A 72,089-nucleotide genomic window follows, 5' to 3' on the forward strand; every position below is an offset into this window, starting at 1 on the left:
TTTTATGATCATCTTAATGTTTATGGAAAAACCATATCACAATTGATTGTCTAAGTGCATTTGTATAGCTAAGAAGATGAATCGTGAATTGTTGAAATAGTTTAAATCAAGAAGATGAGTCATACTTCGTTCCCAAAACAAGTCTTTGTCACACTCGAAAACCAGAACGGCGGAAACGTTTGGGGGTGGAGGACGTCATGTACAATATCATAACAAAGCATAGTAGTAAAAAAGCAACAACATCATCCTGTGCATTAATAATATAATGTAATACAAGTGTGTTCTGTGAAGTTTATAAGACACCAAAAATGTAAATCAAAATAAAAGATGAGTCTTGAACGAGCTCCATCTTCTCAAAACCTGGCATCGGTACCTATCTATTGATGACCTGAGAATACAAGTTATTTTGAAAGAGTTTATCAGATTTAAAGCTGGTGAGTTCATAAACAGTTTAGTGTCATTGTTTGTATTAAAATGTTTGTAATTGTTTGATGTATAAGTTTGTAAATGTTTGTTGTAAATGTTTGTATCTCCTAGAAAATCCTATATTTTCTACTAAACATAGCCTTCTATCAAGGCATCAAATGTTCTGTATGTTTGTTTCTTGTAAGAGTGTGTGTTTTCCCAAATGAGACTATCATCAACCAAAAATATAGTTTTTACATTACCATTCATGTGAGAAGATCACAATTTGAATGAAGTGGGGAAATAATAATAGTACTATAGTGTTGTATTATAGTAACTATTGTTGTACTAACTACCTTAATTCGGCTGTTAATTAAGGTGTAATGTGAAATGATTGCACCATACTATCGACTAATAACACGACGATGAAAGACGTCGGAAGAAATGACATTTGGTACCCGTAGACTTGCAAGTCCCACTGTAGCGAACAACAAGGTGTAGGATAGTCAATCCAGTATAGATCTATACACAAACTCACGCTCTCCCTCCAGGAGACTCTAGATACAAATCGGGCCATGACAGTGATGCCATGCCCCGAATAATGGTTCACATTTATGTTATAGTATACTTGTATATGTATCGTATGTTCTTTATGTCTAGTATGTAGTATGTTCTCTTAGTTTCTCATAATAGTATGTTCTCATAGTTTCTCATAATAGTATGTTCTCTTAGTTTCTCATAATAGTATGTATACAAAATATATAACTAATATTTAGATGAAATTCGGACAAATAACCGATACCCTAAGGCCACAACCAAACGAGGAAAAGGAAATAAAGCGAGTTATCAGTCCTAAGTCCTTTAAACATTACTTATATAACTATACATATATAGACATGCATTTGACAATATATATATATATATATATATATATATATATATATATAAGTTTAATGAAGTTTTGTAAAACATTTGAAGTGTTTAATAATGATGACTTGATGTCAATTTATAATTTGATTTAAAATCAGTTTGGCATATAAGAACAAGTTTGATAAGGAGTTTAGCATGTAGAAGAATTTGATAAACATTTTGAAGTAGTTGATTTGATAAAACAGCTACAAGTATAGAAAATCCATTGTTTGATAGTTATTAATCACATGTGATTGATATAATAACTATAATGTTTCAACTTGTATTCCCCCCCCCCCCCCCATAAAAGCATTTAAAATCATTAAAAAAGGTAGATTAAGGGGTATGAACTCCCCTGTAGTGAGTGGTTTGGATGAAGGTGTCGAATAAGGTGCTAAGTGTCAAGTGAAGACTTGAACACACACACACTGATCCTATTTAACATATAAAGACACATATATGTATCTAATTAGTGATTCATACCACTAATTAAGCAAGTAAAGACACCCTAGAACTTGGAAAACACTTTAATTCAAGTGTTATAAGATCATAGGGTTGCATCTAAGGGTTGTAGGGCCACAGTATGGAGCTTGCGGACCAATGGCAAGTACCCCATGAGTTTACGGCCCATGGGTTTATGGCCCAATGATTTTACGGCCGTAAACTCATGTTACTTTGTACTATTTGATGTTTAAGGTCCTATAAGTGCATTGGGAGTGTTCTGGACTTGGTTCCAAGGCTTAGGAAGAAGTTGTGGTAACATTGCACCACATATTAGGGTTTACGGCCCAAGGAGATTGCCTTGGCCGTAAACTCTCTTTTGATCTTGATTTCTTGATGTTTTCAAGGTGTAAACTAAGTGATTCAAGCATATAACAAGCTAATGCAAGAGTACTTACAATATAGAAGCTTGATAGGGTGTTTAAGGTCCAAGAACACTAGTGTGTGCTCTTGGTGAAATGAAGAACACTTGAAGATCTATCAAAATGAAGAGATTTCATGGATGAAATCATGTACAATCACTAGATAAGGAGATGTAACAACAAATCAAAGGAAGAAATTCTTACATTTTTGGAAGATCAAGATGAAGATCTTATGATACTTGAGAGAGAAATGGGGTTTCTTTGACTTGAAATGAACGAAATGATCAAAAATGATGTAAACTCATGTATTTAACTTGAGTTCACGGCCAACTCATAAGTTTACGGCCCAAACAAGAAGGTTTGGCCGTAAACTCCATTTAATGATTTAAGGCTTGATTTAGGCACAATGGACTCTAGCAGATACTTCCTAACACCCGATTCTTGAATAAAGTAGGCTTAGAACACTCAAACAGAATCTAAACAGTGCTAAAAGATAGTAGAAACAAGTCTGAATTTGGTTGAATTGATTGACTGTACAAGATAGAAATTTCGGGTTGTCACAGTCTTAGAGTCATACTCCAAGATTGTAACCTTGAGTGACATAATCTTAAGAAAGGTTTAAAACACTTATCAAATGTAGAGTAAAAGTTTTCTACTCTTGTACATTTGAAATTGGTAACTTGTGATGTTTTGGATAAAACAAAGACCAACTAAGGCCAATCGTGTGAAGTGTTTGTCTTGATAAGAATCCGTACTAACTCTTCAATATTTGATTTATGAAGGAATGATTCATGCAAGTGAATCTTATATATCAAGAGGGCAGTGGGAGTCTTAAAGATCTTGGAAAAGCTTCAAGAACTAATCAAGAATAAAACCTATTGTTTATCACTAGCACACGACTTGAGGTTTATAACCTATCGTGTTGACATATTCTTATTTCTATGCCCATTCCAGTTAAATTTTACAATGCATGTGAGTTCTATGAGTTCTCAGTTCTTTACATAACTACTTGGAAGCAATGGTAGGCCCTTGTGCTGCCAAGTGGCGAGAAATTAAGATTGAACAAGTTCTGTCAATTTGAGTTTGGATTTGTCACTGAACTTGTCTTCTGATTATGGTTATGACAAATTTCACATGGATAGAAACACATACACCATAAAATCTAAGTGTCATAAGGTTTCTCTCCGATTCATGAAAATGATGGTGAGGAAATACTTTCACTAAGTTGATTTTAAGGAGATAGCAATTTTGATATTTGCATTCTCAAATTTGATTATGATTACGACATCCCTTTTCATAATTCGAATTGTAAGAAATGGCAAAATGTCTAAACATTTGAGACTTATTGCTGTAAGTTCTTAAATTGTTTAGACACACATGTGAGCTACCTAAGGAAAGGTATGTGTTTGAGAATCCTAGATAAAGTCTTATCAAAGCATCTGGTGTCAGAAATCTTAACTTTGGTAATGAAAGTCAATGAAGTATTCATTTCTAGAAGTCCAGCTGATTTCTGACTACATGTTAAAGCTAGTGGGAGCATAAGTGTTATGCTAGTAAGATAATAATTATTATATGCTAGTGGGAGCATAATCAATTATCGTAAATGTTGTAAGTTAGCACTGTTAATTATAGAAAACAAAAGTTTCAATTCGCAAGTTACAGGGTTTGAAAAGTTTTTTTGCTATAATTAAGGGAGAGATTTCATACTTCATTTCAAAATCTAAAAGCTTAGATTGAGATTTTAATCAAATTTAGTCATATATATATATATATATATATATATATATATATATATATATATATATATATATATATATATATATATATATATATGAGTGTTATGTTGGAATGGTTCAACATAAGGAAATTCTATATATGGATGTGTTAATTGCATTCTAAAAATTTTGGTATGATTATGGCATCCCTCTTCATAATCAAAATTATGAGAACATGACAAATAGAAATATTATAGCAAAAGACTGATTAAGTATCATGTCTTCATGTTAGACATTATGAATCATATCCTGTATACTTCGGGTATAAGATCAATTGCATATGCTATAATATTCTCGTGTTCTAATTTTCCGAATGCCTCGGGCATTTAGAGGGAAAAAGGAATAGAACCGGATATGACTAAAGTGATTAAACAACTATTAAGGACAATCTAAGGTTCGCCAAAGATTTGTCGCTTATGGACAGTTGGAAGTATAGTAATGGAAGGACCATACTAACATTATTATGAATAGATAGGAGTTTATTAATAATGAGTTGTCATATGGCAAATATGGAATGTTTCCATATTAGGAGTTGAAGAATAGATAAGAAAGTTAGAAACTTTTATGCAAGAAGGATGTTTAAAGGAATGTACTTTGAATTTGAGACTTCATTTCCATGCAATTGTCTTGTAACAATCTCCAAAGGAATATTTTGTAATATCATTGGTCAAGTCTCAGTGACTTTTGGCACTCAGACATTACAAAAGAATCATTGCATGATAGTTTAGAATCCAACACTTTCTAGAAGTGACAAGAATTTGGAATTCTTACACTTGCAATAAGGATTTGGAATTTTGAAATGAGCATCATTGAAATGTTTTTTCAATTGATCTATTTCACAAAGTAAGACCATAAACAAACATAGTGTGCATTCTTGGTGTATGAAATAACTATTTTTTAGACAAACATAATGTGCATGCTTGGAGCATGGCATAACTATTGTTTTAATTCAAGTATTAACTTTATTATTCGAAACATTATACAATGAATGATGAGTAATCAATATGGCTCAAACGTTTTGGGGCCATATAGGATTAATATTATTTTTGTGTTTCACTTTGCATGTTTTGACTTCCCGAATAACTAGGTTATTCAAACCACTTTGGCTCTGATACCAATTGTTGAGAGAAAAAACTTGAGACACACTTTAAAAAACGTTAGAACAAGTATAGTTACGGAATAGTTTATCTCATAGGATCTAAAAGCTCAACAATAATAATAAGTTAGAGTTAGATAATTAGAGAGTTAGGTGCAAAAATGTAAGGAAATGTAAATGACAGCAGGTATTATATCAAGTATACACATAAGTTAATTCTTAACAAGGAATGCATTTAGACCAAGTTAGTAAGTGAGATCAAACTTAGTGATTAAGTCAAGAATGACTTGCTCCAAAGAGAGATAATATTCAGTTATATTTTAGTGAGCTTTGAGAGTACGAAGGAAATGAGAGTAATAACACAATATATGAGATTCAAGATGCGTAGTGTTATCTGATGTTTTGAATAAGAAAGATTGAGCTCTATTTATAGAGACTCAAATATTACATTTGTTCAACTATCTAATCGTAGCCATGCAAGGCATACTGGACAAAAGAGAGTATTCTAAGAAATGCAGATAAAAAGCTAAACTAAGAAAGCTAGATAGTGAACTGCAGATGATGATGACTTCAGATTGGGTTACTGAACAAAGTTGACTGCGAATCTTGGAAGGCTACGGCACACCAAGTTTAAGAGGGTCACTTTTTTGATTCAACAAGCTTATTTATGGGTATATGTCAAAGCTAGTGGGAGCATAAGTGTTATGCTAATAAGAATGTAATTATTATGCTAGTGGGAGCACAATTATTACGTTAAGTGTTGTGTTAACATGCTGTCGCGCGCGTATTAAACAAGTAAATTTATCACTGCTTGGAATACACTAAAAAGATAGCACAGGGAAGCAGGGTCGAATCCTCAGGGACACAACCTAAAAGTCAATGCCTTTTTGCATCAGGCACAATCTAGTCAAGAAGAAATTATTAAGAAGGGGATTTGAATTAAACTAAAAACTAAAATTGCAGTGATATTAAACTAAACAAAAATCAATAATAGAAATGGTTTCATCTCTGCTGCGACTTTCCTAATCATGCAATCAACCTAGATCTGATTATTTGAGATGCATTCTATCTAAGATGGTACTGAGAAAAACTAACAAGCTCTAGTAATTTTTCTTTTACCTAAATTAGTTAATCAAAACAAGATCTTCAATTAACCCTACTGTCTAATCAAACAAGCTCTTAATTAAGATCAGAAAAGTTGCATTAAGTTCTTTGTAAAATTCCCAGCAACACCCAATACTTCTCACAAGCTCGGAAACGTAAAGGTATGATTTTTACAGTTTATACCATAGTTAAATCCCAAAACGGAACCAATCTGATATTGGTTACTTTTACCAATTTATTAGAACAATTACGGATTCTATTAATTGATTAACTAGAATGATAAAACCCTAGCTAGGTGATCAGACTAACAAGAATTCAAATCAAACATTCATTAAGCTCAAAATTGAAGAATATAGATAGAAACACAAATCAAAACCAGATCTAATGATCAGTCACATAAAAAGTACTTGTCTTTGCAGAACTGAAAACTAGGGTTTAGTCAGACATGGCCAAAATATGATGAAAATATATGAAAAGAGACATCAAATAACTAATCTACTTGAAGGAGATGATCCACAGTCTTCAGATCTTCAGAAATTGATGAAATCAAAGAAGAAATGCCTCAAAAATCGTATTTTCATCGTCTGATACCTCTGGAATCTCCAACTTTACTTACAGGAATGCAATCAGGGTCTATTTATACGTTCAGCAGCAAAAACGGCGCACCTGCGATCGCATGTACACAACCTGCGATCGCAGGTTCTGAAATAAATGTGTATGGTGCCTTTTTAATAAATTAGGATGCTATTTTGACACTTTTTGGCCAACCTGCAATCACATGTACACAACCTGCGATCGCAGGTATTGATTTTTCACTCTCGGATGATTTTGGGCACAAAAGAACCTCGAAGCCAACCTGCGACCAAATCTGCGATCGCAAAAGGGTCACCTGCGATCTCAAGGAGACAACATGCAATCTCAGGTTGTTCCTATGACGTCCGAAATTTTGTCTACTTTTCATATCATTTTGAATCACGTCAATCAGAGTTACGGTTCTCGAGATATGGTCAAAATACTGACAGGGGGTTAAAGCTGCCAACAACATCCTTTAACTTTAGATTGTAGATTCTTCCTTCGTGTGATCAATTCAATCGGATGTTTCTTGACCAAAGCATCTTCCAAACATTCCTCATAATCCTTCATAAGTCCCAAGCTCCATTTTAAGCTCCAAACGCGCATCTAACTGCTCCCAAAGCACTGCTCCACTCGAACTATCTGAAATCGACATAAAAACATGAGCTGTACAGGAATTCTAACAAAAGACATGAGCTGAACCTTAAATAAATGACATGAAAATGTATAAAATATGATGCTAAAAAATGATAAAAACTACCCTCAAAGATGCATAAAATGGCATCTAACATGTTGCAAGTTCAAAATATTAATTATAGAAAACACAAGTTTCAATTTACAAAGTTATAGAGTTTGAAAAGTTGTCTTGTTATAATTAAGGGAGAGAAACTCATACTTAATTTCAAATCTAAAAGCTTAGATTGAGATTTTAATCAAATTTAGTCAAGGACATATATGAATGTTATGTTGGAATGGTTCAACATAAGGAAATTCTATATATGGAAATATTATAGCTAAAGACTCACGTCTTTATGTAAGACATTATGAATCGTATCCCATATGCTACGAGGATAGGATCGATTGCATATGCTATAATATTTTCTTGTTCTATTTTTCCAAATTCCTAGGGCATTAAGAGGGAAAAAGGATTAAAACCGGATATGACTAAAGTAGTTAAACAACTGTCAAGGACAATCTAAGGTTCGCCGAGGATTGGTCGCTTATGGGCAGTTGGAAGTATAGTAATGAATGGACCATATTGACATTATTATGAATAGATAGGATTCTATTAATAATGAGTTTTCATATAGCAAATATAGAAATGTTTACATAATGGGAGTTGGATATTAAACAAATCTATGTGTAGGTTAGAAACTTTTATGCAAGAAGGATGTTTAAAGGAATGTACTTTGAAATTGAGACTTCACTTCCATGGAATTGTTCTTGTAACAATCTCCAAAGGAATATTTTCTAATATCGTTGGCAAAGTCTCTGTGACTTCTGTACCTCGACATTACGAAAGGAATCATTGCATAATAGTTTAGAATCTGACACATTCTAATAGTGGCAAGAATTTGGCATTCTAACACTTGTGATAAAGATTTGGAGTTGTGAAATGAGTTTCATTGAAGAATTAATCAATTGATCTATTTCACAAAGAAAAGACCATAGGTAAACATAGTGTGCATGCTTGGAGCATAGGAAACTATTGTTTTAATTCAAGTATAAAGTTGATAAATCGAAACATTATACAAAGAGTAATGTGTAATCAATATGGTGATTAAATAAAAGGTGTTTTATTTATATTCAAGAGTTTTGAGACCATATTGGATTCGGTTATTCTTGTGTTTCACTTTGCATGTTTTGACTTCCCGAATAATAAAATTATCAAACTATCCACAGTTGATCATACTTTGGAAGTACGTATTGAAGCTAGACTGTCATGAATGGGTCTGTAGATTGTCTAAAGGTGTTTAGACATAGCACAAGTTTGTTGCAATATTCATGAGTACTCCTGTAATAAGATTTGAGTATTGGACTAAACCCACGCTCATTTGAATCACTTCATGGATTTTATCACGAGTGATCATGAGATGATAATATCTTATATTCTTGAAACGGAGAGATATGAGTTGCAGTTTACAAGTTGGTTGCACATTAATGATATGTAAATGCACCAATAACTCGGTGTTATAAAACGTATCATTGTGTGTGATTTGATGAGTAAATAGAGCAAACACATGAGTCGAAGTTTATCCATTCCTTTTACCCAATGTGGGATAAAAGCGATATCTTTAGGCCCCTTGACGATTTAGTGATGACAACCCTAAGCGCTTGGCCAAGCCTGTACTGATTTGATTTGTTCAATTAGTCAGTCGTCATAAATAGGAAATCAAGAAACAACACATGAACAGAGAGAATGATTATAATCCATGTTTCAGTTCATACGATATCTAGAAATGGAGGAATATATGATCCCTTATCTTATGGACGCATTACTAATTAGATCAGAGTTCGTCAACGGTCTTTTTTGAGAGCTACGATTGCTAATCGAGTTTTGGATTCGTACTTGCAATTATATTTTTTTAGACTTATGCAAGTGGTAGACTGTTGGATTAGGTGTCTAAGCCCATAACTATAATTAGTATGTACTTGACCCGATACAATCATGGTCCATTTGGGTTGTAACACTCTGGAACAATTTGATATGATGGATGTTTGAGAAAGAGGTTATTGTGATTTATTAATATATTATAAGTATAATATACTAATTGAGAGATCATATATTTAATTTGTATTGATCAAGATGTAATTTGGAATTAATTTAGTGATCAAAAGAGACTAATTAAATTAACGGGGACTGATTGTGTAAATCAATGATATATATAGTTTGGGCTAATGATCCATATTGATTAGTAATGGACTAAGTTCATGTAAGACTCCATGAAGAGTTAGTCCAAAGGGCTTATCATATGGATTATTGGATTAAGGCCCAAGGAAGTGGATTAGGGTTTAACTCTTGGATTCTACACTATATAAATGTAACCCCTAAACCAAAAATCATGCACTAGTAATTCCAAGAAGCTCTAGACGATTTTTGTGTCTCCAAACCTCTCTCTCAAGTTCCTCCTCTTATTCTTGGTTTGTTATAAAACATTTGAGGCAGCACACTTGAGGTGCTAGGCACTTGAAAGATCAATTCCTACAACCTACAATTAAGTGGTATTCTTCTAACTTACTTTTATGTTTCAATTACCAATATTGTACGCTAGTTGTAGGTTTCTAGCTTTGGATTTTTTTTGCATGTATAACTAGAGAAAACTTAGATCCAAATCTATTAGGGTTGTATGTGCACCATAGGAGTGTTAGAGTACACAAAACTCAAAAAGTACGTGCCCTGGCACGACGAGCATGATTGTTGTAGATCATTTCTCTATTTCAGGTTGAGGACCATTAAGGGCCAAGGTGGAGTCGGGATTAAGTATCTTTAGGTGGATAGGACCTGTGGGCAAGGCCGCATGTTTACGACAATTTAGGAGGGACCTGGTAGAGATCGTAAGATCAAGGTTTTGGATCTTGGGTTGCATGATTGAATGTGTGGTCATTAAGTGGCGCAGAGGGATGTTTGGGTTAGGTTATCCTTGTCTTTTGGGTTCTTGTGAACGTGGTATCTGGATCAGGTATGAGACTGGTAGTATTAGATGGTTAGGGGAAAATCCTTATATCCAGGTAGCGATGGGTTTCCATAATCAGAAAATTTATAGTAAAATGCAAGTGTAGGTCCTTGGTTCAGTAGCTATTCCGTAGGAAAAAAAAGTCAATTTTGGTCAAACTCGACTCTTGTGGGTATTTTGTAGGAAATATTGAGTCATGTGTTTTTGTAGCTATTCTGTAGGAAAATAGTCAATTTTAGTCAAACTTCACACCCGTCGTCCATCCGTAGGCATTCCGTAGCTATCTATTTCCGTAGCTAATCCGTAGGTATTATACATATGGAATTGGCTAGCAAATCCATAGGTATAAATTTCCCACGGGCGTTTATGCTATAGGCCTTTTTTCTTAGCAAATCTGTAGGTAATTACTTATACCTACCGAATACCTACGGATTGTGTGGTAGTTATTGCCCCATTTTTCTAGTAATGAAACCGGAAGAGAACACTAGAAAACTGTCAATTCTACACAACAACCTACCAACTCTATATCATCAAGATTCTACAAATTTATATAATAGGGAAGAGACCAGAGACTCTCAGTAGAAATTAGAGAGGGTCAGATACCTTAATGGGGATTACCTACAACTTTGTGAAAGGAAACAACAACTTGGACATGAACAGCACACTCGCAAAACTACGATGCAAATTTTGCATTCTTAAAGAGAAGAAACCAGTTTTAGGGAAGCAAACACTCCAGATGGTGAATTAAATGGGTATCAAAGGAAAATCAAATTTAAGATGAGTATTAGTAGAGGTGACTAGAATTAGAAAGGACTGGTGATCAAAATCCATTTACCTGAGCAGTGGCGGAGCCACCTTAGGGCCAGAGTGAGCCCAGGCCCACCCTCACATTATGAAATTTTTTTGTTAAGCCTAGCCTAGCTGCCAAGGCCCACCCTATTTCAATTGAATTAGTTTGAACCCCAAATCTTCTTCGTTCAAATCAGCGGGAAATCATATGACAAAGCGTGCACATTAAAAATTATCGTCTTCCAAATTTCTAATTCTCTTAAATCTTAATCGTAGTTGGAAATCGAGCAAGCAAAGCAACATGTTATTCAGTTATTGAATTATTGTATGTTAATATCAAGGTTGGAAAAATCGCTCGACGGTAGCTTGGCGGTGGACTGGGCTCAAGGGATTAATCGGCTAGGCGGGGATTAATCGGGGGATTAATCGGAGACCATTAATTATTAAAAAATTAATAAATATAGCATTAATCCTAAGAATATAACATTATATATAACATTAATAAATATAAAATTATATCAATTAAAAATTAATAAATATAACATTATAACATGAAACTATGATTACAAAAAACCCCTTTGATCCTTAATACATCACATCTAAATAACTAATTACTGCATTATGAATGTTGAGGGAACAAGAACAGTTTTAGAAGCTTTCTTTCTTGTTCTTTCTCTTGGCTTCTTTGGTTGATTCGTTTCAAAGACCTGGAATTGGACACTAACCTTCAATTAGAACCTTAACACATTAAAAACAAATTAACACATTAACAATGAACCAAACATTATCAATCAAATTAACAGTGAACAGGGTGGATAACTCAAATTACAAAACAACTTAATAGTTAATTAAATAAGGTGAAGTGGTTGGAGGAGAACTCAAATTGCAAAATTAAACAAGCAGAAGTGGAGAATTAAACAAGTCGTTGCATGTTCCTTCCAATTAACCCTCCCTATAATCACTAATCACTTAATTAAACAAGGAATGTGAATCAAATTTCACTGAGACAAAATATCAAACAGTTGGTGTGCACCTGTTGTGATGGATTCAATTACAATACAAACATCAATTCATTTACACTACCCCGTTACAATACCTGATATATCCATGAACACTGGTTCCATTACAATTTGCATCATGGATTGAATAACTAACCAGCATCACAGATTTAAGGGGGTTGTGACAATCGAGACACATACGTCACACCTCAGACAAAGAACGAATTGATAAGTTACTTCATAATCGAGACATAGACCTCAGACGGTGAATCGGAGTTCCAATTTCCTCCTTCGATCTAGCAGAAAACAGAATTACAGATGGAATGAGTTTGAATTGAATGTGAATCGGAGTTCTCGTGGAATTGAAGATGAATTGGAGTTCCCGTGAGTTTTCGAATTTACCTCAGATGTCCCGATTTCCGACTTTGAATTGAAGGTGAATCGGAATTTTTGTGTCGTCGGAGAAGATGAGTCCACATCTTGGAGAAGAAAGTAGTCGACGATTTCATGTTTCGAGCGATTTCAATTCGTATGAAAGCAATCGGATTCCCATGCTTCACTATCGGCACCCCACATCGATGGAGTTGTGAAAAAAAAATTAACGATACAAGTTTGGAATCCAACATCGCTGGTGGGACAAAAATTGAAGGCAAGCATATCTTATAAAAGGAGACTTAGGTTCCTTTACAAAATCAAACTCAAATGCTCGGTGGGCTAACTAGTTCTTTTGAGCCCATGGTTAGCTGGATCGATTTGGCCCAATTAGGAGTCCGAGTTGGACCGATTTAGTCCGATTTGGACCGATTTTGACCGATATTGACTAAGGCCGATTATTTTACCCTCTAACCCTTACTCGTAAGCGGTTAGAGGCCGCCAAGCGCCTAGGCGCCGATTAATCGGCCGCCTAGGCCGATATTTACAACCATGGTTAATATTATGTATTTTTAACAAATATAGGGCATATGTTTATTGTATATGTAGGCAATTGAGAAACAAATCAATAACCTGCAAAAAGACTTATTCATGTAATCACATTGGTTGGCTGTTGTGTTTGTTTAGGTAGTAGTGGAGTGAGTAAATCGGAAATTAGAATCCTATTATTTAGATTGTGGGAAATAGATGAAGTTGTCGACAGTCTCACCCCTTTGTTTATTTAATTCCCTTTGTTTATGTAACTGTTTTGTTGCACTTGCAGTACTAAAGAGAAAGTGTCATCCATTTTGCCTTTGATTTTTTAATATACATATTCATCTTTCTTTTCATTCTCTCAAAACTAGCATATGAACACACCAAATAGAACCCCATACTTTCTTTTGTTTTTTTGTTTAGATGTAGCAAAAGACGGAGCAGCTCAAAAACAAAAATGTGAAGTTGATATGTTAATTAACTCCTTGCAAAACTTTGATAATTTAAGAGGAACACTCTAAAAATTTTGTTTGGCTTTGCCCCTATAACTGAGTGTTGTATGGGTTAATAAATTACTCGTAAGCTCTTGAACATTTAACACCCTCCCATGGCTACCCAAAACAAAAAGACACCAATGAGAAGAGTGAAAGATATGTAGGTCTATGTGTGTATGTGAGAGAGAGGGAGAGAGGTGGGCCCAATGTTTATTAATAATAAAACATTAAATTAAATACAAAAAATATATAGAAAATGTATCAAAAGGGCATTTTAGTCTTTTTAGTTTTCTAGAGGACCAAAACCACAATCAAACTAGATCAAAAGGATCACGAAGTCAAAAAATTCGGGGTTTGGACCAAACCTCGGAAAAATACATACCACATGACCATTTTTGCAATTTTGTCTATATTTTTTTATTTAAATTGACATATACATCATTATAAGATTGAATATAAACGTTAGTTTAATAGGTAAGAATGATATATATGTAACTAGTAGGTGTAAGACTTATCTATTACATGAGTTAATTTTAAAGAAATAATTATGAAATTCTAAACATTTGAGAAGTTTGAATTTATAAGAAAAAAATAGAAAAATATTGAATTATTAAAATTAAATTGTTTGTTTTTCTTTTAAATTAAACAAATAATTTAGATAAATAAACGAAAGAAACTAATGAAACTTTAATTTAGATAATTTGAAATCAGAAGGAAGTCAATTAATGAAATTTATATGTATTTATTATTACATTTATTGCAATTATTATATTTAAAATTATGTGAAAATTAATAAAATAAAAAAAAGCACAAAATGTCATGTGGAAAACAATTAATTGAAAATAACCACAAAATGACATATGACCAATTCAATAAGAGTGTGACATGTAACAATAAGGTCTTTATTTATTAGAGAGGATGGACTTTGGAAGGATATAAATATAATATACTAGGTTAAAACCTGTGGAACCCACGGGTATTAATTTTAAATAGAATTAAAAATTGATTATGTAATAAGTCATTGAAAGTAAGTTGCTATTTTAAATTATCTGACACGAGTAAAACATAAAAGTAACATTCGGTCCAAACCTAGTTAATTATTTGGAAAGCTTTAGGTAAGCAATAGTTCTTAAGGAAGATCGAATAAACAAACTCATACATTACGAAAATCAAATAGATTAAAGTATGTTGCTATTTTTTGGTTTAACCCTTATAAAATAATGAATTGGAGGAGAAAAATACCCATTTCTTTCATACATAATTCCATCATTGCAACACTTTTTTTGCGTCTATAGCTCCAACCCTGCATGTTGTCGACCCAATGTAAGCTTGTAATAAGTAAAATTTGTTAGTTAAAATATATAGAGGTTCAATGAACATAAACAATATCAGAACACTTCAACTCACATATGATCAAAAAGATATGTATGAAATAGCAAGATAACTTGAGGATCAATAATGATATCATATAATATGTTTTAAAACAAAAAATATGAAAAATTTAGAAATTTGATCTTTATAGTATTTTTCTTTTTACAATTTTAGTCAAAGGACAAAATGGTCATTTGTAAAGTATCAATTATGGGAATGCTAAAGCATGAAAGCAACCCTTGATTGTGAGGTATCATGTTGGTTTATGCATGAAATAGCATCACACTTTCAGTTCTACCTAAAACATGAAAGCATGATGCTATAATAGGAAAAGAGAATCAACATCTAGTATAAAAATCGTTTCCATGACTCATGAATATTGATTTATCGTTGATACTACTTCAAACCATTATCTTTCTAAATAAGGATCTGCATTCTATAAATTTCGATATACACAAATTATATGATTGAGAAATTAAAATTACATAAAGATCGGTATCTTGACTTATCTATTTGGTCAAACATCAGAACTAAAATTAAAATTAAAATAAAACTAAAACTTTTGAATCTTGTCCAACGAAACATATTTTTTTATTTTTTGTTCTATAAAAAAATAAAGGATAGAGACTAATAACGATTTTGTGTAAAAGACATAATGTCCTCACTGTCATCATAAGAAGTAGCCCTAAAGAGTTTTTCCAATCATAAAAATGAGTACATTTTAATTCCATCCAATGAAAAATATTTAACCTTGTCAATAACATATGAGAGAAGCAAAATGACATGCCCTAAAGAGTTTGGCTACTCGATTTGATAACCTTTAAATGAAGCAAAATGTTGTATGTATATATATTTTTTCAATCACTTAAGCTTTTATTTGTAAATTGTAAGACATGTTTGTTCAATTTAGATCATATTAAAATGCCATGTACAGCTGGTCAAGTATTTTTTCAAAACCAACATCCAAATTTATTTGACGATTTTGCCCTTGTCTAGAAACTCCATCAGCTATGAGTATCTTCAATTTGAAAGCAAATTCAAAAAATCTCTTGTTTATGAAAAAAGACATAAATACCCTCCAACGTAATTAATAAACACAACCTATATACAATGTCTATGCACACACACAAAGGTGAGAAAGAGGGAAAGAACATTTGGCAATACAAAAAATTAAGATTTCATGCCCACATAAAAATTTGGTCCAAATGGCTACATTAAATAAAGCTTATGACTCATTCTCCATTACATAAAGTATTGAGGATAAGAAATCATTCATGCACTGTAAAAGTTAATTATTATATTTCATATGTTACCAAAAAAATAATAATAAAACTAATATATCTCAAGGGAGTTAAAAAAATATATTATAAAACTATTGCCTGACAACAACCGACTTCAAAGTTGTAAATGAGTATGACATCAAACTATAACATAGAATATTAACATTTTCATGGTCATCACCCTCATAAAATGGTAGAATACCATCAATCCTTACCTTGAAAAAAAAAATATAAGTAAGTTAAATTAACATTTTTATAGAAAAAAAAAGTCCAAAATTTTATCAAACAATATGTTGTTATACTTATACTACATCTTTATCAAACAATCCTTACCTGAAATTAGAATAAACCCAATGCTCGTGATCAGTCTTAGGAGGCATCACATATTCATAAACAATTCCTAACAAAAAACATGTAAAATAATAGAATTGGTTGTGAGACATTTCATCGAACACTTGTTATGCACAAAAAAAAATCAACCAAGTTTGTCATACAATTAGGAGTCAGAGAGGTTACCACTAAAAAAATATATCTTACTGATTCAACAATTGTTGAAAGAAACAAAAGTTTACCAATAACCTCATCTCCTTCTACCTCGTCTATCACCTCCATCTCCACGTCAACCTGAGAAACCACCGCTTCCACCACGTCCTGCAATCAATGATTCCCAAATTTGTTTAATACAAATATCACACCAATAAAAAAAAAAAAATCATTGCTGACATTACAGGGAGAAACATACCTCCTCAGATTGGAGCTCTTATTTTTGTAATCAAGAAGAGGATTACAGTTGTTGGTGCTTGCTAGAATTTATTTATGAAGTGGTTAGGGAAAAATAGAGTGTTAGTGGCAGGAACACTTACAAAGATGTGAGAACAGGAGGGGTATATTGGGATGATAGAGTAGAAGGTGAGAGAGATGGTTTCGATGGAGATGTATATGAAATACATAACGAGTACGCATTAGATATATGCAGCTTGAAGCCCTAGCCAATGGATTTCAAATTTGGAGAAGATTTACATTGTTTTGAAATCGAATTAAAAAAGGAAACAAAATCCCTGATTATTTGGGATATCAATTACTTCGAATTTGAAATTGAATCGTAAAAACTCTCAGATTATTTGGACGGGATTTTATGCCATTAGAGTGTAGAGCAGGAGGGAGGGTAAAATCATAATTTCACTTTGTAAATTTGATGGAAAAAAACATTAGGAAGTGCTGAGAAAATGCCACCTGACATAAATGTACTGTTTTATTATAACAGAAGATAATGTTATGTTTGTAAGTTGCCTACCGAATTTTCCCTTGGTTTAGGAAACAACCTAGAAGGTAATTAACTATGTCGAGGGTATCTGCATGTCATAAAGATACTTAACTATTTTTAGTTTTTTGCACTCACACTTTTTCTTATTTGTGATCATATTCTCCTTCATTTCCTCTTACACCAATACAAAAATGCAAACGACCATCAAGACTAAGATATTTGAATTCACGATGCTGAGATTTAATGTTCCAACGAATTCTTAGATATGATCTTGGAGCACATTTTCGTGAGTATTTGACTAGAGAGTAGAATACTTTTTTTTAATATTTATAACATATTTGTTAACCTTAAAAACAGTTTACTCTTTTTCTTCTAATATATATGGCAACTGGTATTAAACAAATAATATTTTAATTAAGGATATTGAAATTTGGTAAATGGCACATGCATTTCTTATTTTAGTTTTTTTAATTACACATAAAATTTAGTTTCAAATAGTATATGTAACCGGTTTCATGGTCTGTGATATACAAAATCCATGATAATTTGTGACTCCAAATATAAAAGAATACAAAGGTTGAAAGTCTATCGAATTCAATCCTCATAGATTTCCCTCCAAAAATAAATTAAGGCGATTAAGTGTGCAAAGCTAAACTACTTAACTACATTGCTACAATGGGAGTCAAAGTACTAAAATCAACCATAGCTATAGCTATTAGCTAATGAATCACAAAACAACCAATCAAACTAATCTAGACAGGACTATAAAAACAAGAAATCGAGTTGGAAGTTGAAAGCCCAGTAGTCTCCGCAGCATTTGTGATCCTCGCTCTATAACCTGGCCTGAAAATGTAAAGAATCGACATACAGAACACAAGAATGGTGGTCTCCTTTACCACATAAACCTCCCACCGTGTAGACAATGCAAGAAGAAAAAGCTTCGTAATGAGCACATACACAATAGTCAACATCATAAATAACCACAACTTATTCTTATTACCATTCAAATCAGTCTCACGAATCTCATCCAACAAGATACTCGACAAGGCTATGGAGAAGTAAATAGCAAAGCAGTAGATGACATCTGCCAGCGACCCGTTTTTGTTATTATAAGGTACAGCAGCTTCCCATGGCATTATTGGATCTACATTAGCCCAAACCTCAAGCACGATCACAATCATCAAAACCAGTTCTTCCTCTCGTTTCAAAAACGGCTTCCAGAAAAACCATCCCGCACCAATCAACACGATCACGGTGGACAAAAGAACAGCCGTCATTAGCTGAAATATGAAAAACACAACATCCAATCCATGAGCAGTTCCTGTCATCTTCACATGATGTAGATCCGCAGCAACACACATAAAGTGAACACAATTCACAAGAAGCAGCCCACCCTTTAGTAAATGGGTCCTGTTAAAGATTCTCCTGTTCTTGAAGCATACTAAGATCCAAAACCCTAGAAGAGTTAAATAACTGAAGGAGAAGATGATGTAAAGAAACCGGAGTTGTGTTAGCCCGGCTGATAAAAAGTTTTTGGTAGTGCCATTGCCATCATCGATGTTGTAAAGCTCGGCATGACCCTCCATTGTCACGAGGGATTCGTTGTTGCAGTTGATGAAAAGAGTGAGTTGATACCGGAATATGTTACATGGAACGATTTGTTGAAGGAAAACTGAGGACCATGAGAAAGATTTTGGAAAGTAAAGAGGACTGATGAGTTTGATTTGAAATCCAAGGGACAAATAGTAGTGTTTTGTTGGAATTCGAAGATGTCTTGGTTTCTTGTTTCAAGCGAATGCAGGTAGAAATCATAATCATGTGATTGAAGGAAGAAACCAATATGTGATGCATTAGTAGGTGATGAGGTGGAGATGACTGCGATGGAGGTGAACACGAAGGAAACATAACCTGCATTTGTAAATTCGAAATCAGATAAAGGGATCATTTGTCGGTTATTGGATTGGAGATTCAGAGATACGATATGCGCTGTGGATGGTGCTGTGAAGATGAAGAGGTAGAGGAAAACAGCGGTGAGAAGTTTTTCTAATATCCTCATTTGGATTCACGGGTGGTGGTTGGCGGAGGAAGGCGGTGGTCTAGAAAAGTTAGGGTACAGTAAGCGTAACACCCACCCTCTTTCACGATGAAAAAACTATAAAGATGTATTGTTAAGTTTCTTGATCCATTCTCATTGATATCAAGCATATTTATCTACAAATGTTTCCTAATTCTAAGATAACTAGGAGTCTAGGATACAATACTTGCCTTATGTAATATGACTAGAATACAAAGTAACAATTACAAAACTTTTGGTAATATTTATCGTTCATAAAAAATAACAAGATGAGAAAAATAGGGATAAAGACGGATGTTAGATTTTGAAAAAATTATTATATGTGTGCGATAGAGATAAAATCTCATAATTACGGTTTCCATATGAATTTGGAATATTAATCCCAGGAATTGTGATAGAGGTCTCAAGGTGTGGAGAAACTTTTATTACTTGATAGAGTTTTTCTTTCATTTTATAGTCCTAGTGTGTTGTAACATTTTGTGGAAGTTTTTTAGCTTATCATTGTCAATAAAATAATTTGGTGCATCAAATTAAATACATTATGTAATTAAATATGTAATGATATGGTTACATCTTGAATATTGAACGTATTATCAAACAATATTGCCGAATTCGTTATATACTCTTCATCAGCAAAGGAAATATAGAAGGATTTAGATGATCGATTTGGTCAATCAAATGGAGCCAAACTTTATCATCTTTAAAAGTCAATTTCCGATTTATCTCAAGGATTGGATGATCTAGCCACCTATTTCACCAAGCTCAATAAACTTTGGGATGAATTGAAATCAAGCTTCTCATGTGATTAAATCGGGAATATGGAGCTGTGAGAGGAAACATTCTCATGATGAAACCCAGTGGTGGCACTCGGGTGGTGCCGGCGGTGCGGTCGCACCGGGCCTCCGGTTTTTAGGATAATTTATAATTATGGTATTGGTATTTTTGTAAAATCTATTTTTATGTTTTATCAATAAATAAAATTAGTCCGGTAACATTTGGTTCCAATTTTAGTTGCGTTTTAATTATGAAAAAAAAAATCAACAAAAATCAAAATCTAATTATAAATTTAAAATTTATCAACGATTTAAGGAAAATATCTATATCCAAAAAAATGCAAATTTGTTTTTTTTTTATAAATTTTAGACAACGTTTTTATATTTTATAAACTCACCAAAAGGTAAGAAACTATGCTAATTGATGAGTTAATGAGTAGTGTGGGAGCACTTATTGAGTTTTTTAAAGACTATGGAGAGAATGGGATTGAGAAGGCTTTAGATTGTGCGAGAGCTATAGCTTCTGATTTGGAAATTGATCTAGTGTTTGTTGAGAAAAATAATAAAAGAAAAGTTGTTAAAAAAAGACATTTTGATGAGAATGACATTGGGTCATCAGAGTCGGTATATGAACTTTCACCTCAAGAGTCATTTAGGATTCAATATTTTATGTACATAGTTGATAAAGTTATTGGATCATTGGAGCGAAGGTTTGAACAATACAAATAATATGAAGACATTTTTGGTTTCTAATTCACAGCAAAAAAGTTGAAGTCAATGAATACTAGCGAGTTAAAGTCATGTTGCAAAAATCTAGAAAAGAGGCTGCAAAACGGTCATATCTCAGACATTGATGCTGATGATTTATTCAACGAACTGGAGTTGTTACAAAAACATTTACCGGTTGAACACAATACAGCTAACGGAATACTAAATTTCCTAAAAATGATGAACACTTATCCAGTTTCTTGTTTAGCATACATAATATTGTTGACTGTTCCTATTACAGTTGCATCAGCTGAAAGAAGCTTTTCAAAACTAAAGCTTTTAATATTTTATTTACGCTCGACCATGTCTCAAGAGAGATTAAACGCTTTGGCATTGATTTCGATTGAGAACGAGTTTCTTGAGAATATTGATTATGAAAGTCTCATAGATGAATTTTCTTCTAAAAATGCTAGAAGGTCAATGTTTAGAAAATAGTAATGCGTTGTTTTTTTTTTTTTTGAAAAGTTCTTTATAAGAGTGTTACAGTTTTATTTGATTACTAATGAGTGATGAAGACATTATTTTGTAGTGGTGAATTTATGAGATGTGTTTTTAGCAACTTTATGTTTTGAATTAGTAGTAGCAAATGTAGTTAATAATATTTACAAGAAATTTTTATGGGGCCTCATTTTAGTTTTTGCACAAGGCCTCCGAAATGTCAGGGCCGGGCCTGATGAAACCACATCCAACTTTGGCACATGCTTATGCTCTCTTAATTCAAGAGGAAAAATAAAGAGATGTAAATTCATCTTCCAATTTCTTTCTTGAATTTGTCGCTATGAACATTGAGGTTGGTACATTTCATGTCAAGAACAATTATGAAAGGAAAGATCTAAAAGTAACACCACATGTAATTTCTGTAAGAAATCTAATCATACAACCAACAAATGTTACTGTCTTATTGGTTTTCCAAAAGATTTTAAGTTCACAAAAGGAAAAGAAATTGTTGCTAATGCAATTTTTCATAATGATAGTGAGGGTCATCATGCTCAACAAGTTTTCAAAAGAGCAATTTCAACAATATCAACAATTCATTTCCATGTTTAACGACTTCAACAAAGGATCTGAATCGCAAACTCACGTACAAATGAATACTTATCATCAAAGCCAGCCTCAAACTCATCACATCATTCCAACAAATGTCAATTTCATTTAAGAGTAAATTACACGAATAGTCCTTATGGTTTGGGTAATTTGCGCGTTTGGTCTCTAACTTATTTTTTTAACTCGGAAGGTCCCTACTATTTAATTTTTTACGCGCTTGGTCCCTACTATTTTTTTTGTTACACGCTTGGTCCTTGTCTTACTTAAAATAACTATTATTTAAATAATGAAAACTGCGGGGTATGTAATGTAAGATGAAGGGTTGAGGATGTGTTTATTTAAATAAATTAAAAAAATCAAGGCCAAAATAGAATTTTTTAGGTAAAACAGGGACCAAGCGCGTAACAAAAACAAACAGTAGGGACCTTCCGAGTTAAAAAAATAAGTTAGGGACCAAACACGCAAATTACCATAAACCATATGGACCATTCGTGTAACTTACTCTTCATTTAAACTCCATCCAATTTAAATCAACAATCTCAAGTCAATCAAAACAATTCCAATATGAATCATTCCAACTTCAACTTTGTTGGTAATGTGCATTTTTTCCCAAAATACCCCTATTAGAGCAGTCATTATTAATCCAGTTAATTGTCATTGTCTTGTTACTGCTACACTACTTGGATTATTGATTCGAGGGCTAGTGATCATATGTGTCATAATAGATCTTTTTATTTCAAATCCAAATTTTAAAAGTTCCATATCAAATAACTTTTCCTAACGGACAACAATTGAGTGCTTATAAAGTTGGAAGCACTTATCTTGCCGAGAATGTTATTCTTCATAATGTTCTTCATGTGCCACATTTCCAATTCAATCTTGTGTCAATCAGCAATTAAAATCTCTTGTTATATTTTCAACCAAGTTTTGTTTTTTTATAACAAGGCCTTTCTCTGAAGAGGCCTCTGGTTCTTATCATTCCAACCAAAACAAGAACAGATCAATTGCACTTTCTGTTAATTCAAATACCCCTTCAGATCCATCTGTCATTTTTTCTACTTCTATTTGTAATAATGCTACCATAAATAATTCATTTCTATTGTGGCATAATAGGCATGTGCATTTGCCATTGTACAAGTTGAAAGTTCTAAATCTTTTGAACAATGAAAATATTAATTCTAATCTTTCTTGTGATATATGTTCTACAGCTCGACAACACAAGTTACCTATTGATCAAAGTACAATTCATACCTCATCTCCTTTTAATCTAATTCAATTTGGCAAGAACATCAAAGTCATAAGATCAGACAACGATTATGAATTGGCATCAAGTAATGAGGCCATTTCATTTTTCAAGAACAAAGCATTCTTCATCAAACAAGTTGCAGGAATACCCCTCAACAAAATAGGGTTGTTGAGAGGAAACACAAACATCTCTCGGAAATTTCTAGAGCTCTAATGTTTCTGTCAAAACTACCCTTAAGTTTTTGGGGAGACTGTGTCTTAACGCCACTCATCTGATAAACAGATTTCCATCAAAAGTTTTAAAAGGAAATTCTCCTTATTTTGTACTATATGGTAAGCATCCTACATATTCAGATTTGAAGAGATTTGGATGTTTATGTTTTGTTAGCACCTTATCACACAACAGGGACAAATTTAAGCCCATGGCTCTTCCAAGTATTTTTATTGATTATCCATATGGCAAGAAATGATACAAAATTAATGACATGACAACGAAGAAAATTATTGTTTCCAGAGATGTCATCTTTTATGAACATATTTTTCCATATTCTGATAAGAAAACATCCTTTGAGCCCTTAATTCCATGTGAGATCAACTTATCTAAATTTTATATTAATGTTCCCACTATTTCGGATGCTACTTCTAAAAATACCCAAAATACCCCTCATGATAATTCTCAACCATTACATGTGCATACAGATCCTCCACATGTTCTTAGATGCACCATCGGAACTCTCAAGACTCCTGCCCACTTGAAAGACTTTATTTTCAATAATGGATCTTGTAATTTCCAAAATCCTCAATGTTATTCATTTTTATCCTGTTCTCATCATGTCACTCATAATTCCTTACCAAAACATGTTTTCTTTTCTACCTTATCACAAGAAAGAAAACGATTGATTCAAAATATGGATCAAATTTCTGAACCATCATGCTTTGAAGAGGTGGTATTAATACCTGAATTACAAGAAGCTATGGCCAAATATTTTGAAGCCTTGGAATCAAATAACACATGGGTTCTTGTTGATCTTCCTAAAGGAAGAAACCCATCAGTTGTAAATGGGTGTATAAAGTGAAATACAAGGACAGTGGTGAAGTGGAATGGTTGAAAGGGCGATTAGTGGTCAAAGGATTCACACAAAAGGATGGAATTAACTATACATAGACTTTTTCACCAGTGGTCAAAATAACTAAAATCAAGGCTTTAATGGATACTACGGTTAAGAAAGAATGGGATATGTATCAACTAGAAATGCGTAATGCATTTTTGCATGGAGATCTACATGAAACCATTACCCGGTTTAAAGATGTCCAATCCAAATCAAGTTTTCGAACTTCAAAAATCATTATATGTGTAACATCCCAAAAATCAAGGTAAAATTTTTAATTTTTCAAAACCAAACAAAATTCATAAGTGTTTACAAAACATAGTTTCCAAAAGTTATAATCGCAAATCAGAGTATCCCAAAATCAAATATCATAAAATATGAAGGATGTGCACAATCAAGCTTTCACCTTGCTCCTGTCCTCTGAAGTACCTGAAATCATAACCATCAAATTGTAAGCTAAAGCTTAGTGAATTCTCCCAAAGTACCATACAGATAACAGCATGCATATATGAGCCTTCAGTCTAACTGGACCGCCTCGCAAGGCCTATAGCCTATCTAGACCACTTTCTGGACCTTTGGCCTGACTCGGCCTGCTCTTGAGCCTTTAGTCTATCCAGACCGCTCCGAATATCTTGGCCTTCAGCACAAAGCAGGACCACCTCAACCCAACAAACCATAACATGTCGACATATACAATAATAATTAATAACCAAAAAATACCGGTATTCATACAGATCTACCAGTCTAACGTATACTCAGTGAGCACAAGCATAACCTAAATCCAATATACCAGGATACATAATCCAGTAGGCCATCATTAGTGCATGCGACCCACAATTACAGTGTGGAAAACTCACCTCACATTCTAAAATGTAGTTGAACAAATCACAGCTCCAACTGCTGACTCTACAGGTCACCTATACAAAAAACAGTGACATAATCTCAAACTACTACTCAAAATACCCAAAATACCCCTAAGTCAAACTTGGTCAATATCCTAGTCAAATTCAAGGTCAAAAAATTAAGGGTCCCACTTAGGTTGAGTATACCCTGCGTACTCCCATCTACACTCAGCGTAGAGGGTGCCTTCTCAAACTACGGGCTCCAAACCTGGTATACAGAGTGTACCTCTTAGTATGCCCAACGTACCAATGTTGAATCCCCAAATCATCATTAAGTCCTTATTTTATTAAGCCAAAACACCATACCACATATCCAGGTAAAAACGGGGAGTCTTAATGGATAAAGTCTCTGACTTTATCCATTTGCATGCATAGAAGAGGGTATAAACTAAAACCCTTGGTCCAAAAGTCATCCAAAGCTCCAAAACTCTTGCATGGCTTAATAAGAGTGTCCAAGCTCTCATTTTTTTCTGAATCCATGAGCTCAAAACTATAAAATAAAATAAAAAAACTACAATTTAAGGACCTAGATTAGCTCATACTCCACTAGACCAAACCATGGCACCAAAAATGTACACTAACTTTAGACTAGCAAGATCTAAGAAAATAACTCATCAAGTTCTAAGATTTATACCTTCAAATGATGTTTGAAGGTGAAACACTTATGGATCCAAGATGCCTTTAGCCTCCAAGATGATTCCATTTCCTTCTTCTTCCTTCAAGAACACCAAAGATGCACTCTTAAGCTCAAAATGCTCACACAGTGGATTAGGGTTTGCAAGGGATGATTTTGGAGATAGATGCTAATAAGGGAAAGGGTTTTGATGTAACGTCCAAACCCTTGGATGTAATTAAGATTTATGAATTTTGTATTTTGGGTGGTACCACGTCGTGGTGAAGGCATCCCACGACGTTGTGAGGGTTGATGGGTCACGGATTTTAAATGGTCGTCACGGCGTAGCAGTTGTTTAATAAGAAACCCTAAATTTCTGGGGCTTGTACCCTATTTAGGGGAATGTGATGGCTATGGTTGTTCACCCTCATCCTCCATCACACACTTGAAGCCTCCAAGAAAACCCTAACTCTGCTTTTTGGTGTCGATTCTTGAAGATTAGAAGAAGAAGGAGGTGAGTTCTAGACTTGGAATCAACAAGCAACCATCTCACCATCTTAGTGTGTATCTTTTGGACTCTTGTAAGTCCCCAAGTTCGAAGCTTTCTGATTATAGAGTGTTAGATCTTGTATTTTGTCCCATTTATTCTTAATCTTGTTCAATGGGATCGAGAGACTTCATAAAGGTTGCAACTTTATGAATCTATGGATCATTCGGATTAGTTCATGGTTTGGGTCTGAAGTTTGATGGATGGTTTGTGCCATACATAAGATTTTGGCCATCAAACCCCATTTTTGACCTAGGTTGAGTCCAAGACTTGCATTGGACATGTAAGTATAAAAAGCATCAAATATTTTGGATGGTTTTGGTGTTATAAGCTCTTCTGGAGCAGATGAGCTTGAGACTCAAGGAATTAAGTGGTTCTTGATGAGTCTATGCCACTCTTTAGCCTTTTGGATCTAAAAATTGAGATTTAGACCTCTTGATGGATCTCAAGTGATAATGGTGGCAACTTTACCCTTTTCTACATTAGAGACGATCAGATCAGGACCTTGGAACCCTTGGAATTGAAGGATTAATCTTAACGCATTAAGACATTGTGGATCAAGTCACTACGTCGTGGCTTATTTTGCCATGGTGTGGCAACTAGGGGATTTGCATCTGTTTTGTCGTTTGAAGGCCACGATGTGGAGGGTCCATCTTGACCGTTGACTTTGACCTAGAATTTTACTAGGGTTTGAACTAGGGGTATTTTAGGTAATTTGGCATTTATGATGAGATTGTGCCATCGAATTTATTAAGGTGATTGGTAGAGTTGATCTCGGAGCGGCGTGCTATTCGTTTTTCTTATTTATCTGTGAGTTTTCTCAATATATCCATGGTTCGAAGACACCAATGTTGGCCCATTACTTGTTATATGGTATTCTAGTTGTCTCTATAATGCTTATATGAATGACCAGGATCTGACCCCTGGTAATTGTATGAAAGACCAGGATCTGGCCCCTAGGACTTGTATGTATGATTGGGATTTGGACCTCAACATTGCAAGGAAAGACCATTGGGGTAGCCCATGATACTCATATGTAAGACCGGGATTTGGTCCTCGACATTACAAGGAAAGATCATAGGGGTAGCCCATGACACTTATATGTTTTGTGTATGTGGTATTTTGAGGAACTCACTAAGCTTTGTGCTTACAGTTTATGTTTATGGTTTCAGGTACTTCCGGTTTGAAAGGGAAGGGTCTGGTGTGATGGAATAACATCCTCCCCTCATGATTTCCGCATTTGAAATAATTTGTACTCTGTTGTGTTAAATATTATGACTTGATATGGTTTGAACATTTAATGAATGACTTGATAGACTTTTAAATGAAAATTTTTATTACCCTTTTTGGGACGTTACATTTGATAAGATAATGATGCTTAAATAGACCTCAAACTCCAAAAATTACGGTTTGCCCACTGGCGACGTACGCCCTGCATACCAAAGAGTACGCCCAACATACGCTTAAAAAATGCATCTCTTTAAGTGAGCTATGTCATGAGTATGCCCCAAGTACACATGGCATAAGGGTGAATTTTGCATAAGTTTTTCACGTAGGGTTAAAAATGGAAATTTACATGAACAATGAGTGTTACCATATGGGCTCAAGCAGCCGTCAAGAAAATGGCATGCTAGACTTTCTTCTACTTTAAAGAATATTGGTTATCAAAATTCCAAGAATGATTACTCCTTATTCTTTAGGAATATAGGATGTCATGTTACCTTTGTTGATGTATATGTAGATAATATTATGCTAAATGGAAACAACAAAGAGGATATCATTCAATAAAAAGCTTTTCTAGATTCAACTTTCAAGATCAGGGATCTTGGAAATCTTAATTTCTTTGTGGGAAATGGGATATTGTATACTACCCAAGGGATTGTTCTCACTCAAAGAAAATTTGTTTTAGAAATGCTAAAGAAGTTTAATTGCTCTGGAAATACAGTTTGTCCCCTTACATCAAATCAGAAATTACTTTTTCTCAAGGAGATCGTTTAGAAAATCTGGAAGTATTCAGAAGATTGGTTGGCAAATTAAATTTCCTAGTCGACACCACCTGATTTGGCCTTTTTCTGTCCAGCATCTTAGCCAATTCATGACGGATGCTAGATCTCCTCACTTGGAAGCAACTATGCATGTCCTCAAATATCTTAACAATGATCCAAATCAAGGATCGTTCATGAAAAACAGTGATGAGTTTTTCATTAAGAGCTTCGTGTGATTCTGATTGGGCTTCTTGCCTCCAATCTAAAAGAAGTATTAGTGGATTCATTATTTTTTTTGGTGATAGTCTAATTACATGTGTAACGTCCCAATTTTCAAGACTAAAAATTCCTTTTATAAAAAAAATACTTAAAACATATTTGTCAATCCATAACAAAATCCGAGTAACAAATTCCAAAACATATGTTCATTATCAGAGTAAAACATCCTAGGCTGACTAATCTATGGTGTGTGCCATGCGATCACCCCGAGCTCTTCCCTCCACTACCGGAAGTACCTAAAACCAAAACTGAAAACCGTAAGCACGTAACTTAGTGAATTCCCCAATCTACCACATACCCTGCATAAACACATACAACATATATTGGGCCACGCCCGCTACTTCGGGCCTCGCCCGCTACAACGGCCCCGCCGCTCCAGGCCCCGCCCGGCTACGAGCCCCGCTCGGATACAAATCTGTTTCACTTAGGCCTCGCCTGTCCCTAGGCCTCGCCCGTAAACATATACTAACACATAAGCATATCACAACACATAAGCTAACATATACTAATAAATCTTGTCCTGAGGCCTCACCTATCTTGGGCCTCGCCCTTGTCCTGCTACTGATGAGTCATGGAACCCCGTCTACGCTCCTACTGATAGTGAGATACGGGCCCAGCCCACACTCACTCTTTCCCTAACTTGGGCCTCGCCCTTCTTCTGCTGCTAATGAGATATGGAACACCGTCTACACTTTGCTATTGGTGAGATACGGGACCTCGCCCACACTCACCTCCCTACCAGGCACATACATGTATCACACAAACAACAAGTATAAACTATCATATAAACCATTCCTTGGGCACCCGCCCGTTATCATTGGACCTTGGTCCTGAATATTATTCTAGCATATTGCGCCTAGGGCTAACCCCCGGGTCTTCCTACTCATAACTATATGGGCCGACATTGTGGCCGTAGACCCATTCACACAAAGGGAAACTCACCGCGTACTGCTGAACTTGCTGGTAACCCCTATGGATGCTGACTGACAATTCCCTGAACCGCTGCTTCACTAACTCCCAAAGCTACCAATATCAAAACATATATCACTTACCTTAACTGTTCTCCAAAAGTCAACTAAGTCAACTCTGGTCAAAGTCAACCTTCCAGGTCAACCCTACTCACCGAGTCTGACTACTGAATCGCCAAGTTCATTAGCTCAGAATCCTTTCATTCGCTACTCGACTCGCCGAGTCAGCCCCTGATTCGCCGAGTCTACCGATTTCCGAGTCCTGACCTGTCCAACTCACTAAGTTCCTACTCAACTCACTGATCTGAGTCCTAACTTGAAGGGTTTGGGGTTTCGCGACTTGACTCGCTGAGTCCAAGAACAGACTCGCCGACTCCCCGGCAATCTTCAACAGACTCGCTGAGTTCCTGCCCATATTCATCCAACTCGCCGAGTCCACCCATGTGACTCGCCGAGTTGCTCCAGTTCTTAATCCATCCAGTGGCTTTTCGAGCCATGCAGGGGCTCCAAATCATAGATCCATACATTCAAAGTCCATTCCCCACGTAAAGTTGCAAACTTTACGTATAACTAAGGAGATCAAGGCTCAAAACACTACAAACTAGGGTTTAAGACAAAGAGGCTTAACAACCAACCCATAGACTGATGCTTTATGATTTTCTAGGCCAAGATACACTTAGATCTGAAGTAGCAACTTCAGATCTGGGCTTCTAACTCGAAATGGTTCTTAAACATGGCATAAAATCCCCAAAACTCATAACCAAGGTAGATCTAGATAAAGAAGGGTGAAAATAATGACTTAATACCTTCAATAACTCTGAAAGGTGACCCAAACTCTGGATCTAAATCCAATCCTTGAAGCCCCAATGATTCGTTCCTTCCTTCTTCCTTCAAATCACCCAAAACTGGCAAGAGACTTGAATATGCAACAATGGAGGCTGAGGGTTTTAGTTTATGGATGAGAGAGGCTCCAAGGAACCCAAATGGAGAGAATAAGACGCTTAAATAGTGCCCAAAGTCCGGGATTTATGGTGTCCCAATCCAGACCGGACTCGCCGAGTCCACTCTCCGACTTGTCGAGTCGGTCACTTACTCTTCGACCCGGATCCCGCTCGGACTCGTCGAGTTCCACCCTGGACTCGACGAGTTGACCCCCTTGACTTAGGGTTTTCCTTTCCTTTCTTGGTCTTTCTGATTATGGGTGTTACAACTCTCCCCCACTTAAACTAAACTTCATCGTCGAAGTTTCTCTACGACCAACCCTCCTGCAATCTGCCTTCAACACTCTGCTTGGGAAAACCTAACTGTGACAACCGTCAATTTCCGGTCAAGTCAAAGTCAACTAAAGTCAACAAGTCAAACCGGTCGACTCAATTAGCCTGTGGGTTCTAGGGCTTACGTTAGGTAATTACTTCACAACTCGCTATTCTAATGAGAGATCATATATCGAAAAGTACGTACATCTAGATCTCCTTAACCTAAAACTGTGGTAAGTGGCGAACCAAACCGATAAAACAATGTTGCATACTCATCGGGAGTGTGTAAGATCCTTAAACAAGGCTTAACGGGGTTTACAGACCTTGCATTGCGAAGTCGGACACTCGCAAATGCCACACACGAAACCTCACTCAATCGTTTTCACTCTATCTCGCTTTATCGAGAATCTCTCCCAAATCTCTCCATGAATGTGAAATCTCTCCCAAATCTCTCCAAGAATGCGAATAGTACAGTAATGTGCAAAAATTTATATGCGTGAATAAAAATCGTAAGGATGCACTTCAGATAATCATTTCCATTAACGAAGTCGTTTTTCATCGTGGAACAGAGCTATGTCTACACCAAGAGGCAACCAAACAACTAGCAAGGCGCCAACCCTGCATCTCCCTTCAATCACCAGCACCAAGGTAGACCTAGTATGCTACTTATGCGGTGAAACGGGACACTTCAAGAGAGAGTGTCCAACCGAGAAAGATGACGGGGAAGCAGGAGGAGTGTGATGAACACACCAGCAGGAGCAGCAGGGAACCATATTAGGACTTTTGTAATGTTTCCAACAACAAAAACGTTTAAGTACCATATGTTTGTAATGAATTTGGTATGCTTGCTAAAGTCCCCGTCTTTCTAAAGTAGTTAAAATACTCTCTCATTCAAATCAAACCAAAGACATTCATATATGACCTTAGGACCATTACCTGTAAGATGTGATGAATTTGTACATACATCGGGGTTAGTTATAATCAAAATACTAAAGTCTTGAAACAAATAATTCCATCCTGACTCCTATTCCATGTCTAGTAGTAGGAATTGAGTGGGGCCACCCACTCGACAATTTCACCAACATCAACTTACATACGACGTTCATATACTGCTTGATCGTAGGGAGACCTGTCAGGGATGTATCATTACTGGCTATCGAAACACACCCACTACCAGTGCTAGACACTGTGGTATGAATCATCTACAGTAATAACAATATCAAACAAAACGGAACACCCTGAAAAGAAACACAAGATACTCTATCACACTAGTGATCTTATCTTATGAATACAGCTTAACACATGTTATCTAAAAAGATTCAGTTGTCACCATTCAGTTTCATTTGGTATAGTCCTCATCTTCCCGATTTAACAATTAAAAAAGGACACTTCACCTAACCCACCGAATATCGAAACCCTTGTCTCCCATAAACACGTCCAGCACGGACCTCCGGGTCATCTCTCACTGTGAAAATCCAAAACACGCACCAGAGGAGTGTTATACTTCCCGAAACCTTATCACAAGTATTTACAGGAGACCTTCGGGAATGTCATGCATGTAGCAGACAAGGTTCAAGCACAGAAGCTTGGGACGGATAAGGTTAGTCTACCACTACTACGTGTATACGCGAGGATAATGTATAATTAGGATTCTACGGACATTGGATGTGTGCTTCCGCCGTATTTCCTGTTCCATGTCTGGTTGTGGATTTGGGCCAGAGTCACCCATCCAACTGTCTTGCCAATCTTAAGCACATACAACTTATATGCGCAAGTTAATGATAGATGGACCAGGTACGAGTCCTGCCATGAACTTTGGTCCAAGGTTGCCCAAGAGGACGAGTGAATGTCCTACCATCCGAAAAGGCCTAGTCGCGTAAACCAAACCCACATGCTTCCTACCGAGCTACAAGAACTGTCAGGACAAACCTGTCGAACTACTCAACAATGAAATTGAAGAACCAAGCTTCTCACCCTGGAGAGCTCCGGTCTTATTCTTCAAATAGAAAGACAAATTGCTTGTAGGTCCATCGCCTCAGAGGCCCCGACAATATCTCCAGTAGAAACCTTTACTATCTGCCTCGCATAGACAAATAGGCCGACCAACCGCAAGGAACGAGGTACCCTTCAAGAAATGGTCCTGAGATCCGAATATCACCAGTCATGAGTATTGGAGAAGGATGTCCGAGGACAATCCTCCAAATTCGATGCGGACGCTGTAAGTCCGTAGTGATACCCCTCGGATAGGACCAACCCGCTCGCAGTATTCATGAACTTAATGAATAGGATATGCCATTCTTACTAGGATCAGTTCGTCATTTTCATTGTAAATGACTTTCTTGTCTACCCTCGTAGTAAGAAGGAAACCAAGGAGAGCAGCTACAACAAACCGCGGAAACAATACGATCAGAGAAACCTTACCCGAAGTTCTCTAGATACGAATTTTGGAATTGAAGAGTCAAATTCCTAAGACACACTATTATTAATGTGGAAATTCTTGAGGACCCTTTCAGTAAATCAAAACCATGGAGAAACAGTCAGCACCAGAGGCGTCGACGGGAATACGCCGAATTTCTAGGTCTCGCTGACCTACTGCCTTAGTTCCTTTAGAACTTCTCGCAAATTACGGAACCCCCCTTACGACTTTGACCCTAAAGGGAGCAACCCTTTTTTGGGAAGAGAACCAAGAGGGAGAAACCTTTCGAACTCCAGAATAAGAGACCAAATTCCTCTGGAAGCCTCACTCTGGGAAGGCTTAGTACGCTTCGGAAAGCGTGGAAAGCTAAAACCCAGGATAATTAGGCCCTTTCAAGATTCTTGTCAGAATCAGCCCTGTAACTCGCTACTTCAATCTACTCCCGCGAGCTTTGTAAAGTACATTCTACCCGACACGTCCCGAACTTGCAGTGTAACGCCGTAAAATTTAAAACAATTTTTCACATTTGAAAACACATCTTAAATAAATCCATTCATTCATAAAATCTCATAACATCATGTTTTTAATTCACAAATGTCTCCCAAGATCAAAATACATCCAATCCCATATGTGTGTACGAATCAAGCTGACGTCTTCCCGCGGTCATCACGGGTACCTGAAACACATAACACTGAACACTGTAAGCATAAGCTTAGTGAGTTCCCCAAAATACCACAATAATCACATAATAGCCACTCGAGGCTGTAACTATGTTGACCCTCTGGTCAACGTGTCTCAGTGGGGCCCTCCAGCCCCAACTCTCTGTGGTCCCTCTGACCCTAACTCTAGGGACCCGAAAGTCCCAACTCTGTAACTCTGAATCATGCATATCACATAACACAATAAATCACTACTCATAATAACATGAAATCACACTGGCATATAACTCTATAATACTCTGTCTCTTAACTCTGTTACCACACTAGGTAAAGTATAGTGAGAAGACTCGCCTCGGGTATCTCGGTAAATCTCTGACTCGGTAAACGCTGGCCTAGCCTCCGCCTAATCATATGAAAATAACATTCTATTTAATATAACTCTCAAGGCTAGACTATGCTCTCTTATGACACTCTTAGAAGGGTAAAAGACCATTTTACCCCTCTCATAGCTCAAAGGCCCCACATTAGACCATACCCTAAAAGTCAACCAAAAGTCAACTCTACGGGTTACGCTGCGCGTACCAGATGTGTACGATGGGCGTACCCAGCTGCACCACAGAATCGGGGAGCACCACCCAGTACGCGGCGCGTACTAGGGATTACGCCCGACGTACTCCCCTGCTTCAGCCCTTTTGCTCTTGAGGTCTTAAACAGTTAAGACCTACGTCCATATTTAAGATCTGACCCCTTCTAAGCCCCTTAATCCATAAAGTTGATGACTTTAAGCCAATGCATGGCTGAACAAGTCACTAACTCCCAAAATGATCCAACCTTCAACTCTAGAAGGCTTAAAACACATGCATGACTCCAAAGTAACATCCAAGATGGGAACTGTATGGCTCTACATCACTAATAACACTGAAAAGGGACAGATCTCGGACCATGTAGCACTTTACACTCATAAAGTCTCCACCTTTGGGATCTGACCTAACTCTGCAGGTAGCTCCAACCGGTAGGCTACCCTGCCTACCCTTGCAATCACCCGAAAAGGACCGATATAACGGGGCCCCAACTTGCCCCTCTTCCTGAATCGAATCACTCCTTTCCAAGGAGAGACCTTCAGGAGTACAAAGTCGCCGACCTGGAACTCGAGCTCGGACCAGCGCCTGTCCGCGTAACTCTTCTGACGACTTTGAGCAGTCAATAACCTCTACCTGACCTGCTGTATCTGCTCAGTCGTCTACAACACAATCTCTATACTACCCATAACACGCTGCCCGACCTCACCCCAGCAAATGGGAGTCCGACACCTCCTCCCATACAACAGCTCAAAGGGTGGCATACCAATGCTCGAATGATGGTTGTTGTTGTAGGAAAACTCTGCCAAGGGCAAATACGTGTCCCAACTCCCCCTGAAATCCAACACACAAGCCCGGAGCATATCCTCGAGCGTCTGAATCATCCGCTCACTCTGTCCGTCAGTCTGGGGGTGATATGCGGTACTAAAATGCAGCCTAACCCAACTCCTCGTGAAACTTCTTCCAGAATTTGGAAGTGAAACGCACATCTCGGTCTGAGACAATCGAGATCGGCACTCCATGTCGTGATACCACTTCCCTCACGTACATCTCTGCCAACTTCTCTGCGGATGAGCTCTCACTGATAGCAAGGAAGTGGGCTCTCTTTGTCAACCTGTCCACAATCACCCAAATTGCATCGACTCCCCTAGCAATCCTTGGCAATTTGGTGATAAAATCCATGGTAATCTGTTCCTACTTCCATTCGGGAAACTCCAACGGCTGCAACTTACCATGCGGTCTCTGGTGCTCGGCCTTAACCCTACGGCAGGTTAAGCACCTCTCAACAAACCACGCGACATCCCTCTTCATACATGGCCACCAATACTCCCTCTTCAGGTCTAAATACATCTTAGTGGCTCCAGGATGGATCGAGAACTTCGACCGATGAGCCTCCTCCATCAAAATGGTTCGCGTCCCTCCCACAAACGGTACCCAGATACGCCCCTGAAATGTCATAAGCCCCCGGCCATCGGTAACGAACTCCGATACCAACCCAACAACTCGCTCTCTCTTCTGCATCTCAGGTTGCACAGCCTCAGCTTGTGCCCCACGAATGGCGTCCAACACCGGAGCTATCACGGTCAATCTCAAACATACATCTTGCAACGGGGTGCTCTCCGCCCTGCGGCTCAGTGCATCGGCTACAACATTAGCCTTGCCTGGTTGGTACAGGATCTCACAATCATAATCCTTGACCACATCCAACCACCTCCTCTGTCGCATGTTTAGGTTGGGCTGATCCATCAAATACTTCAGGCTCTTGTGGTCCGTGTATATCGTACACTGAACCCCGTACAGATAGTGACGCCAAATCTTGAGGGCGAACACCACTGCCCCCAACTCAATATCGTGGGTGGGATACCTCGTCTCATGAGGCTTCAGCTGCCTCGATGCGTATGCTATCACATGCCCTCTCTACATCAGCACCGCTCCCAACCCCAAAATCAATGCATCACAATACACCACAAAGTCCTCCATCCCCTCTAGGAGGGCTAACACTGGGGCTTCACATAACCTTTGGCGAAGCGTCTCAAAGGAGGTTTGTTGTTCTGGTCCCCATGAAAAAGCAACACCCTTCCGGGTTAACCTGGTGAGTGGCACGGCAATCTTGGAGAAATCCCTGATAAATCTCCAATAATAGCCTGCCAACCCCAAGAAACTCCTGATCTCGGACGGTGACCTCGGCACCTCCCAACTCATCACTGCCTCCACTTTGGCCGGGTCGACCAATATCCCCTTCTGGTTAACAAGGTGCCCTAGGAATTTGACCTCTCGCAACCAGAAATCACACTTGGAGAATTGGGCGTAAAGCCTCTCCGATCTCAGTACTCCGAGGATCTCCCTCAAATGCTCCTCATGCTGCTCTCTGATCTCGAATACACCAAAATATCATCGATGAACACGATCACCGACCTATCCAACATCGGCTTGCACACTCTGTTCATGAGATCCATGCACATTGTCGGGGCATTGGTGAGTCCGAAAGGCATCACCACAAACTCATAATGCCCATAACGAGTCCTGAACGTTGTCTTCTGAATATCCTCATCTCGCACCCTTACCTGATGATACCCCGACCTCAAATCGACCTTGGAGAACCAAGATGCTCCCTGCAACTGATCGAACAAATCATCGATCCTCGGCAACGGGTAACGGTTCTTGACCGTCAGCTTGTTCAACTCCCGGTAATCGATGCACATCCGGTGTGAACCATCCTTTTTCTTGACAAAAAGGATAGGCGCCTCCCACGGCGAGCTGCTCGGCCGAATAAATCCCTTTCCCAACAGCTCCTGAAGCTGCGAGGATAGCTCTTGCATCTCTGGAGGTACAAGACGATAGGGCACCTTGGCAATAGGCGCGGCCCCCGGAACCAAATCGATACTGAACTCCACTTGCCTCACGGGAGGCACACCCGGCAACTCCTCTGGAAATACGTCCGGGAACTCACGCACTATCGGAACCTCCTCAACTGACCTCAGTCTCTCTGAATCAACCTGCATATCCATCACATATGCCACAAAGCCCTTACAGCCCTGCTGTAGACACTGCCTCAGTCTAGCGGCCAAACAAAACGCTGACCCAGAACGTGTACCCTCGCCGTACACCGTAAGAACTCCCCTACTAGGGTCTCGTATGGTCACCAGCTGTCGCTCGCAGTCGATAAATGCACCGAATCGGCTCAACCATTCCATGCCCACAATGACACAGACATCACCCATCGCAATAGGAACCAAATAAATCGGGAACTCAACACCGAAAATCTCGAATACACACCCTCGGAACACCTCTGTGGCATATATCACCCTCTCGTCAGCTATGGAAACTCTCAGAGGCCGACTCAACGCCTCACGACTAACACTGATATGCTGACTAAAAGCCACAGATACAAAAGACCGACTCGCACCTGAGTCAAATAACACCAAGGCAGGTACAGAATTCACAAGAAAAGTACATACGCATAACATAATATAAGCACAATATCTCAACATCAAAATAAATACACGAAAGAATACATACTAGCCACGGCATCGGGCACTACGCGGACCTCCTCCGCGGTCAACTGAAAGGCTCTCCCTCGTGCCCTCGGCGCCTCGGCCTTCACTGGCCAACTCTCAGTAGCTCTGATGGCAGCAGGGGCAGATCCCTGGTGTGCTCCCTGTGCTGATCCCCACAACTGCGGACACTCTGCCTTCCGGTGTCCAGTCTGGTTGCAGTGAAAACATACTGCAAACCCCTTGGGGCAGTCCTTGGCCATATGCCCCTCCTTGCCACATTTGTAGCAAGGCCCTGCTCTGCACACTCCGTCGTGGCTCTTGCCGCACTTGCCATAAGTGCGGCCCCTCTGGCTCCCTGATCTCGAATCGGCGGGCTTGGCCCACTTGGCTACCGGCTGAGATTGCACCGGTCGCCGATCCCTCCCATGAGACTCAGCCTACTCCCTAGCCTGAGTCTCCAGCTCTATCTCCCTCTTCCGGGCATTTGCCTGAAGCTCGGAAAATATCCGGTATGTCGAGTTTGCCACGAACTCACATATGTCCCTCCTCAGAATGCTCAAATATCGACTCATACGTACCTGCTCGGAGGACACGTGCTCTGGGCAGAACATCGCCCGCTCATGAAACATCCTTGTGATCACCGTAACAGACTCAGTACCCTGCTTGAGGGTCGGAAACTCCTGGGCCAAACACTCCCTCTCGACCTGGGGAATGTACTCATCTCGGAACATAGCAGTGAACCTCTCCCAGGTCACTGCTACAAGCTCAGCTGGCGTGTAGTGCACCGTCACAAATTTCCACCAGTCCTTCGCTCCCAAGCGAAGCTGGTTCAGCGCGAATCGGGCTCTCAAATGCTCAGGAGATGAGAAAGTGAAGAAACACCCCTCTATGTCTGAAATCCACCTCATCGCCGCAATCGGGTCCTAGGTCCCGTCAAACTCCGATGGTTTTGTGTTGCTGAACTCTCGGAACAGCAACGCATCACCACCCTGCGGCCTCCTCGCAGCTATAGCTGCAGTAGCTGCAGCAATAGCAGCCTCAGAAAGAGCAGCGTACTTCTCATCAAATGTCTCTATCAACGTGGTCTTGATAGACCCGAACATCTCTGGTATCTCTGCCCTGATGGCCGCAGCCACCTCCTCCTGGATGATCCTACGGATCTCCTCATCTCTCGTATCACTGGTCCCTGATGCTTGGCGAGTCCCAACCATGATCTCTCTCTCTCTGAAATACAACATAAGAATAATATTAGGGACTCACTCGAGTATACTCACACTCGAGTACTCCATCCTACTTGTTCCTTGGTACTCCAAAGATTCTTACTTGGACTGTGCACTGACCCGGTGTCTTCAGTAGTACGGGCCCAATACTACCGTCCATACCGCATCAGCATCCACCCCAAGTCCTCCTCTCAGAGTCCCAAATCCCAAGCACTCTACTCTCTCTAATCATATGATACTCGCAAACAGATCTCTCACAATATCCTCGCTCCTACCTAATCACTCTGAAATATTCATAGCAACAAGACTCCTAGACTCAGGCATCACATATCAGGCCACTCTAGTCCTAATAAGAATACCTAGTCTACTCTAGCATGCATATCATAGCACAACATATCTCACATCACTTATAATAATGGTATTTTGGGAAATCACCGTTCGGGCGCTGGCTGTTCGTACACACGACTCTGCTATGTTTGTCTCGCAAGTTCTTCTTTTGAAAACTTGTTTTGTAAAAATTTTCTCAAATCCTCGGTTTGAGTTCAAATACGCCCGAAGGTGCACCCGAATCCCTCAAACCTAGGCTCTGATACCAACTTGTAACGCCGTAAAATTTAAAACAATTTTTCACATTTGAAAACACATTTTAAATAAAACCATTCATTCATAAAATCTCATAACATCATGTTTTTAATTCACAAATTTCTCCCAAGATCAAAATACATCCAATCCCATATGTGTGTACGAATCAAGCCGACGCCTTCCCGCGGTCATCACTGGTACCTGAAACACATAACACTGAACACTGTAAGCATAAGCTTAGTGAGTTCCCCCAAAATACCACAATAATCACATAATAGCCACTCGAGGCTGTAACTCTGTTGACCCTCTGGTCAACGTGTCTCAGTGGGGCCCTCCAGCCCCAACTCTCTGTGGGCCCTCTGACCCTAACTCTAGGGACCCGAAAGTCCCAACTCTGTAACTCTGAATCATGCATATCACATAACACAATAAATCACAACTCATAATAACATGAAATCACACTGGCATATAACTCTATAATACTCTGTCTCTTAACTCTGTTACCACACTAGGTAAAGTATAGTGAGAAGACTCGCCTCGGGTATCTCGGTAAATCTCTGACTCGGTAAACGCTGGCCTAGCCTCCGCCTAATCATATGAAAATAACATTCTATTTAATATAACTCTCAAGGCTAGACTATGCTCTCTTATGACACTCTCAGAAGGGTAAAAGACCATTTTACCCCTCTCATAGCTCAAAGGCCCCACATTAGACCATACCCTAAAAGTCAACCAAAAGTCAACTCTACGGGTTACGCTGCGCGTACCAGATGTGTACGATGGGCGTACCCGGCTGCACCACAGAATCGGGGAGCACCACCCAGTACGCGGCGCGTACTAGGGATTACGCCCGACGTACTCCCCTGCTTCAGCCCTTTTGCTCTTGAGGTCTTAAACAGTTAAGACCTACGTCCATATTTTAGATCTGACCCCTTCTAAGCCCCTTAATCCATAAAGTTGATGACTTTAAGCCATTGCATGGCTGAACAAGTCACTAACTCCCAAAATGATCCAACCTTCAACTCTAGAAGGCATAAAACACATGCATGACTCCAAAGTAACATCCAAGATGGGAACTTTATGGCTCTACATCACTAATAACACTGAAAAGGGACAGATCTCGGACCATGTAGCACTTTACACTCATAAAGTCTCCACCTTTGGGGTTTTTAGCCCTAAAAAGGACACATACAACAACAACCAAAAGAAGAGGAAAGTTTTGAGCTTTATACCTCCAAGAGTAGCTCTTTCCTCAGTAGATCTCATATCCAAAATGGCACCTCAAGCTTTAGCCTCCAAGATCTCCTTTCCTCCTTCTTCACCAAGCCACTAAAGCACCAACAAGCTCAAATCAACACTCTTACACACTAAGAATGATGGGGCTCTCTTTTAGGGTTTCACTTACTGATATGGAGGCTAAGGAATGAGCCATAACACCCTTTAAATAGTGCACAATGAGGATTAGGGTTTTTACACCTGGGCCGGGTACGCCCGGCGTAACTCTAGGTACGCCCAACGTACCTTGGCGACCCCGCGTCCAAATTAAGCGCGTGAATACACGCAGCGTACCCTTTTGGTACGCCCAGCGTACTCACTTGCTACACATCCTCCACTCAAGGACCAAACATGACAATTCAATAAAGAACAAGGATGAAAGATATGCACCTGAATCTCGGGGTGTTACATGCAGAAGTATCTATCTGACGAGACTCTTGAAATCCCCCTTGATGAGATCGAGTTCCACAAGAGCCTCACCTTCGTGGAAGAACCGTAGTGACCATGGACCGAGAGGTCAAGCGGACAAAGCAACGTCGCTTCCCATTAGTGAAGGTTCGGTTGAATACTAACCAAGAACCTGGAGTCACTTGGGAGCGCGAGAATCAGTCGATTAGGAAGTATCCCCACTTCTTGGCTCGATTGTTCATACCTACTCCTTGCCTAAATTCAAATTTCGAGATGAAATTCCCTCTAACGGGGGGATGATGTGACAACCGTTAATTTCCGGTCAAGTCAAAGTCAACTAAAGTCAACAAGTCAAACCGGTCGACTCAATTCGCCCGTGGGTTCTAAGGCTTACGTTAGGTAATTACTTCACAACTCAATATTCTAATGAGAGATCATATATCGAAAAGTACGTACATCTAGATCTCCTTAACCTAAAACTGTGGTAAGTGGCGAACCAAACCAATAAAACAATGTTGCATACTCATCGGGAGTGTGTAAGATCCTTAAACAAGGCTTAATGGGGTTTACGGACCTTGCGTTGCGAAGCCGGACACTCGCAAATGCCACACATGAAACCTCACTCAATCGTTTTCACTCTATCTCTCTTTATCGAGAATCTCTCCATGAATGTGAAATCTCTCCCAAATCTCTCCAAGAATGCGAAATCTCTCCCAAATCTCTCTTTGTATGAGAAATCTCTCCAAGTATGTGAAATCTCTCCCAAATCTCTCCAAGAATGCGAAATCTCTCCCAAATCTATCTTTGTATGAGAAATCTCTCCAAGTATGTGAAATCTCTCCCAAATATCTCTAAGAATGCGAAATCTCTCCCAAATCTCTCTTTGTATCAGAAATCTCTCCAAGTATGTGAAATCTCTCCCAAATCTCTCCAAGAATGCGAAATCTCTCCCAAATCTCTCTTTGTATGAGAAATCTCTCCAAGATTATAAAATCTCTCTCGAAACCTCTCTTGAAATTTTTATAATCACTTGGGGCATCCTGATATTTGGCTTGATAAGGAATCACTCAAGGAAGGGAAAATCCTGGGAAATTAGCCTCTTAGGGCCGAAGCCTCTCTATAGGGGCCAAAACCCTCCTTGAACCGGAGTCTTCTTGAGGATCCGCGGTCACCTAGCCGCAGCCGCAGCCAGCAGCCGCAGCCGCATGGAGCAGCCCGCATCCGAGGTTCGCTTCTGGTTCTCCTGGCTTCGGACCGCAGCGCCTCCTTCCTTCATCTGCGGCTAAGCTTCCCTCCTCCTCGGACCGCACCCAGGCGACTAAGCCACTTCGGTTCTTGACTGCTGAGCCGAGACCTCGCCCAGAACTTTGGATTTTCACACATTTCACCCAGTTTTTGACTAATTCTCCGTTTTAAGTCCGTTTTTAATTATTTTAACGCGGGATTTTCTCCAGAAAAAATATTTTAACATATAAGACCCTAAATAATCATAATTTGGGCATATTTTCATGAAAATATTTAATTGAGAATAAAATCTTTTAAGTGAGATCTTGAGGTGGAGTGTGAATCTTGCCATAATATTTGGCACAAACCACCACCCCATGCCAATTCCTTTGACCAATCCTTGTACTCCTCTCTAACCCTAGTCACCTCAAGGCCTTACCCCACCCATTTTCCCAGCAAACTCATGTCCAAAGGAGCTGGAGAACACTCTTATCTCCCTTCATTTCCCTCACTTCACTCATATTTCCTCATTTTCATCCAAAGTTCAAACACATCTTTTCTCTCATACAATTTCGAGATTTCCAAGTCATTTTTCAAGATTTCCATCTTCATTTAGTAAGTATCATCACTCTCCTTATGATTATTACATTCCTTTTATTCAAATCATTGATTCCTTACATAAACTCCATCATTATTGTGTTAGATTCTTGAATCTTCAAAGCAATTCTTCAAGTGTTCTTGAGTTGAACACTTCACTTCTTCAACATTCACTCACCGAAAACACTCAAGGTGAGTTCATACCCCTACATTTTCGGGTTTTCTTAAGTTTTTAGGGGGGGGTACAAGTTAAAACACTAAGAACATAACTAAACTTTTCTAACAGCTTTCATCAGAAAAGTTGGACTCCATTCACGGACGGTTTTGGGCAACTTAAACATTTTTGTTTTCAAAACTGTTTTAGGCGTAAGTAGTTCCAGTTCTTATCTTTAAAATGACTACTTGCACATCTCCATACAATTTTTCAAAAATTTATGTTGAGTTTTACAAAACTGCCTATCATTTCAAACACCAATCCGGACCAGTCTATGATTATGGACATTTTCACCCAAGTTATAGGTCATTAAAAATAATGATAAAAATTATGAGTAAACTAGACACATTTTAGGAACTCTCAGAATTTACGGATTTAGTTTCGACTTCGTATGATTTTTCTATGACTTTTCTAAAACGATGCAGAAAGGTTAAAAATTAGTTAACAGCTTACAACTTTCATAACACTTTTTATTATGTTGAGCAAAGTGTATAACAATAACTTCTAAATATTGAATGTGTTTCCTTGTTAGTTTATCATCATGAACTGAAACTTAGTCATTCATGATAAGATTTTTCATTCATTTAGAACGCGTATATTAAGCTATAATAAGCATAGTTCATGGATTCATAACACTAATGCATTTTCATAAAAGAGTTCTTATACATTACAAACGTTTTGGATAAACTATAATAGGTATAGTTTATGATTCATCACATAACACACTTACACAAAAAGGGTACATTCATACAAAAAGGTTCTACACTTACGCACACTACACGTAAACTTGTTAACTCAGGTTGTGAGACTTTCTCTCCCTGTACGTCCGAGTACGGGATCCAAATTCCTATAAGTTATAACCAAAATCTCTTGTAGGGAGAGCGTGATAATTATGTATAGATCTATATTGGGGTTGACATCCCACACCTCGCTGCTAGCTACAGCCGGACCGGCAGGTCTGCGGGTGACAAGAGTCATAGGATCAGGGCGTCTAAAAGACGTTGTGCAGGTTACCTCTAGTCATAGTATGGTTATAGCGACTCACATAGGGAGCTAACAATACATAAAGTTTACGGGATTTTTATAAAACAAAAAGGGTTTTTATGTCGATTTAAAATCACTTTTTATATCAATAATTACAGATATTGTTGTATATATTCAGTCTTGGTATTTAAGACTACACACCATTCATTTCGGGAGTTATCTCAAATCAGAAAGGGTTTTACGCCAATTTGAAAACACTTTATATCTTTAAGTATGACAAATACTTGTTCATTTCCGGTCCTGGTATTCAGGACCACATAACTTTTATAAGGAAAATATTGGATTTTTCTTGGTAACATACATCTCTTTACAAAGATCGATTTCAAACTCATACTGTCAAAAGCTTATGAACTCACCAAACTTTGTGTTGACACTTTTTCAAACAACTTGTATTCTCAGGAATTCCTTGAAACAGGAAATCAACAGCGTTTTGAGGATGGGACGATAAATCGTTAAATAGTTCATTTTGTCATCATAATGTAATTGATTTGAATCATGTAAACATATACTTTGGTGTAACTTTTTCAATTATATTTATGATGGTTGTATTTACTTTGAGCACTATTATACACGTTGTTGTGATACTATACATGAAGTCCTCCACCCCCGGACGTTTCCGCCATCCTTGGTTTGGGGTGTGACAGATTGGTATCAGAGTATTGTTTATACTGAACTAAGTATATCGAACCACATAAGATATACAAACTATAAATGCATTGGGACTAAAGTCTCTAATTTAAAGTTTTGAAAACAACTATACTTTTAGAAATAAATAGTTTCTCATTAAAAGTATACATGCATGCATACATACTAAGGTCAGCATCATTCTAGAACAAAACAAAAGTAATGATTGTTGAATATCACAGGTAAGCTCGGGGATGTATGGTCAGTCTTGGGAGTGGCATAGCCTGATCAACTATGCTAGTCCGAGGAGTGATTAGCACATGCCCAAGAATGGTTATGATATGGCAACAAGTCTAAAAACTTACCAACACTACCACAATGAGAACATTAGAACAGGACATGAGTTTAAAATACTATAGGAGTATTTTGTAATATCATAACTTATATGAAAAGTAAATAGATCCTTAATAATAGGTCTATAGTCCCTAAGTGGATACTCTAAGGTTATATATAACTTAGAAATCATAGACTTAGAATTTGTGGTCATTGCCTTACTTCCTTTTCCTTGTTTGGATGTGGACCTAGGGTAGGATCACTTATTCGAAGGTCTATCATATCTTGTTATATGTAATTAGTATGCACTCTGTCATTATAGAAGTAACTAATAAGGATCACCCCCTATAAGTAAATAATTATAGAGTTAGACGCCTAGTAATTATCTCTTCCACTCCTATTCCCGCAAGTACAACATAGCAAGATCCTACTTATCGGACGACCCCTACTTTCCCAATCCGAACTCGAGAAATGGTGAATGGTTATGAGAAGAATCAGAAGCGGAACCGTAGATAATCAATCCTCCATGCATAGCAAGGGTTTCCACGAACCGTTTTGACTACATCGAACATGTGCCCCGTTGGGCAATCGTGATCGAGGGTTGAATGTCGACAACAATGACAACAACCACCATGTGGAGACCAATGAGTGTGCTATGACCTCAACCACGGGGGACCGACTGACAGAGCCCTCCCGGCGAAGACCCGACAGATCGCGAACATCAAGGATTAAAGCAGGTAGACTACAACCCGAGTTCGAAAACTGTGCGCTACTACAGACCATACCGTCTCACGTACCCGAAACTCGAAAAGAGACTACTACTTCAGAGGCCAAATCTCTCCTTAGGACCTTATCGCCACTCGGACAGAAGTAAGAAGGTAACAGGGTAGACACACGGCATTCAAAGAGAGGATGATTGCAGCCAAGCATCGATTGGCAGGGCTAAAGGTGCACCGACTTTGCCTCAGGCATCGCAAGGGACAGATTGTCGTGAGTAGAGTTCATACCGCTCGCAAGACCTCGTAAAAATAGGTTCATGAGTATGCTTGGTGCTACTCTATTCTAAGCGTAAACACGACACTACGATTTAAGCGGTTATACTGATCAAGAGATCTAGTTACTATCAAAACTTTTCCCTAAAATAGTCTGGAATAAACCTACATCTAGGTCAAAATTTTCGCTAAAGCCAGAATTACTAGAATCATATTTACAAGATGGGCTTAGGACGTACCTAACAAACTCGAAGGTCTATTAAGTCTTAATCATACCTCTAAGCATACATCAATTGGTCATAATAAGGACCTAGCTTAGGTCAACTTACAAGGTTTTTCTGGGATACAGAACTACTAAAACACATGAGTACCTGAAACCAAAACTAAAAATCGTAAGCATGAAGCTTAGTGAGTTCCCCAACCTACCACATACCCTGCATAAACACATACAACATATATTGGGCCACGCCCGCTACTTCGGGCCTCGCCCACTACAACGGCTCCGCCGCTCCAGGCCCCGCCTGGCTACGAGCCCCGCTCGGATACAGATCTGTTTCACTTAGGCCTCGCTTGTCCCTGGGCCTCGCCCGCTAACATATACTAACACATAAGCATATCACAACACATAAGCTAACATATACTAATAAATCTTGTCCTGAGGCCTCACCTATCTTGGGCCTCGCCCTTGTCCTGCTACTGATGAGTCATGGAACCCCGTCTACGCTCCTACTGATAGTGAGATACGGGCCCAGCCCACACTCACTCTTTCCCTAACTTGGGCCTCGCCCTTCTTCTGCTGCTAATGAGATATGGAACACCGTCTACACTTTGCTATTGGTGAGATACGGGACCTCGCCCACACTCACCTCCCTACCAGGCACATACATGTATCACACAAACAACAAGTATAAACTATCATATAAACCATTCCTTGGGCACCCGCCCGTTATCATTGGACCTTGGTCCTGAATATTATTCTAGCATATTGCGCCTAGGGCTAACCCCCGGGTCTTCCTACTCATAACTATATGGGCCGACATTGTGGCCGTAGACCCATTCACACAAAGGGAAACTCACCGCGTACTGCTGAACTTGCTGGTAACCCCTATGGATGCTGACTGACAATTCCCTGAACCGCTGCTTCACTAACTCCCAAATCTACCAATATCAAAACATATATCACTTACCTTAACTGTTCTCCAAAAGTCAACTAAGTCAACTCTGGTCAAAGTCAACCTTCCAGGTCAACCCTACTCACCGAGTCTGACTACTGAATCGCCAAGTTCATTAGCTCAGAATCCTTTCATTCGCTACTCGACTCGCCGAGTCAGCCCCTGACTCGCCGAGTCTACCAATTTCCGAGTCCTGACCTGTCTAACTCACTGAGTCCCCACTCAACTCACTGATCCGAGTCCTAACTTGAAGGGTTTAGGGTTTCGCGACTTGACTCGCCGAGTCCAAGAGTAGACTCGCCGAGTCCCATGCAATCTTCAACAAACTCGCCGAGTTGTTCTTCCAACTCGCCGAGTTCCTGCCCATCTTCATCCAACTCGCTGAGTCCACCCATGTGACTCGCCGAGTCGCTCCAGTTCTTAATCCATCCAGTGGCTTTTCGAGCCATGCAGGGGCTCCAAATCATAGATCCATACTTCCAAAGTCCATTCCCCACATAAAGTTGCAAACTTTACGTATAACTAAAGAGATCAAGGCTCAAAACACTACAAACTAGGGTTTAAGACAAAGACGCTTAACAACCAACCCATAGACTGATGCTTTATGATTTTCTAGGCCAAGATACACTTAGATTTGAAGTAGCAACTTCAGATCTGGGCTTCTAACTCGAAATGGTTCTTAAACATGGCATAAAAGCCCCAAAACTCATAACCAAGGTAGATCTAGATGAAGAAGGGTGAAAATAACGACTTAATACCTTCAATAACTCTGAAAGGTGACCCAAACTCTGGATCTAAATCCAATCCTTGAAGCCCCAATGATTCCTTCCTTCCTTCTTCCTTCAAATCACCTAAAAATGGCAAGAGACTTGAATATGCAACAATGGAGGCCGAGGGTTTTAGTTTCTGGATGAGAGAGGCTCCAAGGAACCCTAAACCTGCCTATTCTCTGGTACATTAAAAAATTGCCTTCTATTGGGGGCATCTAATGGAGAGAATAAGACGCTTAAATAGTGCCCAAAGTCCCGGATTTATGGTTTCCCAATCCAAACCGGACTCGCCGAGTCCACTCTCCGACTCGTCGAGTCAGTCACTTACTCTTCGACCCGGATCCCGCTCGGACTCGTCGAGTTCCACCCTGGACTCGACGAGTTGACCCCCTTGACTTAGGGTTTTCCTTTCCTTTCTTGGTCTTTCTGATTATGGGTGTTATAACATGCAAATCCAAGAAGCAAATCACTATCTCCTTGTCTTCAGCAGAAGCTAAATATAGGAGTATGACAAGGGTCACAACTAAATTAGCATGGCTTACAAGACTGTTAAACAAGTTTGCTGTCCCCAATTTAACTCATGTTCCTATTCACTGTGATAATCTGGTTGCTATACATATTGCTCGAAACCTTGTATTTAACGAGAGGACAAAACACGAGGAGATCGATTGCCATTTTGTCCGAGAAAAACTATATCATCTTAGGGGTTTATGTATGCTTTTAACGTGAAAAATACTTATTTTACATTAATAATTTTTCTTGGCATAATTATATTTGCTAAAGTTTAACCTCTTAATTTTATAATTATGGAGACATTTTCATATCGTTAGACGTTTGGTAACCCAATAGTCCAATACCAAGTGTCATCTCTCGGGGCATTACATAACCAAGACTTAGGCGTGTAGAGTTGACGTAACATACATGTGTGAGTAATGTTTCCATTGTATTCATATTACTTTATAATTTTTGTGTATCATACAATTAAATATATTTTGATTAATATTTATTCATGATTACGTAGTGATTAACATTTATGTATGATTAGGTGGATAATTGGCTAATTAGGAGATCAAAACCTACTTAGAAGGAGAGTGCTCCTTTGTCGTGATCTACTAGTTGGTCGTGAGTAGAAAGTGTTAATTTACCACATTTTTTTATTGTTTGATGTGTTGGTTTTTTGTTTTGTTAAACTAGTACACAAGTGAAAATTGTATGATGCTTTGTTTACATATTACAATGTACATATCTAAGGTTTTTTTAAATCAAAATGTAGGATATGGTTAACTAAATATTTCACTAAAAAAAATTTAATCAAATGTAGGATATTGTTGACTATATCTTTCACTAACATTGACCTTACACTTAGACTTAGTTTTAACCATAGATTTACTCCTACTAGATTGTTCAGACTTTGTTATATCGGTTGGGAACAAAGATTGTCATTTTAGGCATATGTATTTTATATATTGGTAGCAACTAGATGTTTTCTTTATCATATCTTCTCCTTCAGGTGGGATACAATTATGGTTCGCAGTAGTCCAACTTAGTGTTTGTCCATCAATGGTGGTAAAGCATGCATAACTTCATTTGTATGTTTGTATTTATTTGGAACTAGCACATTGTACACAACATCCATACACAATATGTCTCCATTGTAGAATATCGACTTACCATTTTATTATACTATTTATACCTTTTTTATTTGAAAGTCACTATTGCATGACCACATAGTATACAAATAATTGACATTTCATACATCTATATGTCTTGGCTTGTAAGTTGAATATATCATATTACTTTTGGTCGGTCACTTGATATCTATCCATATCTATCCCGTATACTCTCCATACTACAAACTTATGAATCCTCATATCCAAAAACTCTCTACACAATGGTAACATGATTTTGAAGTTATGAGATGTATGGATAACAACAAATTGTCATGTAAAGTAAAACAAAATTTATATTAATATATTTAGGGAAAATGACCTTTGAGGGTAATAAAATGTTCTATAAGTACTCATTTGGTCCCTTATCTTTTTTTTGTCTTTATTATACCACTGAACTTAATAATCCTGCTCACCAAAACCCTTGATACCGGTTGTTGTAGGTTACTACTTATGTGGATATTACGTGGCATTATGTACCATAAACTGGGCTTATTAATTGCAAAGTTGCAGTACTGCATCGTTCTTGCCCGTTCTTGCCCTAGATCAACATGTCTTCTTCTTCTTCTTCTATTTCTTCCAAACGAAATGTTGAATTTCAATCTGAAAATCCTTGTTACTGTGGGTTACCATCTCGTGTACGAACTTCACGAACTAAAGACAATCCAGGAAAAAAATTCAGATTGTGCCCTAACTCCATGGTAAAGCAATTGTTTTTTACTTTTCGTTTAATCTTCTTTCTTTAACCAATTTGTTACTTTTTTCAAGAATGAAGGACCAAAATGCAAGTTCTGGGAATGGTTGGAGCCTGAAACCCCTGAAAATGAAGTCAATTCTGGGAAGGACAAAAAAGAACTGTGCAATTTAACCCTCAAAGTTTCTATATTGGAAAACGAGATCAGCATATGTAAGATGAAGATGGAACAAGAAAATTTGGTTGTTAGACAAGAGTTTGAAAAACTCAAATGGAAGCTATTTACTCATAAAGTTGTGATGATTGTGTTGTTTCTGTTGTTAGTGTTTAAGAAGTAGTTTAGCCCTTAATTTAACCTTTAGTTTAGTTGTATTCAAAGACTAAATGTAATCCTTAATGTTGTAATTTGTTTGATGTATTATGACTAAATCTTTTTGATTAATGATAGTTTGATGTTTTGAGTGCTTTCCAAGAAGTATTAATGTGTTTAAAAGGTTAATGAATTGGACATGATGCATGGGTAAAATGGTCTAAATTAAATTTTTCAGTAATCAATTGTTAATGTGTTGATGTGATCCAAGGGTAAAATGGTCCAGATTAACCACATTGGATACATCAAACATTTCTTAATGTATTAAGACTAAATCTTGGCATTAATCAATTGTTAATGTCTTGATGTGATCCAAGGGTAAAATGGTCCAGATTAAATTTGGCAGTAATCAATTGTTAATGTGTTGATGTGATCCAAGGGTAAAATGGTCCAGATTAACAACAACAACAACATCAAACATTGCTTAATGTATTAATACTAAATCTACTTGATTTATGATAGATAATATAAGATTAAACAATCTATATGTAAATAACCGTACACCAAAGCATATAGATAAAAGACAAAGTTGTAATATTCCATCTGCATGTGCACTATTACAAAAGTTGGGCCCACAGTTGTCCTAATATGTCAAAAGATGTGCCATGTGCCATGATTCTTAAAGTTTTCCCAATTACATAATTACAAGACTAAAAGTTTGTCTTTCCAAATAAAATCATTCCAACACCATTGGGTTGTGTCCAATGCTTCCTTCTTTCTTCAAAACCTTCCTCCTCAACCCTATCTTAGTAATTCTTTCTGAGTATTTTCGTATCCTCTGCCTAGTTGCAACTGGTTGAGCAGGGACATCAACATCTGGATGTGGATCATCTACTTGAACTGGTTCAACATGTGGAGCTGGTACATCAACTAGATCCATTGGATCTGCTTGAACTGGTTCAACATGTGGAGCTGGTACTTGAAGCGGATCCATTGGATCTTCTTGAACTGGTTCAACATGTGGAGCTGGTACTTGAACTGGATCCACTGGATCTGCTTGAACTGGATCAACATGTGGAGCTGGTACTTGAACTGGATCCACTGGATCTGCTTGAACTGGATCCACTTGAACTGGTTCCACTTTACCTGCTATACAAATATGTAGTTAATGAGTTGGATGTTCCATTTAAATTATATTGTTTTAATAGCATACCTTTCTCTTTTTTACATTTTTTAGGTTTCTTGTTTTTTGGCCTTGAAGTGGATGCTACATCTATTGGTCTAGTAGGACATGTTGATGTATTGTGGCCCCTTTCTCTACAAATAGTGCATCTATTAACTGAACCTGCTTTTGAGATAGTATGTCTTGTTTTCCCCTTGCTTTCCATCTCAGATTGATCTTTTTTCCTTTTAAGGGTTGGCCTTCCTGGTAACCTTCTTTTTTGAGGAGGCAATGGCTTCATGTAGGGAGCTTCAGGCCACATGGAACTACCATTAAGTGGGTTAATGGTATGGTTGTAACAAGTCAAGAACATGGCTGTATGGAACCATGGTGCAACATAATCCTCTGCATTCCTGTTGAGGTATGAAATGGCTGCCACTGCATGTACACATGGGATACCTGATACTTGCCAAGATCTACATCCACATGCTCATATGGAATATCATCAAAAAGTTGTGAATCTTTATCATCATCCAGGTCTTCCTCAGAATAATGCCCTTCATCATCTTCCATTACTTCCATATCAGCCCAATCAAGTACAGGTTCATTTTCGTGGTCTATATACACATTCATTCTTAGACCAGCTTCATCACTATAACCCGTTTCAATAAACTCAAAGTAGTCAGCATCATTCCTAATTCTCCTAATACCCTCTGCCAACGGTTCATTTCTAGTGCAATAATATACATTATCACAACTGCCTTCAATCAACTTTGCAATGAACAAGTTAAAGTCTTTGAAATCCATTGCACCAAAATCGACATCACAGATTGAAACAACAACAGCGTTCAAGTACACTAATGGTTTTGGTGCGAATAAACCATTATAATGTATATAAACTGTTAAATACTTACTTTGTTTGGAATCGGAGGCCATCTTTTTCACTATAACACTCGCATTCACCAGTTCTCTTCAATTTCCTAACCGTATGCTTCGATTGAACTTTTTCTTCCCTCAATTAAAACGAACCCTAACTGTAAGGACAAATGCGTGAAAGAGAAACGGTAATTAAATGTGTTCTAATTCCACGTAATAAGACATGTCATCTCTAATTAAATGTGGTAACCGGTAAAACAGGTGATAACCGGTCGCGGTGGTTTTGGTGAGCAGGGATTATAAGTTCAATGGTATAATAAAGACAAAAAAAAAAGATAAGGGACCTAATGAATATAAGACGAATACTTTATTACCCTCAAAGGTCATTTTCCCATATATTTATCTTAATTATGTTTTACATTACGATGTTGACATAATCATTTATGCATTGTGGCATGAAAAAAAGTCAATGAGCATTGTAATCAATAGTTTCTATGTGTCTCTTGATAATGAATCAATCGATTTTTCACTGTTAGATGTCATTATATTATAATGAACACTAGGAAAACACTTATTTGCCAATTTATGGAAACCAATTAGGTCTATCCATCTACAACACTCATCAATAAGTGTACATACTAGCCTAGCCAAGTTATCTTTAAAATCAAATTCTTTATAAACTTTACATGCTTCCCTCTTAACAATTTTTTTTATTATCTTATGTATTTTTATCTTTGTTCGCAAATCAACAAATATCGACAACATAGTCTATGATATGCGTTTGATTTGGATAGCTATGTTAATGGAAATGACCCTATCAGATATGATGGTTAAAATGTTCATATCCCAAATATATTATGCTTTTTGTCTATGGTCATCTCTAGGAACATGGGTTTAACGTATTTATTATTCAGGTGGGCACTATCAATTACAGTAAGGGGATGCATGCATTTTTAAATACATGAATCTACAAAATATTACATTAGCAATCTCATCATAAAAATTTATAACAAATACATATAATGTTTGCAAAATAATCTTACCATACAATTGGTATAGTGAAAAGCATTCATATCGATGATTTTTATTTGTCTTTATCTAGGTAACCGTCCTTGAATTCTTCATTTCTAAAAATTGTAACAATATATAAGGAGTTTTAGAAATCTTTCTTGAGGGGACCCTCTCAATAGTTCTAGAGCAAGACATTAATGGTTTGCTAAATTTGTTTTCCCTACAACATATTTCATGTAGTATCAGCCAATATATCCTTCAAGAAGTGACTCGATATTTATTTGTTGGCTTGATGATGAGGTTGCAATTGTATGTTTAAACATGTATCATTATCTACAAGTTTACTGACTTGAAAAGTTTCTATAATATTTTCTTAACCATTATTTACAATTTTTAGCTAAAACAATTGTTTCAAATCTTTTTTAGATCAGATATGTTGATTCTAATATAAATTCCCTAGACAAATCACATTCACAATGCAATCTTTAGATCTTACTTGTTTTTTTTATAAACGGTCGTCCAGGGTCCATGTCTACGATATCATTCTAGAACATACTTTGTTTATGTACTTTTAATCTTTCATATTTTGGAATACTTTTACGTTATATCTCACAAACTCTGAAACAATTATGCATAACCAAAAATACATGCGTTTCGAAAAAGAAAAGTAGTTACTATTTTTTTTGTTAATTAACTAGTTCTTAAAGACCAGTTTAAATAATCTCTCTTAAATATTTCCTTTGTTGAAAAAAAAAATCGAAATTCCTTCCTAACTACAATCCAGAATAATACAGATGTGCCCTTAAGGTAAAAGACAAAAATACCCCTAGGCATCAACACCCTAAACATTAGGCGCTATGCCCCACGAAACCTTTCACGTGATTCCGTCTCATATCCACCAAAATACGAAAAACCGAAGCAGGTAACATGCACTTTACAGTAAAATCCATCACAAAACAATCCAAAACGGACGTGACAAAAGAATAACGACGATTAGACAAACCCCAAAACCAGGGGCATTATCGTCATTACAAGAAAACCAGCACGTGACGAAGATGATGCAGATTTCTCGAACTGCAATGAATCGACGGCCAATGGCATGTTTTCTTGATCAGGGCTGCATTTGGACTCGTGGGGTGGGTGCGCACTGTACATGATGGCGCGTAATACAGCAGAAACAGTGGGTATGTACGCCGTTTTGTTCCTCGCTAGTAGCCACGTCAGCCCCATGAGCTGGCAGTCACGTGTCAAAATCTTGCTCGCCCGATCACCTCCTTCATGATGGCTCTTTCTTGTTCCGTTTTTGCCCTCGTTTAACTGTAGTATCCAATCATTCAACAAGGGTACTTTAGTCTTTTACTCTATGCATTATCTGCTTTTTCAAATCACTAAAATAGCCCAAACATAATTGAATTATACGTGGCTTTTTTAATTTGACCAAACATTAATAAGTGGAACCCCGATTATATTCGTGCATATGCAAAGAGGCACTTTTTAAGATTCTAGACGCTAACATTTTCTATTTAATATTTATGTTACAACTTTTTACAAGAAATTTGCAACTAATATAGTAAAATATAAAACATTCTTACCCCGTGACACAAAGAATGATTGTTTTATAAAAGAATGTGTATTTATTATTTAAGTATTTAACAGTTTATTAAGACTATCAAAAGTATTTTTAAATTTTTTTCAAAAAGATCATAAACAAAAATTAATAATCTAAATAGTTGGTATTTCATAGTGTTGTCAAGTAACACAATTATTTTTGAAAATTGTACCAATCACTCAATCATGATATTTTATTCGTACTGATTGATTAAGAAATGGTTAGAAAATTTAAAAGTAATGAAAGGGGGGGTATTTTGGTAAATCAACATGTCAACAGAAAATTCAGAAGCATGGGAAGTGAAAATTTGTTGACCTTTTGCAAAGCTCCGAGACATTTCGTGCAGCCGGCGTAGGAAGAATTCCGGCAATTCTTCTCCAGGTTTTTGACAGCGGCGGTGGGAGTTGCATTCCGAGATGTCGTCGTGATATTGAACGCGGCGGGGCAGCTAAGTGAACCGATCTGGTGTAATCGGATCCCACAGAAGCACAATACGGCGTCGCACGTGGCATTAGGCTGAGGTATATGGATGTTCCGGCTCTGCAACGAGCTCTGTAACGAGTTAACACAGTTCTGAGAGTCGTCAGGCATCATGGGCATTGCGTCAGTAGTCGCCGGAGCAGAAGCGTTCACCTCTAACGCCGATCGAGCGTGCGCCGCGAATAGCCACGCTGCGAGCACCGGACAACACCTGCTCCTATCGAGATTACGACCACAGGCGGCGTTTACACCTCCGAATAACTCGGCAGATAAATCCAACCGGCAAAGTTCTGACTCAGTCTGGACCGGAAACGAAGGGACTGTATTGGGAGAAGAGTCGTCCGGTGGTTTCAGCGGCTGAGCCGGCTCCGGTAGGAATCCAGACCGACATAGATGAAACATAGAACATATTAACATCGCTTTGAAAGCGAAATCAAATGATAATTTCTTCATTTCCAATGTAAAGAAGGTTTGAACAGAAGTGGATTAGGACGAAAGGTGTGATGATTGTGTTTTTGATTCACGAACCAATCTTGATATACGAGTGTGAAGATCAGAGAAAAGATTCGTGTGTACAGAGGGTGAAGGGGAAGGAGAAAGAGATATGATAGAGAAATGGTGTCTGAGAATTTGGCTGTTTGTGGGGTGGGTGGGGGTGGTGGTGGGGGAGGGTAGGGCAGTGGGGGTAACGTCTTTTTCTCACTCATTCTTTCTCCATATTTTTCAAGTCGCGAAATGTGGGTTCTCATTTACTAAAAAGTTTCTTCATTGGGATGATGATTGCTTATGTGGCTTTCTTTTCTGCACTATTTTTTCGACTTCATTTATTAAAACACGAAAACATTTCAGGAAACCCAATGTAACTTAGCATTCTAGAAAGTGAATCAATTGATGAAAGGAAAAATCGAGATGCCCAAAGGCTTTAAAGTCATCAATAGTTTCTATATTTGATAAAGAAAAAGCTCATGAAGCTAATCACAATGATATGGGTATTAATGTAGCGAGAAATTAAATATATTTTTATTTTTTTTTTTCTAATTTTCTTTCTATCCATTTAAGATAATAATAAGTGTATAAATTTAACATCTTATTCAAATTTAAATTAAATTAAGTTACATTTGTCATCATCTAAAATAGATATTAAGATAATAGGCAAAAAAATAGAAAAATATTTAATTTCTAACTATTTGAACAAAATATGGAAGCTATCTCTACTATGGATACTTACAAAAGGGAACCCGAAAATATAGGGAACTACACGAAACAAACATACGCTAAAACTCCTATCCCATCCTACTCACCTGCAAGTTGTGAATATATGAATCTCATCCTACTCACACGCAAGTTAGGAATATATGACGGAGCTTGATTTTGAAAACTAAGAAGTGAAACGACTAGGAAAGTATACCATGGTGAAAATATTCGCAGTCGATCAGTCGTAGAGACTAGAGAAAATAAACAGTTTTATGAACCATGCTTTTTATGAATAAAATCATAGTTAATTTTAATATATTTAGCTCGTTCATGGAAAACGTTATTGTGAAAAATATGGATGGTGCTCCTCTTATCATACTAGAGTGATGTAGGTAAACATTATTGACTATCCGTTGAAATACATTTTTTTGCAAACAAAATCTTCTTTTAAAATCGCTAGGTTGGTAGACACAATCATCCATAAAATCATCGTTAACTAGACGTTTATGTTCTTCACTATCTTTGTTTAACGCAACATGTCTTATAAGTAGTGGAGTTGGTTCTGGTTGTAGTAGCACGTTCATAGAATATATTGGTATATTGTACTCACAAAGATATCGTCGCCGTCGTTATCATCATTGAATGGATGGAACGAATCAAAATAAATTTTTTTTTTTGTTTTGAGAGAGAAATAGATGTATTTTGAGAGAGAAATATATGTATTTATAGTATATAAAAATGGGAAAATCTTTTTTTTTTTTTTGGTTTGGGATCGTTTAAGAACATTCGAAAATATGACCGTTTTCATCGAAACCACCAACTCAAACCCCGTTGCCTCCTGTTACCACAATAACGTGCTTTCACATAACGAATAATAACGTCTGGCCGGGTAGTGTGCTGACCATTATGGTGGTGCTATCTGGCCTCTAACTCGGATTAATGCCTCTTGGTGTTGTCCGTACCTACCGGTTTGTATTAATACAAAGGCGTCTTATATAAGATTGTATGCTTAAACGTCATCGGTCTAAGAAACCTGGGGATTAGAAAACGTCGTAACACCATTATGAATGGGAATAACATTAAAACATGCATGCAATATAGGAAATATAATACTTTCATATAAGGCTAGGGATGTTATTCGGGTCGGAATCGAACCGAACCGACTCGAACCCGAATAAACCGAAAACCGAATAAGGGTAATTGTATGAACCGAAAACCGAACCAAATAAGCTATACGGGTTCGGTTCGGTTCAGGTATTATTTGGTTCGGTTCGGTTCTGACCCGAATAACCCAAATAACATGTAGAAGATGATTAAGGAGCCAAATAACCCGAATAAACCGAATAATATTTACAAATAACATTTACAATGTGATTATAAATATTGTATTTTGTATGACTTGAATGGAGTTTGATCATAATAGAAACTAGAAAACAACGATGATGAGACGATTATTTTTTCCAGACGCAAGGGCCGACTTTTTTTTCTTATCGTAAATGGACTTTGAAGTTTGAACTTTGAACTGGTGATGATCGATCAATGAGTCCAGGTTATCGTAAGTCGCAAGGACAGTAGCCGCAACTGTCGATCAAAGCGTAATGTCGCAAGGATGCGAAAAACCTCAATCGATCAAAGAGTAATGTTGTCAACTCGTCGATTTGGTGCAATACGGATGATCAAATTCGATTGCGTTGATTTTTTTGGTGTATTATGTGGGTTTTTTTGGGTAACGATTGATAGAAAAGAAGATCGAATAAGCAATCATGTTAGGAAAAAAATGTGACTTTTCCTATTCGGTTCGGTCCTTTTGGACCGAATAAGCCCTTATTCGGGTAACCCGAACCGAATAACCCGAAAACCGAATAAGCCTTATATAGATACCCGAAAACCAAATCGAATTGCTTATTTGGGTCTAATTCAATTCGGTCCGGTTCGGTTTTCGGTTCGATTCGGGTTTTCGGGCCAAATTTTCATCCCTATATAAGGCTTGAGGGAGGGCCGCACCACCCCTCTCGCCACCAAACTCGCTACAAGTTTCAACCTCACTCCCATCAAAATGCTAGAAGTCTCGCTAAGTTTGTCTTGTCATGGACATAACGAGAGGAGAGAAGAGAGAGAAACTTGGATGGTTGTTTTTTATTAGCCGCAACTTCTTTTTTCTTCAAAATAAAACCTTTTAAACTAACATAACATTATTCCCTATATTTTGTAACTTGAATGTTGCCACTTTCTTCATACCATGTAGCTTTCAAAAATTTTACACGATATCAAAAAATATGATGTAACATCATCATTATAAAAGATGTTACTACTACCTACTATCTAAATCCTTTTTCTTGATATGTTAGCATTTTTGGATAGTCCACCATCAACAAAACATTTTTGGTTCGTCCTACCCCTATATTACTTAAAATACTTTTAAAATATATTTCTTTTACTAAAAAATCTCCTCGTTCCTTGGCACCCACTCTTCTAGGAATAGTTTGTCTTTGAAATTTTGAAACTGGATTTTATATTTTTAAATGATTTTTTTACATATAATGAACCTCCCTTTAACTTCCATTCTGAATTACATCATACAATTATCCTTAAACATAACATTAAGTTTTGTTTGTGAACATGTATAATGACGATGCTCATTAGATGTGATTTTATTACAAATAAATTAATTCAAATTGTATTAAATCTCTAATGATTCACATAGTTAAAAACAAATAATTAGTTAAAAGAATGAGTCGATCTAACTCCAAGTCACGCAAAGCAGATGCTTAACCCATAGAACCTCTCGACTCCTGAGTCGTTTGTTAATATAATTAAGACAAAACTTCAAAAATGGTCCCTGTGGTTTCCAAAAATATCAAGTTTAGTCCCTAAGTTCAAAAAACCTCACAGATGGTCCCTATGGTTTCAAAACTTTTAACAAATGATCCTTCCGGCTCACTCCGTTAGCATTTCACCGTTAACTCATTTTTTAATAAAATATTGCAGGGGTAATTTCGTCATTTCAGTTGTAACCTTCTCTCTTTAAAAGAAATTGCATGTCCGATTTTTGGTTTCCCCTTTAGCTTTATCAGTCCTCATCTCTGCTCTCCTCCGTTCCATTGTTGCTCGACCGTTGCACCCTTCACGACATCGAATCGTTTCTGATACAAAGATGGTGACTTGCAGGTGTGGGAATGAAGCAACGAAGATCACTTCATGGACAGATCGTAACCCTGGAAGACAATTTTGGAACTGTAGAAGATGTGGTTTCATTCGATGGTCTGATCCTCCTATGTGTGCTAGGGCATTGGTGGTGATTTCAGGTTTGATAAGATCAAAGAATCGATTGGAAGAGAGGGTCGCCATTGTAACTGCAGAATTGTGGAACTACCAACTGATGTTGTTTTGTTCATGGGTGTTTTTTTTTTGGTATTATTTTAATCTCTAAGTATCTTGTGAAGGTTTGGATGGTAATGGAGTTTTGGTTTTTGGTTTGTAACCATTGCAGGGGTTTTTTTGATTTTAATCGGATAGGGTTTTTTTTGCTTTCAGTTAATGTAGGTGGTTTTGGAATTGGTCTTGTTGTATTTGGTTTATGTATTAGATTAATGTGTAATGCAGTGGTAATGGTAATGATAATGGAATGTAGTTTGTTATAGTTTATTGTTCAATTTCTTGAATGTTTTTGAAATGCAATTGTTAAGTGTATTGTAAATACATCTTGAAGATGGTTTTCATTTGCAATTGAAATGTACAATGTTATTAATTGATCTGTGAAGGGTAGTACACTAAACATATTAATTCATTACCAAAAAGTGCATACACACCATTACATTCAAAGTTATAAAGTTATTAACACAACCATGATGCAAAGTTTCCAAAAGACCTACAACACAAGCATTACATGCAAAGTTTTCAAGTTCTTAACACATCTTCAAACAAGTACACATGACTTAAGTTTCTAAATACCTACAACACCAGCATCCTAATAACCACTAAAAATAGTTTTCAGCCCCCTCCAACTTCACTACTGCCTCCGTGCCCTTTACATGTTCTGGAATTGTGCCCTTTGTTATGACACTTTGAACAAGTGACTGCCAAATATTTCATGCTCAATGTACCAGCTTGGCTGTTTGGCTCATCAACACCCCTCCTTCTCTTCTTCTTAGGCCTCCCAACCTACACATATTGAAATACTATAGTTAAAATTGAATTCATTCCATGTTCACATGTATACTATATATTTGGTGTACTTTAAATACAAACCTGTGTCTTATGTTTTGGTGGAAGTAAAGTGAATGAGCAGTCACTTTTAGGCCACATTGTACGTCCATTCAATGGATCAATTTTTTTGAAATACATGGCTTTCCATGTTGATAACCTATAGCAAGGATGGACCCATTCATCAACATGTGGGGCATTTTCACCATTTTCAATTTTGTCCCATATAGCACAAACATCATGTCTACATGGGAAACCTGTAATCTCCCAAAACCTACAACTGCAACTTTGATCATTCAAGTTTACCACATACTAGTCTTGCCATGTGCTTGCCACTTGGTACTTTCCCGCCCCATTGTATTTAGCCACATACTTTGATGCATTAGTCTTAATCTTTTCAAACAGTGTAGTTGCAGTAGGGGTTAGAATTCCTTCACACTTATCTATTTCCTTTTGCACCACACATAACCTCTTCATGAGATACTCTCAAATATACTCTAAGCAAGTGATAATAGGTTTATCCCTACCTTCATCTAGCTTAGAATTGAATACCTCACAAAGGTTATTCAACAAACAATCAGTATGTACCCTTCCTGAATAATAGATATTAAGAGAAGATAATTACACATATAGTAAACAAACAACAGGGAAGATTAACATTTCTCAATAAATTTCAAGAAACTTACCACTAAAGTGAGATTTAGCCCAAGTGTTTGCTGGGATCTTAGACACCTAAGCATGAGCCTCTACATTGATCTTCTTTAACTCATCCATTGCTCTGTTAAAATGATTGATTGTTGTTGCTCTACCACACTCCCAAAGCTGGTCACTTAAGTCTTTTCCTTTCCACTGTTTCTCCATGTTTTCCTGGATATGCCTCAAACAGAACCTGTGTTCTGCACTAGGGAATACCTTCTCCATTGCTGGTATTATTCCCTAAACAAAAGTCAATGTATGCAACATCAGTTAACCAAATGTATTTAGAAAAGGTAATAAAAAAAGTTAGGTGATACACACCTTTTGTCTATCTGAAATGAAGGTAAAGTTTGAATTTGGTCCCAGCTCCAAATCTTCTCCTAACAGTTCCAAAAACCAGGTCCAACTACTTGTTGATTCTGTCTCTACCACTGCATATGCTACAGGGTATATGTCATTGTTTGAGTCCAACCCTACAACAGTTAACACTTGCCCAGGGTAAGGGCCCTTCATGAAAGTACCATCTAGACCTAGAAAGTCTCTTAAACCAGATTTGAATCCTAACTTCAATGCACCTAAACAGACATATATTCTTCTAAAAGTTCTTGTGGTAATAGACAGAGAGGTTTCTGGATACACATCAATCCGAACTGTTGTACCAGGATTAGTGTTGAGTAGCTCCAACACATAATCCCTTAAAAATCCATATTATACTTGGTAGTCCCCACTAATGATACGCTCAGCCATTGACTTTGCCCTAGCAACCTTTTGCAATGACATTCCTACCTCCAGTTTCTTGCACAACTCTTCGTGTAAAGCTTTCACTGGAATTTTAGGGTTACTCTGTATTTGTTGAACAATTAAGTTTGCTACGTATCTGGAAGTACAAGCTTTAAACGCCCTTGTTTGCAAACATTTATGCTCATCCTGTACTGTTTTCACCAACCAATCTTGATTTTCATTAGCCCTCGATATTTGGACTGCCCATGGACATGTACCTTTATTGGCAATTATATCTTTACCCTTGCACTTTGCCCTACTTCTAGTTGAGGGCCAACCACCATCAACTCCTGTAGAAGGCTTACTTACAACACCTTTACATTTCACCCTAATCCGGATTTTGTCATTTTTGGCTAGGTATAAAGACCTCCTTGTTGCTATAGCATGTGAGTTCATGTATTTTTTTAACATCAAGCTTGGTTTTGAAGACCTGGCCAATCTGAAATGGTTTAACATGAACCTCTCCATGTGAGCATGTACTTGACTTACTCAACTCTTTTAGCAGTCTCTTCCTATCATCTTCATGAAATCCTGCAAATTGATAATCATCAGTGGCAATAACTTCCAACTCATCATCAACCATGTCAATCCCTTCATCTTTTGAATGATTGTTCAAGATTCCATGTTCATCTACATCAACAGCATTATGGAATTCACTCATGTCTACATCTACATCAAATTGTATGTTAGACTCATCCACATTGTATTCACTGTCATCAGAATCATCTCCACTATCCTCAGAACCATGGCCACTCTCAGAGTAGAAAGCCTCTCCACTATCATCACTCACCATACCCTCTAGATAATCCACTTCTGGTTGTTTTTCAAATGAAGTTTCAACATTAAACTCAGCATCATAATCAGCATAAAGTGAGTAATCCTCTATAAATGGTTCATAATCATCAACTGTTGTAGTATTAGCTCCAGCATCAGCTTGGCAGCTTGGTTCCTGTACATGGTAAGTTCCCAATGGTTCTTCAGTTTCAACTGCACTAGTGATCACTTCTTTTTGAGTTTCAATTTCATGATTCACCACTTCCTTTTGAATGACATGACTTTGTTTGCCTTGTGACCTTATAAATGGTAGAATACTCTTTGAGTAATCATGGCCTTCATCAACATCTAACACTTGTGACTGCTCATAATCAGGGTTCACAGACTTGTTTAGATCAAGCTTTCTACTACATGATCCTGCTTCTCTCCTACAAGGTTTCTTTCTATTCATTTCAGGTGACACACTATCAGGCTCCAACTCTTCAATAACAACTTTAGAAGGAGACTTGTAATAACTAGCTACCCTTGTCTGACCAGTTTCAATATACACCCTAATAAGTCTGTTTTTAGGGACATATGATACCATTTTAAGTACATCTTGATCATTACCTAAAGGCATTAAGCCATAGTCCAAAGGGTATTCAGGGATACAAAAATGGTAGTAAAGGGTTTGCTCAATTTTGTACCCTAGTTCTCGAACCATGTCGTCAAGCTCATGAACTGAAAATAAATCAGTGTCAACATCATCTACATATGCTACAACACCATCAACGTATTTCCTTACAGGTGATTTGGTGAAGACACCACTGTAGTGTATCTTCAACGTGAAATAGTTGTCATAACCTTCTGTAAACACAAAAAAAAGAGTAAAATCAATGATTTCCTTACGTCAACACAATAAACCAAGAAAAAACAAGTTTTGTTGTAGTATTGCACTGTATCTTTTTCCTAAGTCCTCCACGGTTACAAATTTTTCTCGAAAACACCATATTGATAGTACCATTGCAATTTCTGCAACTTAAAACCCTAAATCCCAATTTTTGTTCTTGCTTCTATGATGGGAATGAACCCAATGACTAAACTTGTAACTGGTTATCTTCTTGGGAGAGGGACAGGTAGTGATGTGCAAGCAATAGGTAATCATTTCATATTAAAGAGAGAAGGTTACAACTGAAATGACGAAATTACCCCTGCAATATTTTATTAAAAAATGAGTTAACGGTGAAATGCTAACGGAGTGAGCCGGAAGGACCATTTGTTAAAAGTTTTGAAACCACAGGGACCATCTATGAGGTTTTTTGAACTTAGGGACTAAACTTGATATTTTTGAAAACCACAGGGACCATTTTTGAAGTTTTGTCTATAATTAAATTGTTATTTTGATATTACTATTTTTATAATTATATCTACAATATCAAAAATATATAATAAATATAAAAATAAATATATCATTATTGTTACTATATAGTATACATAGAGGAAACTTTTTTCTTTTTATCACATTTGATGATGGAAAGACCTGTTTCAAAAATTACTAGCCCTTTACCATTGGGAACTGGGAAAGTTAAAAAGCTCGAACAAATCTCAAGACAAAAGACAAGTAGTCCTTGGGGAAAAGAAGGCATCTCTAAAATTTTAACTTCTTTTTGCAGTCTTATGTGAGTGTTCACTACCTCTCGTCGCCACCTTTCATTTCCCTTGAAAACTTGTAATGGATAAAATCAGTTCGGAATAACAAATTCATCCATTTTATCGATCATATTTTCAAATTTAAAAAATAATATCAAAATATTTACTAGTCATTGAAACCTTTATAGTCTGTTTAATGCGACAGAAATAGAATCACAAACGATTTTGTTCAAAGTAGTGAAATTGAGCATTATATTGTATTGTATTGCCATTTTTGTAGTTGACGGAATGACTTGAGTAATCATAAAATTTATATATATATATGTATAATAAAGAAAAATAAATTAATAAATAAAAAAATGATATCTACAGAAATCAACTTATATCGTTAAAGAAATTATATATAAACATATTCATGTCGTTAAAAATTATATGTATTTTAAATTTATAAAAAAAAAATCATTAAGTATTAGAAAAGTGTTTATAAAAATAAAATTAAATACCATGAAATATTATAGTATATTATAAAAAAAAAAACTAGTTTTCTTTTTTCTTTTTATGATTTTGTAAAAAACAAAACATAATTTGATTCAACTTTTGAATTTCTTAAACATTAGTACTAAAAGTTAATAACATATGATATTATTTATTTTTAAGAAAAAAAAATACACATCTCTTCCAATCAAATGAAATTCAACTCAAAAAAAAAAAAATCAAATTTCGTATGTAATGTTCTACTGCATCTTTTGTACCAAAAAAAATATATATTCTCTTTTTTTCATTATTTCGTAATCTTGTCGTTCCTTTCAATTTTTGATTATTGAATAGTGGTATTATTAAAATCAATATCTTGATAATAATCGTAATATCATATGATCCTACATATATATAGCTATACGTTTTTTTTACTAGATTGAACCTATTTTTGTAGAATATATATAAGATTGTTTAATGAGTTTGATAATTAAACGTCACATATCGCATAAAGCCTTGTATAACATCGTCGCAGGTCACTGATGGGCAAACTACCAAGAACTCAGAAAAATTATAAAGTAACTACAAAGGGATATTTGTTTGTTTGTTATAGTTAATTTTTTGAAAGGCAAAAAAATTAAAGTATTTACTATAATTTACATATTTTACTGTTGATAAACAGAAGTTTTTTATAAATGGCTTTATTGTGCCCGCTAAAAGTTCGTTAGGAAAATAATATAAATCTACCACAGAATAAAAAATAACATCAGTGCATTGTATATAGTTAATATATAGTTAGATTTAAAAGTTTATATATTAAATTAAACTTATCATTCATTTCTAAACATTATATAAGATGGAGATGTATTTTTTAATTTTAAATATGCTATTATTTCAATTTGGTGAAATTTTTTATTTCAATTTAGATTTTGGGTAACATGATTTTGACAACCTTGTTGCATACCAAATACTACTTACTGTTTAATAATAGATCCTTCATTATTATTTCATAGCACATGAATTACAAATAATTTAAAAAAAATGACATTTGGAAAGAAATCCTTTTATAAATCAAATAACATATTTACAGCATCTCTCTAATATTTTTCTAAACTATTTTGTGTTAAACAAAATCTTATTTTTTTTATATAAATATTAAGCAATTATTTGTAAGGCTCACCATATAGTAATTCAAGCAAAAGTCTTTTATTATGGATCGCTTTGGGAGTAGATTGACGGGCTAGAAGGCAAAATGCCTTTCTTTTGGTGGGGGACTTACCCTGAAAAATTCCGTTCTCAGTTCGATGGGTGGTTATTCGATGTCCATATTTCATGTCTCAGTCACAATGCTGAATTATTTAGAAAGGATGAGAGCTTCTTTCTTCTGGCGAGTTGATTTGGATGATCGTCGTATGCATTGGATTCAGTAGGATAGAGTCCTTGCTGCGAGAGATGATGCAGGTTTGGGAGTGGGTAGTCTTTTTGCCTATAAAAGGGCTTTACTACTACGGTGGCGGTGGCGTTTGCATTTTTTTTTTCATTACCTTGATTTGTTATGGATTAGGGTGGTGAAAGTCTTGTATGGGTTGGATGGACATTCTTCTCCATTGATTCTGGGGAGATCTTGGTCGGGCTCTTGGAATGGTATTACATGGATGCTAGCTAATCTTAATGATCGTGGTTTCAATTTTCATGCCATTTGTCCTATTAAGATAGGGTATGGGGCGTACACTTCTTTTTGGCATGATATTTGGCTAGGGGACACTCCGCTTGTTGTTTCTTTTCATAGAGTGTTCGTTAGATAATTACCGTAATCATATTGTTAGAGATCGTTTTTCGATTGGTTGAAGTATGGATAATTTGAGACGGTCTCCTAGAGGTGGTATTGAGTAGACTCAGTGGGATACTTTCTTGTTGTTGTTGCAGGGAGTTCAACTTAGATCCATCCTAGATAGATTAGGGTGGACTTGAGACGGTTTTGATAATTTTCCAGTCTCTTTGGCTAGTATTTCTTTTGAAAGTGGGTTAATTACTTTGGGTGATATGGTTACTAGATGGAATAATTGGGTTCACATTAAACTTATTCTCATTTGGAGGGTGCAACTCCATAATATTCCTAAGAGAGAGAGAGAGAGAGAGAGAGAGAGAGAGAGAGAGAGAGAGAGATTATCCTCCAGAGGTATTATGGTGCCTTCAATTATGTGTCCGGTTTGCTCTTGTGCAGTGGAGACCATAAACCATCTTTTTACATCGTAGTTGATTGATATTTGGAGACGTATTGCTATTTGGTGGGGGTTTAGTCTTCATGCTTAGATTTCGGTGCAATCGATTATTTCTTTGTCTGATAGCATCACATTGAGAAGGGACCACCCGAAGGTGTTTGATGCAGTCATCTTGACTACATTTTGGTGTATTTGGAAGGTTCGAAATTCCATTATGTATGGAACGGTTATCCCTAAAAAGTCTTTTTTATTCAATGACGTCGTAGATAAGACTTTCTTCTGGGTTTCTAATAGATTTAGCAATGCTAAGTTAAGTTGGACTGCTTGGCTCCATATATAACCCAATTGTAGCTTCTATTATAATGTAACTAGGAGACTACCTGCGTGTTGCATAGAATACAATAATATATTTGAAATCTTCACAAATATATTTTTTTTAAATATATCAATGACATTGTTGTTAGCTCGTATATAAAAAATCTTAAAATAAGTTGGTATAAACATTGCTTGTATTGAATTATATGATAATGTAGACATCTTTTAAAATTCTATAATTCTAATTGTCTCTGTGGCCTCTACTTGTAGGTTACTTATAAATAAAATTAAATATAACATATGGTTTAATGTTATTTATAGTTGTTGTTATGATTAATTAATTTTAAAACGTTTATTTGCTTAAGATTTTAATTTGGATCATTATAATTATTTAAAACATCAAATATTATTTTTATTTCTAAAGGTAACAATATAACTTTTGTACATAATGTTACTTTTAACAATTGTTGTTGTAAGTTATTTAAAATAATATATTTGGAAACTCTTAATTATTTTAATTTGGTTTTAGAAATTTAACATTTTAAAATTTATTTGATGAATATTGTTAGTTTCTTTGATTGTCATTATTTCAAACAAAAAACATTGTTTTTGTTTTTATAGATAACATTATAAATTTTTATATAATATTACTTTTAACTATTTTTATTATAATTTATTTTTAAGCTATTTTTTTGAAAATTGTTAATGATCATAAAAAGTAGTTTCATGGTTTTTTTTTTGTTAATTTAGGATTACAATTTAGGTTTAACACTATACTTTATAACTTTTAACTATTTATAAAATAGTCACTTGATTTTTTTTTCAAGTTTAACTAAATTTTTGATTTAAGCTAACCGTTTAACATTATATTGAAATTAATAATTTAACTATTTTACATCAAATTTTAAATTATACAAAAGTTGTGACTTTAAAATAACAATTGCTCGCATAGGACAACATATCTAAACTAATAAGTGAAGGATTTTCTAATGTGTGCATTAAGGGCATATATAAGAAACATTAATTGAAGTATTAATTAGAAGAAATATTATTTTAATTAAATGTGATAAAAATTAACTATGTGTAATATTACCAAAATTAAATGTAAAATACATGTTAAAAAGTTAAAACCATAATTTTATAAATAGAAGTAAATATGATATTTTAATATTGTAGTTTAGTTAATTTATGATTAGAATCTAGATTTTGTATTAATTTAACATTATTAACCATTTTATAATTATACTTATCGAAAGAAATTGAAAAGTTATGAAGATTTTAAATACATGTGGTGCAAGTAAAGATGTCTCTTTTATAAGTATATTAGGTGAATGTCCGCGCGTTGCGCAGAAACACCTATATAATTGAAGTTTTCTTAAATATATCTTTTTTTAAATATAACAATAATGTTGTTGTTAAATTTGATATAATAACTTGTATACTAAATTGATATAATATATTAATTATTTTGAATTATATGATAATATATACATCTATTATAATAGCATAATTCAATCGTTTGAATGCCTTCTACCTGCGAGTTACACATAAATAAAATTAACTATAATATATGGTTTGATGTTTTATATAGTTGTTGTTATTGTTAATTGATTTTTTAAATATTATTTGCTTAATGTTTTAATTTCTATCATTATAATTATTATAACATCAGACATTATTTTTTGATTTTAAAGGTAATAATATAATCATTTATATAGAGTTATTTGTAATTATTGTTATTGTAAGTTATTTTATGCTACTTATTTGAAAACTTTTAACGATTATAAAAATATTTTTAGGAAATATTTTAGTTAAATTGAGATTATAACTTAGTTTTTGCATTTATCACTACAATTTATCACTTTTAACTATTTACAAAATATTCTTTGGTTTTTTAAGTGGAACTGAAATTTATATTTAAGTTGACACTGTAATATTATATTTAAATTAACAATTTAAATATTTTGTCCAAACCGTTGAAAAGTTATAGCTTTAAACTGATAATGGTTTACGTACAACAACATTTTAAATCTAATAAATTAAGTATAATATATTAAAAGTTAGAGACATAATTTTATAAGTAGAAGTAAAAATATTATTTTAAAATTGAAATTTAGTTTATTTATTGTTATATTTTAGGTTTGATATTTATTTAACCTTATTAACCAACTTATAATCATTATTAGAAAAACACTACAATTTATCACTTTTAACTATATACAAAATATTTTTTGGGTTGTTTAAGTTAAACTAAAATTTATATTTAAGTTCACCATGTATTGTTATATTTAAATTAACAATTTAAGTATTTTATATAAATTATTCCAAAATTATATCTTTAAAATGATAATGGTTTACAACGAACAATATATTAAAACTAATATATTAAGTATAATATGTTGAAAGTTAAAAAAAAAACATAACTTGATAAGTAGATGTAAATATATTATTTTAATATTGAAATTTACTTTATATATGATTACACTTTAGGTTTGATATTTATTTAACCTTATTAATCAACTTATAATTATTATTAGAAAGAAATTGAAAAGTCTTGAGAGTTTCAAATGAATGTGGTGAAAGGAAAAATTCATGGGAGTTTCAAATGAATGTGGTGAAAGAAAAAATGTCTGTACGTTGCGCATAAACACCTATATAGTTGAAATCTTCACAAATATATGTTTATTTAAATATAACAATAACATTGTTGTTAAATTTGATATAATAATTTGTATACTAAATTGATATAATATATTGATTATTTCGAATTATATGATAATATATACATCTATTATAATTGTATAATCTTAACTGTTTGAATGACTTTTACCCGCGAGTTACTTATGAATAAAATTAAATATAATATATGGCTTAATGTTATTTATAGATTTTGTTATTGTTAATTATTGTTTTAAAATTTATTTTCTTAACGTTTTAATTTCCATCATTATAATTATTTAAAACATCAGACATTGTTTTTTGATTTTAAATGTAACAATATAATCATTTATATACAGTTATTTTTTACTATTGTTATTGTAAGTTATTTTAAGCTATTTATTTGAAAACTTTTAACGATTATACAAATATCTTTAGGAAATATTTTAGTTAAACTGATATTATAATTTAGTTTTTGCATTTAGTACTACAATTTATCACTTTTAACTATTCACAAAATATTCATTGGGTTTTTAAGTGGAATTGAAATTTATATTTAAGTTGACATTGTAATGTTATATTTAAATTAACAATTTAAGTATTTTGTTCAAACTGTTTCAAAGTTGTAGCTTTAAATTGATAATGGTTTTCATACAACAACATATT

The 72,089-nt window shown here is 36.4% G+C and overlaps 2 protein-coding genes and 1 long non-coding RNA gene across 8 annotated transcripts; all 3 read right to left on the reverse strand.

Annotated features, from left to right (window-relative positions):
* Positions 1-11,654: 11,654 nt before the first annotated feature.
* Positions 11,655-17,486, reverse strand: LOC111914474 (uncharacterized). Of its 6 annotated transcripts, none has more exons than XR_008230833.1 (5): positions 16,980-17,486; positions 16,817-16,888; positions 16,571-16,637; positions 12,589-14,889; positions 11,655-12,482 (listed from the first exon to the last, which is right to left on the reverse strand). It is a non-coding gene; the product is annotated as an uncharacterized LOC111914474 (long non-coding RNA). The 6 variants fall into 6 exon arrangements; XR_002857813.3 differs by having other exon boundaries at positions 16,810-16,888; positions 16,980-17,485; XR_002857812.3 differs by having other exon boundaries at positions 16,754-16,888; positions 16,980-17,485.
* A 767-nt stretch (positions 17,487-18,253) lies between these two features.
* Positions 18,254-19,087, reverse strand: LOC111914441 (protein CANDIDATE G-PROTEIN COUPLED RECEPTOR 7). Its single transcript, XM_023910182.1, has one exon. The coding sequence runs from the start codon at positions 19,085-19,087 to the stop codon at positions 18,254-18,256; it is 834 nt and encodes a 277-aa protein (XP_023765950.1).
* A 36,014-nt stretch (positions 19,088-55,101) lies between these two features.
* On the reverse strand, positions 55,102-57,070 carry LOC111914475 (uncharacterized GPI-anchored protein At4g28100). Its single transcript, XM_023910214.3, has 2 exons — positions 56,314-57,070; positions 55,102-55,706 (listed from the first exon to the last, which is right to left on the reverse strand). Exons 1-2 carry the CDS (start codon positions 56,929-56,931, stop codon positions 55,383-55,385), a joined length of 942 nt encoding a protein of 313 aa, XP_023765982.1. The 5' UTR covers positions 56,932-57,070; the 3' UTR covers positions 55,102-55,382.
* Positions 57,071-72,089: the final 15,019 nt, after the last annotated feature.

The sequence above is a fragment of the Lactuca sativa genome, chromosome 3 (assembly GCF_002870075.4).
Source record: "Lactuca sativa cultivar Salinas chromosome 3, Lsat_Salinas_v11, whole genome shotgun sequence".
Classification (NCBI taxonomy): Eukaryota; Viridiplantae; Streptophyta; class Magnoliopsida; order Asterales; family Asteraceae; genus Lactuca; species Lactuca sativa.

Excerpts from the sequence above, each read along its gene's own strand:
- LOC111914475 (XM_023910214.3), bottom strand. The coding sequence starts at position 56,931 with ATGAAGAAATTATCATTTGATTTCGCTTTCAAAGCGATGTTAATATGT. Across the intron at positions 55,707-56,313 it reads GTCTCGGAGCTTTGCAAAAG|TTAAACGAGGGCAAAAACGG; the intron begins GTCAACAAATTT and ends TGGATACTACAG.
- LOC111914441 (XM_023910182.1), bottom strand. The coding sequence starts at position 19,087 with ATGGAGGGTCATGCCGAGCTTTACAACATCGATGATGGCAATGGCACT.